The 69,798-nt window shown below is 53.3% G+C and overlaps 2 protein-coding genes and 1 long non-coding RNA gene across 6 annotated transcripts; 2 read left to right on the forward strand and 1 right to left on the reverse strand.

Moving 5' to 3' along the window:
- Positions 1-1,477: 1,477 nt before the first annotated feature.
- Positions 1,478-14,629, forward strand: MYDGF (myeloid derived growth factor). Of its 2 annotated transcripts, XM_067734113.1 has the most exons (6): positions 1,503-1,748; positions 3,106-3,156; positions 9,933-9,994; positions 11,354-11,435; positions 12,608-12,680; positions 14,065-14,629. In XM_067734113.1, the coding sequence occupies exons 1-6, from the start codon at positions 1,569-1,571 to the stop codon at positions 14,142-14,144; spliced, it is 528 nt and encodes a 175-aa protein (XP_067590214.1). In that variant the 5' UTR covers positions 1,503-1,568; the 3' UTR covers positions 14,145-14,629. The 2 variants fall into 2 exon arrangements, with proteins under 2 accessions (XP_067590215.1, XP_067590214.1); XM_067734114.1 differs by lacking the exons at positions 9,933-9,994; positions 11,354-11,435; positions 12,608-12,680; positions 14,065-14,629 and adding an exon at positions 6,292-9,922 and having other exon boundaries at positions 1,478-1,748.
- On the reverse strand, positions 14,227-33,348 carry TNFAIP8L1 (TNF alpha induced protein 8 like 1). 3 transcript variants are annotated; one of them, XR_010942525.1, is made up of 3 exons: positions 33,219-33,348; positions 17,091-18,491; positions 14,227-14,928 (listed from the first exon to the last, which is right to left on the reverse strand). XR_010942525.1 is itself a non-coding variant. In XM_067734112.1 (2 exons), exon 2 carries the CDS (start codon positions 18,484-18,486, stop codon positions 17,926-17,928), a length of 561 nt encoding a protein of 186 aa, XP_067590213.1. In that variant the 5' UTR covers positions 18,487-18,491; positions 33,219-33,348; the 3' UTR covers positions 15,935-17,925. The 3 variants fall into 3 exon arrangements, 1 of the variants encoding a protein (XP_067590213.1); XR_010942524.1 differs by having other exon boundaries at positions 14,227-15,926; XM_067734112.1 differs by lacking the exon at positions 14,227-14,928 and having other exon boundaries at positions 15,935-18,491.
- A 259-nt stretch (positions 33,349-33,607) lies between these two features.
- Positions 33,608-55,328, forward strand: LOC137222629 (uncharacterized). The gene is made up of 3 exons (XR_010942528.1): positions 33,608-33,765; positions 34,306-34,420; positions 55,242-55,328. It is a non-coding gene; the product is annotated as an uncharacterized lncRNA (long non-coding RNA).
- Positions 55,329-69,798: the final 14,470 nt, after the last annotated feature.

Consider the following 69,798-nt stretch of genomic DNA (forward strand, 5'->3'; position numbering starts at 1 on the left):
TGCAGAAATAGTGGAGTTCCCTAATGCCCTTCACCCAGCTTCCCCTAATGTGAACATCTTACATCACTATGGTACAAGCCAGGTTATTCAAGCCAGGAAATTAACATCAGTACAATCCTTTTACCTAATATACAGAACTTATTTGGATTTCACCATTTCTCCCTCTAATGTCATTTTTCTGGTCCCGGATTGTTTGTGTCCTCTGCCCCCAAATTCATGTTGAACCCTAACACCCAGTGTGATGGTATGAGGAGGTGGGGGTCTTTGGGAAATGATTAAGTCATGAGGGTGGAGCCCTCATGAATGGGATTAGTGTCTTCATAAAGGGACCCTAGAGAGCTCCCTCTCTCCCTCCATAATGTAAGGACATAGCAAGATGGAGTGTGTGAACCAGGAAATGGGCTCTCACCAGACACCAATTCTGCCAGAGCCTTGATCTTGAATTTCTAGCCTCCAGATCTGTGAGAAATAAACGTGTGTTGTTTAAGCCAGCCAGTCTGTGGGACTTTGTTATAACATCCCAGACTAAGGCAAGGATCCAATCCAGGATCCCACATTTCCTTTCCATGTCTTGGTCTCCTCACTCTGTGATGGTTCCACAGTCTTTGTCTTTCCTGACACTTTTTTTTTTTTTTGCGGTACGCGGGCCTCTCACTGTCGTGGCCTCTCCCGTTGCAGAGCACAGGCTCCGGACGCACAGGCTCAGCGGCCATGGCTCACGGGCCCAGCCGCTCCGCGGCATGTGGGATCTTCCGGGACCGGGGCACGAACCCATGTCCCCTGCATCGGCAGGCGGACTCTCAACCACTGCGCCACCACGGAAGCCCTTTCCTGACACTTTTAAAGAGTACTGCCAGTTATCCTGGTAGAATGTCTCTCAACTTGGGTTCATTTGGTATTTGCTTTGATTAAACTGAGGTCGTCCATTTTGGACAGGAATTCCACAGAGGTGCCACTGAGAATGTCCTTCTCTGCATCCCGTTGGCGGCTCCATGGTGTCACTGTCTCATTTTTAGCGACGTTGATTTGATCACTAGGCTAAAGATGGTGTCACTACTGTAAAATTACTACTTTCCCTTTGTAACTAATATGTATCTTGGGGGGGAAATACTTTGTGACAACGCAAATATCCTGTTTCTCACAATACGTTTCCCCCACCAGTTTTCAGCAGCGATCCACGGATCTTGGCTGTAACAATCATGAGGTGTTTGCTCAACGGTGATCTGTCATTTCCCTCATTCTGCCTACATGTGTTAATCTGAATATTATTAGTGGTCTTTTATTTACTTCACTCCTTGTACATGTACGAACTGTTGGAACTGAAGGGTCAATCCCTTGCCTAGTGAGGGACGAACGGACCCTAAACCAAGGAACCTGTTCCAATTTCACACACCCCAGTACCCTCTCTGTACTTCCAAGCCCCGCCCCAAGATGGCGGCCCGGGCCGGAGGGGCGGGGCGCTCCGGATCACGTGGTCTTGTCGACGCTGACGGGGCCTCCGGCGGACGCCCCACTTGTCCCTCGCCGCGCTCCGTCCGTCGCCCCTGCCCAGCGAACCTGATCCCAAGATGGCGGCGCCCAGCAGTAGAAGGAATGGCGGCGGCGGCGCCGTGAGCTTGTGGGCCGCGCTGCTCCTGGTGGCCGTGGCGCTGAGGCCGGCACGGGCGGTGTCTGAGCCCACGACGGTGGCCTTTGACGTGCGGCCCGGCGGCGTGGTGCACTCCTTCTCCCAGAACGTGGGCCCTGGGGTATGTGCCTCAGCCACCCCGGGGGCTTGAGCAATGGTGCAGGCGTAGGCAGGGCCTGGGGAGGGGGCGCGGACCGGCGGGGCGGGGTCTGGGGGGATGGGGGGAAACGGACCGGAGGGGGCGGGGCCTGAGGGGTCGCGGACCGGCGGGGGTAGGGCCTGAGGATGGAGGGCGGGACTTGGTAGCGAGGCCTGACAGAACTAAGAAGGGAGGCGGGGCTCCTGGGGGCTGGCGGCTTTGGGAAGGCTGGGTCGCTAGCCTCGTCTCTAATTCCTGTCTCATGCCCAGCGTGCCCAAGCAGCCTTATCCCCCAGACCCAGGTAACTCCCTCGCTGTTGGAGGGCAGGACGGGCCCAGAGATGGGGAGAGGGGAGCTGGAGGCTGATGGGCATATGCCTCCAGGGCCTGCAGAAGGTCGTCCCGCTGTAGCTCTGACCAGGGAGGAAGTGGACAGGCGTTGCTCTTTCCTTCCATTGCACAAGGTCCCCCCGTCTTTTTCATTGAAATGTGGGGCCAGGCCCTCCTTACCTGGAGGTAACAGGCCTGGGTCTAGTCTAGCCCGTCCCTAGCTTATTGGAGAAGTCACGTCCTCTCCCAGTCTCCTTTTCCCTGCCTGTAACAACGATATCAATCATCACTATTTGTTGAGTACTTCCTTATAACCAAAGGATATTGTGCCAAATTCTTTTTTTTTTTTTTTTTTTGCGGTACGCGGGCCTCTCACTGTTGTGGCCTCTCGCGTTGCGGAGCACAGGCTCCAGATGCGCAGGCTCAGCGGCCATGGCTCACGGGCCCAGCCGCTCCGCGGCATGTGGGATCTTCCCAGGCCAGGGCACGAACCTGTGTCCCCTGCATCGGCAGGCGGACTCTCAACCACTGCGCCACCAGGGAAGCCCGCCAAATTCTTTATGTGAGGCCTATGTTACAGATGAAGAAACAGAGGCTCAGAAAGTTTTGCACTTGTCCAAGGTCCACAGCGGAGCAGAGATGGGCCCCTAGGTGCCCCTCCTTCCAAAGTTCGTGTTCCTAGATGGGTGGGTGCTGGAGGTGGGTGTGACCTCCCCCTTCCTGCTCTTCATCCCCCAGAAGCCATCTGGATTGTTTGTCCTTACCCAGGATCTCCCAAGTAGGGAGACAGGTGTGGGAATTCCAGATCTGCAGACACTGGAAGACCTTGCAGAGCTGGCCTCCAGGGACATCGGCCAGAGGGATCTGCCTCCACCTCCTTTCTCTGAGTGCAGATACTCAAAAGCAGGATCTTCTTGATTCTGGATCTCAGAAGGACATCCTGAGACCCTGTACTTCAAGCACTAACGATTATCTCCTACCAAGACTCTTTTTTCCTTTCATTCTCTAGGACAAATATACCTGTGTGTTCACCTACGCATCTCAAGGAGGGACCAATGAGGTGAGTTGTTCAAAATTCTACGTGGTTTAGTACGACAATATCCATTGTCATACAGAGATGCTCTCTAGGGGACACTGGACATCAGACTATTCTTACCTAACCAATAAAAGACAGTGCTTAAGTTACATAATGACGGCAGATTCCATTCATAATTCCACGGAGTGAACAAACGTCTGGACAGAAGGAGGGATGTGAGACGTGACTCTGCCATTCCCATGAGTCTCTATTAGGGTATTTTGTTCATTTTCTGTGCTGAGTAACAAATTATCACAGACTGAGCAGCTTAAAACAACACCCATTTATTATCCCACGGTTCTGGAGGTCAGAAGTCCCGGTCGGCTCAGCTGGATGCTTTACAAAGCGACAATCAAGGTGTCAGCTGGGCTGGGTGTTCACCAGCAGGCTCTGGGGAGAACCCTCGTCCAGACACATTCCAGTTGTTAGCAGAATTCGGTCCCTTTCGGTGTGAAACTGAGGTCCCTAGTTCCTTGCTGGCTGTTTTCTCCAGCTGGAGGCAGAAGAGGAGGTAAGAGAGATTCAAAGCACGAGAAGGATGTAGTGCACCACAGCTGGCTTTGAGGGACCACATGGGAGGGAGGACGTGGCCTCCAGGAGCTGACAGCGGCCCTCAGCTGGCAGCAAGGAAATGAGGGCTTCAGTCCTCCAACTGCAAGGAATGAATTCTGCTGCAACCACATGAGATGGAAGAGGACCCAGAGCTCCAGGTGGGAACACAATCTGGCTGACACTTTGATGTTAGCTTATGAGACTGAGCAAAGAACCCAGCCCCACCACGTCCGGACTTCTAACCTACAGAATTGTGAGCTAATGAATGGGTATTGCTTTTTATTTATTTATTTTTTTATTTATATTTATTTTTGGCCGCGTCAGGTCTTTGTTGCTGCGCGTGGGCTTTCTCTAGTTGCGGTGGGCGGGGGCTACTCTTCGTTGCGGTACATGGGTTTCTCATTGCGGTGGCTTCTCTTGTTGAGGAGCACGGGCTCTAGGCGCGCAGGCTTCAGTAGTTGTGGCACGTGGGCTCAGTAGTTGTGGCTCGCGGGCTCTAGAGCGCAGGCTCAGTAGTTGTGACGCACAGGCTGAGTTGCTCCGCGGCATGTTGGATCTTCCCAGACCAGGGCTCAAACCCTTGTCCCCTGCATTGGCAGGCGGGTTCTTAACCACTGTGCCACCAGGGAAGTCCGGCACAGCTTTTAATGCTACTGAATTTGTGGTAATTTGTCACACAGTATAGTGAGTTGAATGAGGCCCCCCCCCATAAAGATATGTCCACATCCTAATGCCTTGAACCTGTGACACTTAAGAAAAAGTCTTTGTAGATATAATTAAGTTAAAGATCTTGAGATGAACACATTATCCTGGATTACCCGGGTGAGCCCTAAATCCAGTGGCACACATCCTTATAAGAGACACACATGGGAGATTTGATAAAAAGAAGACACACAGAGGAAAAGGCCATGTGAAGATGGAGGCAGAGGTGGAGTGATGTGGCCACAAGCCAAAGGACACCTGGAGCTACCAGAAACTGGAAGATGTAGGAAGGATTCTCCCCTGGGGCCTCCAGAGGGAACACGGCCCTGCCCACACCTTTTTTTTGGACTGCTGGCCTCTAGACTGTGAGAGAACAGATTTCAGCTGTAAGCTACCAAATTTGTGGTGATTTGTTCCAGCAGCCCCAGGAAACGAATACACACAGCAATAGTTTACTGTTACAGCCAGTAATGCACCATTACAGATAAATACTCTGAGGATAAAATACTGTTGTTAAATTCTGGCTAGACACCGCCGCTTGGTTCTGTCTGAAGGGAAGGCAGCACACGTGTTTGAGAAGAGACACAAAACAGACTTTCTCCTCGTGATTGTTAGAAAGAATGAAAGATAATTGAAAAGGAAGAATTAATTGTCACTGCGAAAGTCAGTGTAAAGCATCTTTTGTACCCGTAAATTGTGCTTTCCTCCCCAACCCTCAGACTGTAGGGAACACTACTGTCCTTTCAGAATAGTCTATGGCACTGTGTCCCCTAATAATGGAGAGTCCCAGAGATGGAGGCTGCCTGGGGACTGCTCCATGTTTGCCTGCCACGTGCCTGCCCCTCCCAGCATCCTGGTTCTGAGTACATCTCTTCCCCCCAACTCCCGGACTTAGGGCAGCACATTAAAATGGGCAAGAGCGGGAATTCCCTGGGTCCAGTGGTTAGGACTCGGTGCTCTCACTGCCGTGGCCCCAGTTTCGATCCCTGGTCAGGGAACTAAGATCCTGCAAGCCGGGCAGTGCGGCCAAAACCAAAAAAAAAAAAGGGTGAGAGCGAGTCCGCCTGCTCCACCGGGCACTGCTGACTTTAGAGGCGGGGTCGCTCTCTGTGGGGGGCTGTCCTGGGCAGCCTCCCTGGCCCCCACCCACTCGATACCAGCAGCCGCCCCACCCAGTGTGCGCTGGGGGACAAAAGTGAAAACCACTGGGCAAGAGTGACATGAAATGCACTCCTTATTTTGCATATTTCCAGTTTGTAAGTAAAAGTAAATGATTCCGAGCAACAGTATTTTATGTCATTTATTTATTTTTTTGGCCACACCACGTAGCATGTGGGACCTTAGTTCCCCGACCAGGGATTGAACCGGCGCCCCCGGCATTGGAAGCGCCGAGTCCTAACCACTGGACCGCCAGGGAAGTCCCCCAGCAACAGTATTTTAACAAAATGTAGCAAACGCCTGGTGACACCCTTCCCAGCAGTGTCACCAGGGGGTGGCAGCTCTGCTGGGGAGCATCGCCGCCCTTCCGCCTGCCTCCAGGACAGCAGGCATCCTGCGATCATCCGCCCCTTCCTTGGCCACCTCCAGGCCTTGCTGCTTCTCCAGGTGGTCCACTCCATTATGGGATGGTGACAAGTGGTGGAACATTCTCCCTTGGTCCAGGCCCCTTGGTCCAGCCATGCCCTGCCACGAGCTCCAGATCCTTCCCAAAGCGCCTTCCTCCCCCAGTCAGCCCTTTCCATGCCTCCTTTGTTGTGTAGATGATCAATTTGTTATACAATAAAATTGTGATAGCACCATCGCCTTGGTGTTTGTCGGGCGGCCCGCAATGTGCTGAGACAGATACACGTCTCGTTTCCTCTTCAGAACCCCAGGAGGCTGTCCTTATCCCCGCCTCACACACGAGGACACGGTGGCTCAGAGACTGAAGACTGCCCTGGCTCCCCCAGCTGGGACGTGACCAAGGTCCCCAAGGCGCAGGCCCCTGACCGCCGCCCTGAGCCAGGACATGCCCCGCGTCACCAGCAGCTCGGAAAAGAACGCCCGCGCCTCCCTAACGGAACCCTTGGGATGGACAGTCCACTGCAGCGTAGGGGGAGAGAGCTAGGCTCACTCTTGGAAAGGTGGCTGGGTCACAAATTCTAAAACGAGCATCAGGCTTGATTCTGCCGTTTCGGGCATCCTCAAGGAAACACCTAAGAGCCCAGCAGACACGTCTAGCACCCACTTGTTCCAGCAGCACCAGCCTAGAACTGTGATCATCAGACACCACGGGCCGACTGCAGAGCTGCGTGCGTGCGGTGCGACCCACGGGCTCTCTGGCTGCTGGCCTGCCGCCCGCTTAGGAGCAAACAGCCGGCCGGATTCTCAGCAAACATTCAGGGGCCGTCCAAGATGTTCTCCGGGATCCGCTTGGCCACACTTGGGGGCCCTGCCAAGATGCCCCTCGGAGCAGCTGGAACGGAAGCCCCAGAGGCCCAAGTGGCACTTCTCTAGAGCCATCGTCAACAGGGGAAATGGGTCTGTGGTCTGGGCTCCCAGGGGGCCCGGGATGCAGGCTGGGCCTGGGGAGAGTGGGAGGCCAGGCTGCTTTGACAGTGGTTCGTTTCTCCAGAGGGTCACCTGAGAGGCCGGCTGGTGCCGGGTGACAGCAGGCACAGCGTTATTCATGATCTCAGTGCCGGCCAGCATCCTGAGCGGCCAGAGAGCTCGTCCAAGGTTGCCGGGAATGCGGCCACTTGGGAAGACTGGCCCTTTCTTATCAAGTTAAACATACGACCCCATGCTTCCACTCCTCGGTATCTCCCCGTTAGAAATGAAAACTTATGTCCACACAAAGCTTGTACGTGAATGTTCGTAGCAGCCTGATTCATAATAGCCAACAAGTGGAAACAACCCAAGTGTCCCCCAGCTGATGATGGATAAACACAGTGTGGTCCCTTCACACATGGGAACATCAGTCAGCCGTGAAAAGGGGTGAAGCACTGACACTCGCTACAACGTGGATGGACCCTGAGAACACGATGCTCAGTGAGAGAAGCCAGACACAGAAAGACCCAGAGTGTGTGATTCCATTGATGGGAAACGTCCAGAACAGGCAGATCCACAGACACAGAGGGTGGGTTCATGGTTGTTGGGCTGGGGGAGGAGATGGGGGTGTGCCTGCTCATGGGGATGGGACTTCTTTGGGGGGTGATGAGAATTAGATACAGGTGATGGTTGCACAGCTCTGAATATACTAGGTAGCATTGAAGCACGCACTTTAAAAGAGCATATCGTCTATACATGTTTTATTTTTTAATGTAAATTTATTTATGTATTTTTGGCTGCATTGGGTCTTCGTTGCTGCGTGCGGACTTTCTCGTTGCGGCAGGTGGGGCCTACTCTTCATTGCGGTGTGCAGGCTTCTCATTGTTGTGGAGCACAGGCTCTAGGCGCGCGGGCTCAGTAGTTGTGGCACGCGGGCTTAGTTGCTCCGCGGCACGTGGGATCTTCCCAGACCAGGGTTCGAACCCACGTCCCCTGCATTGGCAGGAGGATTCTCAAACACTGTGCCACCAGGGAAGCCCCATATTGTATGTTATGTAAACTGTTTCTCAATAAAGCTGTTAAAGGCAAGTGAATTATTGATATACGTGTAGCCACATGGGTGAATCTGATATGCGTTAGGCTGAGTGAGACTGACCGGCGCAGGAGACCATGTCCTGTGTGATTCCACTCAGGTGGCATTTTGCAAAGGCACAACTATGGGGACAGAGCAGATCAGTGGTTACCGGGAATTTGCAGGAAGGGGTTGACTCCAGAGGGATGGAGGAGAGATAACTGGGAAGATGGAACTGATCTGTATCTTGATTGGGCGGTGGATACACAGTGTGTGCATTTGTCAAAACTCATAGAACAGACACTGAAATGGGTCCATTTCACCATCTGTTACTTGTCTCCTAATAAAAAATAATAGCGGTTACCAATTACCTGTCCTCGATTACACCCAGCCACTTAGATCCTGAGCCCCCTAGCCTCCCAGAGAAGGTCACAGAGGCTCGGGCTGAACAGGCTGCCCCAAAACACACCGTCGTTTGAGTGTCTGATGCCAAAACCTGAGCCTTACCAAGGGCACCTACTGCCCACCCCGGCCTGCGGCCTCGAGACCAAGGTCAAGTTCATATAACAAGACCACTCAGAGGGATGTTGACCCTATTGCTAAGAAGCTCTTGGTTTAAATTTTGTTTGCTTTCATAATTTAAAAATAAAATGTTTAAATGTTTGCCTCGGGACTTCCCTGGTGGACCAGTGGTTAAGACTTCAAGCTCCTAATGCCGGGGGGCCCAGGTCCGATCCCTGGTTGGGGAACTAGATCCTGCATGCATGCCAACTAAGACCCGGCACAGCCATATAAATAAAGAAATAAATATTAAAAAAAAAAAAAAAAAGAAGCCTCATTTTCATGAATCTTTTAAGAGCTATGGAAAACCATCCCAGATATATTTCACAGCGTAAAACTGTTTCCGGGCGCTTAGAGGCCTGGAGCCGTGGGCAGGAGTTTTTAAATAGAAAATAAATGTGTTGGGCAGGTCCCCTTGCCCTGCCTGCCCTACCTGAGTAATTGGCTTCTACCTTCCTGCTGCAGGCAAAAGACTTCCAAGTCACCGTTTACTCCCATTGTAATTAACATACAAATGGCCTTGTTTCTATTAATGGAAAAGCTCTGGCGTTTAACCAGATGATCAGCAATTGGATTCCACCTTTACTCTCAGGAGAGGATGGGACACTCTCATTTTCCTAGCAAAATGCAAAAACGCTGCAGGTCACCAGACCTTGCGTTTGGCCGGATTTTCAGAGGCCCTGAAAATGAGAATAAACTGGTAGCGGTGTGTTTTGGAACCATTTAAAATTTTTTTTTAAATTTAATTTTTTTAAAAAGCTAACACAGGGACTTCCCTGGCGGTCCAGTGGTTAGGACTCCACGTTTCCACTGCAGGGGGCATGGGTTCGATCCCTGGTTGGGGAGCTAAGATCCCGCATGCCATGTGGCCAAAAAAATAAAAATAAAAAAGCTAACACACGTCATTCAAAAAGAAAAAAACATAAAAAGCTCTCCAGCGCCTTCTGTCGGCCCAGTTCCCACCCACGTCCTACATGTAACCGGGGTTATTAAAATCTTGCATCTTCTCTGAGGACTGCTCTGTGCTTATGCAAGCAAGCATGGGTGTATTGTCTTTCCTTCTTTTATTTTTGTTTTTATCTTTCCCAGTAGACTTTATTTTTTACAGCAAAATGGAGCGGAAGGCACAGAGATTTCCTGTATACCCCTGCCCCCCAACCATCGCCCACCAGAGTGGGACGTTTGTGACAGTCGTTGATGAACCTACACGGACACGTCATCACCCCAAGTCCAGAGTTGCCATCAGGGTTCACTCCTGGTGTGCTGTGTGCCGTGGGCTTGGACAGACATATAATGATGGCGAGGCTGTGTGTCCCGGACTGACCTGCCTGTCCTCTCTCCCCAGAAGTGGCAGATGAGTCTGGGGACCAGCGAAGACCAGCAGCACTTCACCTGCACCATCTGGAGGTGAGCGAGGGTCCGGTGTTGGGAGCTCCTCCCGGACGAGACACCTTCGTTCTGGGTGGTACCCATACTGACGGTGTCCTGCGCCCCTGGAGGGTCGCAGGCGGGAGAGGGGGTGCCGTCCAGTGTGGGACTTGAGGGCAAGGAGGGCCTCCCGGGGAAGCACGTTGACACTGAGGCCCAAGGGGGGCGGGGGGGACTGAGAGGTGGCGTCCAGGCAGCGGCTGCAGCCCCGGGAGCGGGGCCGGGCTCCCCAGATGCCACCCCCTTCATGGTCACCTCAGTTACATTCCTTGCTCAAGGGCTTCATCTCCCGCTGTGCCCACCCTTTTCATAATCCCACTTCCTGGAGCCCAGCTCCATGAGCCCGAGAATGGGGTGTTGGGTCCTCTGACGGGGCGGAGGGTGATGGAGCTTCACCAATTCCTGGCCCTTCTCCCCTGGGCCTCACGGCCTGGAATATGTCGCCCAAGCAGAACAGATTTCTCAAGCATTTGCCACGCGCCTGGCGTAGAAGTCCCAGCCGCGTTCTCACCCTCATGGGACCGGGGTCAACATAGGGGACGGATCAAGAAGTGGGGCACGGAGAGCAGCGACAGTGACATTTAGTTGAAGAAGGCGCTTGCAGGCGTTGGCGCAGAATCCCCGTCCCCTGCTCGACGCGTTGCAAGCCGCAGGCGTTTTAGTGCCAAGTATTGCTGGGGAGCTTCTCGTGGGGGCGGAGGCCCTGCGCCCTCAACACGCGACGGTCATCCCCGCTGAGAGGGGAGGCCCTGTCTGTGCCCCTTCCCAGCCTCAGAGGGAAGCATCCCAGAGGCAAGGAGCCGGGGGGGGGGACTCCCTAATTACAGGTTAGTAATCAGGGCTGCGTCCCCCCGCCAGTAGACCACCGTCTCACACAGGCTTGTGAGCACCAGCCCTCCACCTGGGCACAGGCCCAGGCCGCACTGGCCCAAAGCAGGGTCCTCAGCCTGCAGCCTCTTAGCTGACCACCCAGTGGCCCCCCAAGGACACGCTCAGCCCCAGACACCCTGCCGTTCCTAGTTAACCCCCATACTTCTCACCCCCGGGATGTGGCCCGGCCTCACCCCTAGTGCACACGTGGGATGTTGTCCACTGGATGGGAAGTGTTCTGTGAGTGGATGCGAGAGGCCCCGTTCTAGAACAGCTCCTACCCAGAAGGGGAAAGAGGCTTGTCCATCAGCGAGTCGGAAGAGCATCCTGGCAAAGAGGAAAGAGTGGATCACATTGAGGGCGCCCCATCCGTCCTTCCCAGAAACGCCTGGCAGCAGATCCCATCTTGGAGAGCAGGTGGGGGCACGCAGCCCTGGGCTGACGCTGTCGCCCGACCTTTCTTCGCAGGCCCCAGGGCAAGTCCTACCTGTACTTTACGCAGTTCAAGGTGGAGGTGCGGGGTGCTGAGATCGAGTACGGCATGGCCTACGTGAGTGTCACCTGCACACGGGGTGGCCGCCTGGCTGGGCCACCATGGACTGCAACTTGGAGACCCCGGGGGGTTGGGGGGGAATGAGGAGAGGGACACCAAGCCCTTAGAGGGAGGCCTGGTGGCGCGGGGGGCCGGGGTTACGGTGCCCAGAGGGGAACCTGGCTGACCCCCAGAGACACCTGGCCTCCCTCCTGTAAGGCCCGCCGGCCTCCCACCAGTGCCCCCTGCTGGCAAAGCCAACAGGAAGTCGGGGGCAAGGGGGCTCAGCCCTGGGACAGGGGCAGCGAGGGCGGAAGTTGGCCCAGGGGGCAGGTGGGCAGCTCATTGGTGTCGGGAGGGCCCCACGCCCCTTGGCTCCAGTGACCTGTGGTTCACAGGCCAGCCAGCACCTTCTGCTGCACTCCTGACCCCCATGGCCCCTCCAGAGCCCAGCCACTCTGCAGAGCCCACCCCTGCTTCTTCATCTGGGTCAGAAACAGTTTGAAAATCACCTTATCAGTCCCAGAAGCAGAACCAGTAGGAGACAGGCATTAAGAGATTCACTGCCAGGAATCGGCCTCCACTGTGGGAGCCTGGCTTTGGGGGTTTCCTCCAGGGAAGCCTCAGCTCTGCCCTGAAGGCCCTCCCCCGATTGAATCAGGCCCGCCCAGGCCCCCGAGGATAATCTCTTTTACTTAAAGTCAGCTCAGGATGAGCCTCTGTCACATCTACAAAATTCCCTCCCAGCAACCCCAGCAAAGGTCTGATTGTATAACGGGGACTGTGGCCGCTCCAATGACACATCAGACTGCCCATCACACCGTTAACTAATCGCTCTCTGGGGTCCCTTCTTACTTTGAAACTCTATTATTTTTACTGATTTGAAAAAGACACAATTCTGCTGTTTAAAAATTACATGCAAGAAGAGACTGCCATGCTAGTATCATTTCCATAAATTAACTAAAAAAAAAATTCCCTTCGATTTGCAGGGAAGGCATGAAGTTTTAAGCTAGTTGACAATCTCTTAAGTGGATTAACCCACTGCTTCTGCCGGATTCTCTTTTATGTGCTTAAAAAAGCATCTCGCGGCCCTTCAGCAGAAGCATGCAGCTTTAGTCTCTGCTGCTCTGCAAAGCAAAGCGAGCCGTGTTCCTTCCCCATTAGAAAAGTTTCCACTTGTTCCCTTTCAGTCGAAAGCTGCTTTTGAAAGAGAGAGCGATGTGCCCCTGAAAAACGAGGAATTTGAAGTGACCAAAACAGCAGGTACGTAGAGGGGTTTGTGGAGCTGGAATCTAGGTTCTCAAGCAGGGAGGGGGTGAGAGAGGGGACAAGACCCCCGCTAGAGGGCGATCCAGGGGCCCTGTGGTGAGAGGAGGCTGCCATCCCTAAACGGCTTCCGCAGAGGGCCACCTAGTAAATATTTTCGGCTTTGGGGCCCCCTTTGAAACAACTCGACCCAGACCCCGTAAGGCAAAGTCAGCCATAAGCCACTAGTCTGTGAATGGGGGTGGCTGCCTTCTAATAAAACTTTATTTCGTGAACACTGAACTGTGAATGTCATATCGCAGGACGCCATTTTTCCTGTGATTTTCCTTAAACTATTTGAAAGTGTAGAAACCACCCTTCGCCCACGGGCGGCAGGCACACTTGCCCAATCCCTAGCAGAGAACGGAGAGCATGAGAGTCTGTCCTCAGAGAGCTGCGTCCTGGGACACTCAGCGACACTCAGCTCCATAGGAGGCCAGGGAGCAGGGGGCCGCGGGGTCTGACGCCTACACAGCCTGGCCGTCCTGGGCTCCGTGACAGCTTCCAGCAGCGCAGTCGGGACCTTGTGCATGCATGACACGGGAGGCGGGGGTCACCTCCTGGGGCCCCGAGACCCCCGTGGCCTCTGACCCCATTCAGCTGTAGCCATGCAGGCCAGATGCCGAGCAGAAAGAGGGGCGGTAGGCGCCTGAGTTGGGGCTCAGGGTGCGAGAGCAAGGGGGGATGAGTGGGTGAGACAGTGAACACGGGGCTGAGCCGAGTCGGGGGGCCCCGAGGGTCCTGAAGGACGGGGGAGAGATGAGATGAGCAACCCATGTGGCCGTGGACGTCACCAGGCACCAGAGGGGAGGGGAGGGGAGTGGGCGGCACGAGCGGGGCTATTAGGAGGGCCTGGAAGGCGGCCCAACCTGCCCGCAGGTCCTCCGGGTGGGGGCAGGGGCCCGTTTAGAGTGGAGATCAAGGACAGAGGGGATTGGGTTGCTGCAGACCCTGAGCTCCAGGGAGCATAGATGGTGAGGATGGACAGGGAGTGGGGGGCAGGCTGGGTGTGCAGAGCAGGGGGCGGCCAGGTTCCCTGACCCTGCCCGAAGAGCATCAGACACGTTTGCCAGTGCAAACCTCCAAACCCCAGCCATTCTCAGTGTGGCAAAAATGACCACGGCTCTTCCCACGTCGACATCTCCCATGGCCTCCCACTGCCCTCAGGACAGGCCCACAGCCTCCCCGCCTTTCTCCTATCCCTCACCCGTAAGACATACAGGGCCAGGGGCCTTTCCCTGTGGAGTCCACTCGGAGACTGCTCCCATCGTTGCCCGCACCCGGCTCAGGACCCGGAGGATTTGCAGAGGCGAGGGCTGACCGAGGGTTTCTTCTTTTGCAGTGTCCCACAGGCCCGGGGCCTTCAAGGCTGAGCTGTCCAAGCTGGTGATCGTGGCCAAGGCGACACGCAGTGAGCTGTGACCAGGAGTCCCTTTGAGGGTGGCTTTTCCTCACCTCCGCTGCAGGAGCTGGGCCCCATGAGGGCCCAGTACTGGTTTTCTTGGGGGGTGGGGGCTGTTAATTTTCTGCCCAGGCTGATGTCGCCCCGTTCCGAGGGCTTTGCAGGGCAGCTGAGGCGCCAGGGCAGAGTCCGGAGGACCAGGACTCTCCTGGCTCCCACCTTCCCCTCCCCACGAGGAGTGTGGCTCTGAGACCCACTGCTCTTCTTATCAGAAGAGGCGTCAGGGCACAAGGTGGGGCTCACGGGGGTCACAGCTTTTCTGAAGCCAGCAACGTCTCCCCTGGATCAGGGCAGGCTCCAGGATGCTCCTGGGGGGGAGCCGTCCTGCTGCTCTCTGACCCTAAGCCAGCTGTTTGCTTGTCATCCCCCAGGGGACCAACTTTCAGACTAACTGGGCAGAAGTGAAATGTTCTTTCATATTTAAATAAAGACAATTAAAAAGCAACCACACAGTCTTGGCATCTGGCACTGGTGCCCACCTGGCTGGGCACGTGGGGCTGGGGGCCCCTACTTCCCTTCGCTGCCGGAGACGTAAAGCTGCATCACCCTGGGCACAGGGACTTTTCTGCAGGCGCAGACGTGCGGGTCCCGAGGCAGCTGGACCTTGCCGAGCCCACAGGGCCACGCCCAGCAGAGGGTGAGCGCTCCAGGGCAGACCTGCTCTTCTGCATCCTGTGGTTGGCTCTGCTTACTTTTTTTTGAGGTCGGATTGCAGCTCGGTGACTTTAAAAAAGAAACAAAAACCTGCAAGCAAACCAAAATAAATAAACGACATCCCCAAAGGCCTCAGCCACTCAGGGGAGCCTGGTCTCCCAGCAGCAGGGCCTGGGAGTCTGACCCCCACTGGACTGTCACCCTGACCTCTGACTGTGAGGAAAGAAACCATGTGGCCATGGAGCGGGTCCTTGATGATCAGAATCACCACGTTGGGGCGACTGAGGCCTCTCTGTTCCTGTCACTCACCTGGCCCTCCCTCATGCCACCCAGGAGCCCGGTGCTGCTGTGACCCCACCTGCCGGGGCCTCAGCGGTGCTGATGTAGGAATGGCTCCAGAGAGAGGCGCAAGCAAGATGAACAGCTGTTCCCAGAATCACTGAGGGGGACCTTGGGCCCACGGTACTCGGGGCAGGGGCGGGGCACCAGCAGCCTCAGTGGTCAAGCGCACACGATCTGCACCACACCTCGTGAGCAGCTCTGGAGGCACACACGTCCTCCGGGAGGCTCACTCCACCGAGCACGGCGACCTGCAGTTCTCAACAGGGCCCAGGAGATGATTGCCCAGGGCCTCCTGCCAAAACCAGGCAGCTGGACACAGGCGGAGACGATGGTGCACCCTGGGCCCCGAGGTGTGTGAGGGCCAGACCCTGGCTGAGAGGGATATTGATTCTTCTATGGTCAGCCTGGAGTCACTTGCCACTTCCAAGTACTGGGCGCCAGCAGGGATGCAGAGCGGTAGGTGCAATGTGCTGGGACGCAGCAGGGCGCCTCTGGACACAGAGAAGCTTCCCCTTTACTCCATGTGATGTGCGCGTGTGCCTTTACGGAGCTTTCTGGTGAGCGAAGCCACCCGGCCCCAGGACCTTTGGTCATTATGAGGAGCTGGACTGAGCCCTGTTTGGGCTGCAGAAGCCAAGCTCTGCCACCTCTGCTAGTCTGTCCTCCAACGCAGCGGGAATCAAACCTGCCAACAGGCTGCGGGTGTGTGACGTTTATGTGCAACCTTGATTCAAAACGCAAAAACCCTAGGTGGGTGAGAGCAAACTGTCAGATGCTTTTATTTACATAGTTTTGTAGCGCTCTTTGGTTTTTTAAAATTAAATCTCAAGTGTATAAAAAGAGTCCAGACAGGTACAAAGCCTTATCACATGGATATATGCCTGCAGAGCAGAGGGCAAAGGATTTCATGTGGGGCTTCTCAGCGTAATCAAAATGCACGACTGTTCATTTGAAGATGTCTTTTGACCCAAGATAAGAGGGAAAGTTTGCCTTGGAAGTGGAGGGCAGAGGTAGGAACAGCTGGCTCCTGAGTGAAAGCCTTTGACTTTTTCAGAGCAGCAGAAACCAAACAGAGAAACGCTGCCCTGAATCTGGGGTCCTAATCTATCAGCCAGCCCCTCATGCCGTGGAGAGGCAAAAGGGAGTGGTGGGGACTGTGGCAAAACAAAGACGGGCAACCTCTATGCAGCTTCACCATTGGGCAGTGCGGGCGCGTTTTCTAGAGAACCGCCAAGATCAAGATCGGGACGTGCTATTTCCTTGGTTTTAAGTGTTGGCAACTAATTCCAAATGTCTCAAACACTGGATGGGGCTAAGCAAACCCATCTTCTTGCCTAATAAGGCCTGCAGGCCTCCTGTTTGCAGTCTTTGCCCTAAACAGACCAGGTTCTGCAAAAATAGACATCGTTCCCCCGCTCCCCACTGAGTGCCCAAAATAACCTTCCCGGCCCCGACATGGCCAGACCTGCAGCCGGGTTTCGCATTTTTAAAACCCATGCCCACTTCTGACAAATCACAAATAATGCTCCCACACCCCAACGTGTCCATCCACGCCCCAAGTTAAGAGTCGCCACACCAGCGTTGCCAAAGCCAAGAGTTGTTGAGCTTTGTTTCTGAGGCCCGTCTTATAAAAACAATTGTTTGTTTGTTTTCCAAATATGAAATCATCATTTAAACACATGCACGCATCTCAGACAGCTTTCCCCTGACACCCTGCACGGGGGGCACGCTCCGTTCCTCTCCCATGTGGGAGTCTGGGCCACGCTGCCAACCAGAGGGAGGAGGCGTCCTCACTGACACACCTGCACCCACCGCGGCCCTCGCGTGGCTCCCAGGGCCCATTTCCTGGTCTGCGGAACAAAGTACCCCAGCCTGGGAGGCTGAAACAACAGAAGCTTGTTCGCTCTCACCTCTGGAGGCCTGAGATCAAGGGGTCAGCGGGGCTGGTTCCCTCCGAGGGCTGTTCCAGGCTCTCTCCCAGCTTCTGGGGGCGGCTGGCAGTCCTTGGTGTTCCTTGTCGTTCAGACACCGCCCCCCAGTCTCTACCACCACCGTCATATAGCATTGTCCTCTGAGTCTGTGTCCAAATGTCTCCTTCTCAAGCACGCCACTCAGAGTGGATTAGCCACCCTTGCTCCAGTATGAACTCAACTAATCACATCTGCAATCACCCTATTTCTAAATAAGGTCATATTCAGAGGCCCTGGGGCTTAGGACTTCGAGGAACTTGGGGCGGGCGAACAGCTCACTGTGTAACACTCCCTTTCTCCTGGTTCCCCATGATCCTCTCTGTGGGAATGCAAAAGCCCTGGCAACATTATGAAGTGGGAAGCCGCCAGCTGTCAGAGACACCAAGTGATCTGAGGGGTTCAGACCGGTGGCTCAAGGGTTACTGTGCAGACGGTGCGCCGGAGCAGGCAGTGGTCTCCAGGTTTCCCCGGGAGGCTGCTGGCGCAGGCAGGCCGTGCCAGGCTCCGCGCTGAGTTCCTCTCCCCACGGAGACTGGGCCGGAGGAGGAGAGGTGACCTGGGTCCTTAGAGCTGCAGAGGCGGGCGCGCGCGCGAGTGTGTGTGTGTGTGTGTGTGTGTGCGTGCGTGTGTGTGTGTGTGTGCGTGTGTGTGTGTGTGTTGGGCGGGGTGGTTTTGGCCAGAGTCAGACTGGGAGAAAAGAGGTTAAACCCCCCCCCCCGCAAGCCCCGCCCCCAGCGGGAAGCCGGAACGAGGAGGTCGGAGGTCAGGTCGGAGGTCATATGCTCTCCTCGTCCAGCAGCCGGGTGAGACCCTCGCAGATCCTGCGCAGGTGGGAGCGGTAGGGCTCAGCCGGGCCGTAGAGCGCGGCGAGGAAGTCGCAGTCAGCCAGGTGGCCGAACACGTGGTTGATGCGGCCGTGGGACTTGGCGGTCAGGTGCGCGCCCGCCGCCTGGTGCAGCAGGTCCCGGCACTCAAGCAGGGCGGCGGCCAGGACGCGCCGGTCGAAGGTGAAGTCCACCTGGTGGAAGCTGACGGCGGTCATGGCCAGGCGGCGGGCCTGCTGCCGGAAGCGCTGCAGCCGCGCCAGCTCCTCGCCGCCCAGCTGCCCGCTGCGCAGCAGGACACCCAGCTTCACGGCCACCTTGACCAGGTTCTTGACCACCTTCTGGGCCTCCTTGCGGCTGCGGGTGAACTCCTTGGTGGCGCGGTACAGCTCGTCCAGCACCTCGCTGCTGGTGTCGTCGATGAACGCGGCCGCTACCGCTCTGGATGCCATCTTGCTCAGGAGCTTCTTCTGGGCCTGGAGGGCCAGGCTCTTGGTGCTGAAGGTGTCCATCCGCCCTGCGCGGGGGTGGGAACACAGATCCGCCGTCAGCCCGCACAGCCCGGCTGCCAGGGGCTTGCCTGGGCGGACCGCTAACGTTGGCGACCACCGTCTTCCCAATCCGGGAAATGGGCACACGCCACCAGCCTATCTCCAGGGGAGCCTGCGTGCCCATTCCACAGACCTACTGTGTGTGCCAGGACTGGGTGTACAGAGCCGACCAGCGAGCCCCCGGGAACACAGCAAGTGCTACCATCCGGGAAGCTGCAAGAGCCCATATAGCACCAGAACCCCAGCAGATCAAGATGGCCGAGGCTGACCTCCTGGAGGAAGAGACAGGTGAGAAAATGGGGAGGGCATCCCAGGCGGGAAGATCCCCATGCTCCAAGGCCTAGAGGAGGGAAATTCCAAGTAGCAGGAGCACAGAACGGCAGAAACTTGTGGAAAAAAAATAGCAAAAGCTATTTTTAGGAAAAGCTCGTTTAAAAAATAGCATTCACACTGAAGAGATGATGACCCAAGGGACCCTAAGGGAATTTGTTTCTAAAAAAAGTCAAAGGAATTAATGTGTAATGTTGAAATCTGGGCAGGGCCTTCTGTTATGGTTTATTACAGGATACTGAATCTAGTTCCCTGTGCTATACCATAGGACCTCCTCGTTGTTTGTCCATTCTGTATATACTCATTTGCATCTGCTAATCCCAAACTCCCAATCCTTCCTTCCCCTACCCACCCTCCCCCTTGGCAAACACAAGTCTGTTCTCTATGTCTGTGAGTCTGTTTCTGTTTGGTAGATAACTTCATTTGTGTCCTATTTTAGATTCCACATATAGGTTTTATCATATGGTATTTGTCTTTCTTTTTGACTTACTCCCCTTAGTATGAGAATCTCTAGGTCCATCCATGTTGCTGCAAATGGCATTATTTCATTCTTTTTCATGGCTGAGTAATATTCCACTGTGTATGTGTACCACATCTTATTTATCCATTCATCTGTCGATGGACATTTAGGTTGTTTCTATATCTTGGCTATTGTGAATAGTGCTGCTGTGAACATTGGGGTGCATGTATCTTTTCGAATTAGAGTTTTGTCTGGATATATGCCCAGGAGTGGGATTGCTAGATCATATGGCAACACTATTTTTAGTTTTTGAGGAAGCTCTATACTGTTCTCCATAGTGGCTGCAACAATTTACATTCCCACTAATAGTGTAGGAGGGCTCTCTTTTCTCCACACCCTCTCCAGCATTTGTTACTTGTAGACTTTTTAATGATGGCCATTCTGACCAGTGTGAGGTGATACCTCATTGTAGTTTTGATTTGCGTTTCTCTAATAATTAGCAATGATGAGCATCTTTTCATGTTACCTGTTGGCCATCTCTGTGTTTTCTTTGGAGAAATGTCTATTTAGTCTTCTGCCCATTTTTTGATTGGATTGTTTTTTGGTTATTGAGTTGTATGAGCTGTTTGTATATTTTGGAAATTAATGGGCAGGGCCTTCTGAATCCCACTGCTTGTGGTCCCTGGTACCAGCCCTGCAAACCCACTGTATCCTTGCTCTGCGTTGAGAAGGGGCTCAAGGTGAGTTATCACAGGGGGGGTCCAGCTTATCATTCCCCTCATCCTGCAGCTCCATGAGACAGGGTCCCAGCCCAGCCCCTGGGCTGTTCAGGGTGGAGAAGCCTAGGTACCAATCCTCCTGGCCTCCTCACCCCCTTGAGTTTACAACGGACATCCTGAGACCTTAGTCAGGCCCTGAATGAGTCAGGGGGGCAGTGACCTGGGTGGGGGTTCCCCAGGACCATTTGTGGGGTTTCTGGAAACGCATCACTCTGCTGATTCCTCTGATACAGAAATATTGACTTGCATCAGCTTCCACCCAGGAAAGGGCCAGGGAGGTGGCCAAGGTGAATGGCAGGCTGGCTCTCTGGGAACAGCGACCAGGCCTCCAACCGCAGAAGCCTGGACCTCTGTCTGTCCCTTATGTCTGACTCCTTTTGTCCTTCCTGCATGGCAGTCTTCCAGATCCCCCAGGCTCTGGAGGCTCCCCTTCCAACCACCTCCTTCCTGCAGCGCCAGAATTCTTCCTACATTGCACATCTGGGCTTAGCCCTTTCCTTGTAAGAACCAGCTGGCAGCTTCTCATGGCTCTCAGGACCAAAGCCCACACCTCATTCCAGCCCCTGCATCTTCCCTGGTGAGCTCCTATACATCCCCCAACACCTTGGCCCCCAAACCCCTGCCTCTTCTCTGGTGGACACATATACATCCCCCAAAAGCCCTGGCCCCTAAGCCCCTGCCTCTCACCCTCGCAGGTTCATCCCTCAGCTCAGCCTGGACACCACCACTTCCTCTAGGAAGCCACCCCCGAACAGCCAAACTGACAGTGAAGCACCTTCTCTGAGCCACAGAGCACCCCAGGCATCCCTCATCACTGCTCTGCCCCGCTGGCTTTGCTTCTTCCGTGGTCTGCCTCACCGCAGGCCACGGGGGAGGTAATGGGCCTGATTCCTTAACCGCTGTGTTTTTGGAGGCTCCGGAAACATCTTCCAAATGAATGAGGGAGCCTGAGACCCACCCCCAGCCCTGACCCGCTGCTGCCCCAGGCTCTGGTGGGAATCCACCCCGACCCCAGCCTCAGGCCAGCCAGACCAGGAATGCCACATGGGTGCCCCCTCAGCCACAGGAACCCCGACAAAGCCCATCTGTGTGTGAGCTCAGACCCCGGGAGAAGTCCCAAGCCTCGGCCGCCCTCTCCCTGCCCACAGAGGTCAGGACGGGCCTGGAGATGAATGACCCAGTCTTCCCTGCTCCCACAGCAGCCCCAGACCCTGTACAAAGGCTGGGCCAGAGCAGGGGTGCGGGTGACTCAGCACCGCGTGGCAGGCCCTGAGCAGCGGCGTGTGCCTATTTCATCACTTCAGCGTGGTGTTGTATTCGGCTGGTTGCCGGGTTGCAGAAGAAATTACACAGGCTCAGAGAGGCTGAGCCATTTCCCCAAGGCCACACAGCAACACAGGGACTGCCTGCCCCCACCACCTCTGCACCCCTACACTCTCTGCTTTCCCCAGCTGACTCCTGCGAGTTGCCCTGAGTCTTGTGGGGCTGTCCCCCATGACAAAACCAGCCCCAAAATTTAGGGCCTGCTCCTGGCTCTAAACTCTTGGTCAAGCAACATAACTGCCCCGTGCCTCAGTTTCCCCATCAGTAAAATGGAGGATGGTGGCTGTAAGGAGGGAGAACTACCTCCATCCTAGGGCAGAAGCTTGTGACCAACCTGAGTGTCCCGCGGGTTGTGAGCTTTCCCTGGGCAAGAGGCTGGACGCCACTGCCTGGACTTCTGACCTTCAAGCTCTATGCCATTCAGCTCCCTGAATGTAGAGACCTATTTCTCTGTGATGTTCTCTGGGAAAAAAAAGAGCAGCAGCAAGGAATAACTATGCTTCCAGGATGCCCTCTCACCTCTGTTTCTCTAGAACGTTCTATTCCATTCCCTCTACCTAGACCCCTCTCTCACCCATCACTTATCCCGTAAACTCATTCAAGTCTCAGAGTTACTGTCACCTCCTCTTGGAAGACTTCTGGATGCCCCAGGCTGGGCCAGGTGCCCCCTTGGCTCCCATGGTGCCCGGGGCATCCTCCATCACGGCCCCGAGTACCTTGGTTTCGGTGTCCATCTCCCCGGCCTGACAGCTTGGGTAGGGGCTGCATCTTTTTTTTTTTGGCCGTGTCACAGGTCATGCAGGATCTTAGTTCCCCAACCAGGGATCAAACCTCTGGCCCCTGCAGTGGAAGCACAGAGTGCTGACCACTGGACTGCCAGGGAATTCCCCTGCATCTTTCTTGTTCACGCCATGTCTCCTAACCCTAACCCAGGGCCTGGTACCCAGCAGACACCCAGTAAGTGTTTGTTGAATGTATGAGGGAAAGGATGTCTGCAAACATTGGAACCCGGGGGTGGGGGGGAACTCCCAACTCCCTGGGTCCAGCTCCCCAGTTTACAGATGGACAAATTGAGACTCAGAGAGGAGAAGGCCTTTCCCTGGATCTCAAGGACTCTGGTGCCCAGGTCTTTCTGCCTATTTGGTTGCTGTGTGACCCCAGGCAGGGTTCTGTCTCTCTCTGGGCCTTGACCTTCCCCTCTGCAAGTCCTGAGGTTGGGCGTGTTGGTTCACAGGGGAAGCCTGTCCTGTTTACCAGCTTCAGGAAGAGCCTGGGCCCTCAGCAGCAGTCCTGCCCCACACCCACCCTGCCAAGCACAGAGGAAAAGGGGCGGAGGGCGGGGGCAGCTGGAGCCTTCCCTCTTGGCCTCCACACTCCTTGCCCCTACTCCCCTTGGGGCAGTCCCCAGACCTATGACACCTGGACCAGCCCAGCTGCAATGGGTCAGCGGTCCCCACTCCCACCCCCCCGCCGCTGACCCATTGTTCTACCAGAAACGCCTCCATCCAAGCAGCCAGACAGGGAGATGACTGCTCTCCCGGGGGAGCATGCTGGGGACCAAAATAAACCCCAGCCTTCCTTCCTGCCAGCTGCGCTCATCCAAGTCCAAGGGCAGACAAGCCAGGAGGGGCCTGGCTGCACCAGGGCAGGCTTTCTGGGGCAGGCCCTTCCCAGGGACAGCGGAGGGGCTCAGCGGCCAGACAGCCAGTGTCCCTGGCCCCTGCCCACCAAATGCCAGATCACCCCACCATCGTCACAGCCAGGAAAGCCCAATAAAGCTTCAAGGGCTCGGCTGGAACACTCATTCAGTGGCTCAGTGAGCACTTAGGGAGCACCAGTTGTGTCCCAGGCACTGGGGACATAGCAGTGACCAAGAGAGATCCCGTCCCTGCCTTCCAAGAGACCCCAGCCTTCTAGACACCATGCCACCTCCTTATTACAAAAGAATTTGGGTGCCCCCATTTCCCTGAAATGGAATCCACAGGCAGTACCGTCTGTCTCCACCCGCTGGTATAAAAATAAAATTAGGGCTTCCCTGGTGGCGCAGTGGTTGAGAGTCCGCCTGCCGATGCAGGGGACACGGGTTCGTGCCCCAGTCTGGGAAGATCCCACATGCCACGGAGCGGCTGGGCCCGTGAGCCGTGGCCGCTGAGCCTGTGCGTCTGGAGCCTGTGCTCCGCGACGGGGGAGGCCACAGCAGTGAGAGGCCCGCGTACTGCAAAATAAATAAATAAATAAAATTAATATGTGGTGATAAAGGTGAGGGGGATTGTACAGGGAGGAGCTCTGGAATTTTTTTTTTTTTAATTTTTAAATTTTTTTTAAAGATTTTTTTTTTTGATGTGGACCATTTTTAAAGTCTTTATTAAATTTGTTACAGTATTGCTTCTGTTTTGGTTTTTTGGCCGCGAGGCATGTGGGATCTTAGCTCCCTGACCAGGGATCGGCACTGGACCACCGGGGAAGTCCCTAATTTTTTAATTAAAAAAAAAATTGTTTTTCAAACCCACGCCCCCTATCAGTGGAAGAGCAGATTCTTAACCACTGGACCACCAGGGAAGTCCCCGGAATGTTTCATGTTCTGTGTCTCCATCTGGGTCTACACAATGTAAAAAGTCATCGAGCTGGATGGTTACAAAGAAATGTGAATACACTAAAACCCAGAAAACTGTAAACTTTCAAAGGGTAACTTTTATGGTATGTGAGTTATATCTTGATTTTTTAAAAATCTAACATTTCTCCAAGGAAGATATATAAATGGCCAATAAGCAAGTGAAAAGATGCTCAACATCACTGGCTACTAGGAAAACAAGTCAAAATCATCATGATACATCACCTCACCCCCACTAGGATGGCCGTTTCAAAAAGACAGACAAAAGGGCTGGCAAGGATGGGAGAAACTGGAGCCCCTCATCCACGGCTGGTAGGAATAGAAAATGGTGCAGCCGCCGTGGAAAACAGTTTTTTGGCAGTTCCTCAAACACAGAGTTACCACATGACCCAGCAGTTATACTCCTAAGTACCTACCCCAAAGAGATGAAAACATACGTACACATAAAAACGTATACACACGTGGGCATAGCAGCATGATGCGTAATAACCAAAAAGTGGAAACAACCCAAATGCCCGCCAGCAGATAAATGGACAAACCAATTGTGGCCCATCCACACACTGGGATGTTATTCAATCATAAAAATGAGTGAAGCACCGACACTCACTATAACATGGATGGACCCTGAGAACACGATGCTCAGTGAGAGAAGCCAGACACAGAAGGACCCACTGTGTGTGATTCCATTGATGGGAACCGTCCAGAACAGGCAAATTCACACAGACAGAAAGTGAATTAGTGGTTTCCAGGGGCTGGGGAGCAGAGAATGGAGAGTGACTGCTAATGGGATGGGATTTCTTTTGGGGGTGGCAGAATGTTCTGGAATGTGAGCACTTTAAAATAGTGAATTTTACAATATGTGAATTCTATGTCATCAAGCTGAACACTTACTGTATACATATCAAGCGTATATAGTTTATACCTTTGTGCCCCTTACTCTATTTTATGCCTCTTTTTTTTTTTTTTTTTGCGGTACGCTGGCCCTCACTGTTGCGGCCTCTCCCGTTGCGGAGCACAGGCTCCAGATGCGCAGCCTCAGTGGCCATGGCTCATGGGCCCAGCTGCTCTTCGGCACGTGGGATATCCCCGGACCGGGGCACGAACCCGTGTCCCCTGCATCGGCAGGCGGACTGTCAACCACTGCGCCACCAGGGAAGCCCTATGCCTCATTTTAAAAACGTTAAATAAATTGGGACTTCCCTGACAGTCCACTGGTTAAGACTCCCCGCTTCCACTGCAGGGGGTGCGGGTTGGATCCCTGGTCGGGGAACTAAGATCCCACATGCTGCTCAGCACGGCCAAAAAAAAAAAAAAATTTAAAAATCACGATTTGGCCCAAGCAGTAATACAAACAGAAATAAAAGGATTACAGGGACTTCCCTGGTGGCGCAGCGGCTATGAATCTGCCTGCCGATGCAGGGGACACGGGTTCAGCCCTGGTCCGGGAAGATCCCACATGCTGCGGAGCAACTAAGCCCATGTGCCACAACTAGTGAGCCCGTGAGCCACTACTGAAGCCCATGGACCTAGAGCCCGTGCTCCGCAACAAGAGAAGCCCCCACTCGCCGAAACTAGAGAAAGCCCGCACGCAGCAACGAAGACACAATGCAGCCAAAAATAAATAAATTAATTAATTTAAAAAAAAAAAGAAAAGTATTACACAAGTGGAGATTTGCAAATCACTTCCACCTAGCCAGGCACATGGTACATGCTCAATACATGTTTGATTAAAAAAGAATTTTCCTGGGACTTCCCCAGTGGTCCAGTGGTTGGGACTCTGCACTCCCAATGCAGGGGGCCCAGGTTCGATCCCTGGCCAGGGAACTAGATCCCACATACTGCAACTAAAGATCCCACATGCAGCAATGAAGATCCCGTGGGCCTCAACTAAGACCTGGTACAGCCAAATAAATACACAAAGAAGTATTAAAAATTTTTTTTCCTCCTTAAAATCTCAGGCCCACTGCACTCAATGATGGAGTGCATCTGTCAGAGGTTTGCCCCATACAGGGCATCGCAGGGAACACATAGCTACAAATTTCTATCAAAAAAGAGCTCCATCTTCCCTTGATTTACCCAGGAGTTGCATTTCAGGAAAATTCACTGAATATTGAAACCCCTAGTCATCGGTTTCTGGCAGGACATTAGGACGTTGTGAGGGCCAGGGGCTGCCCTGAGCATGGCCAGACGCCTAGTGCCTTGGTCCCTGCCCCCCAAATGCTAGCATATCCTGTTGTTATCATAAGTGGGAGGGGAAAAAAAAGCCCTCTGAATTTCCAAAACGGCCCCCTAAGAGGTGTTGCCCCTGATGGAAGGGGGAGGCACCAGGAAGCAGTGAATGTGGAATGTGGAATGTGGAATGTGGATGTGGAATGTGGAAATAAACAGGATAATTTCAGGGGGATGGGGGGAGTGACATCCCCCCGGGGATGGGGGGCAGTGACAGCCAGGGACGGCAGGTGACCTAGGCTGGGTGGTCAGGAGGGCCCCTCCAAGGTGGAGCCCCTGGAGCTGGGACTGGAAGGACAGGGTCTGGGGGAGGGTGAGCCAGGCAGAGGGAATGGCTGGTGCAGAGGCCCTGGGGCAGGACAGTGCCAGGGAGGAGACCGGAGGCTGGTCCACAGCCCCCGAGGAGGCCACTGTCCAGGCCCTCCCACAGCTCTGAGGTCTCCCCTCCATGACCTCAGACAAGCCCCAGCCCCTGGAGGCACTTTCCCATCTGTGAAATGGGTGTCTAGTCACTGAGTCCCTGTCTCTGCTGATTGCTGCCCTGCACCCCACATTCTTTCTGGAACCTCAGCCCTCTGTCCACGCTCAGACTTTCACCCTCTGCCAACCCCACTTTGTCTTTTTGACTCTGACCTTTGTTCCTGTCCCCATTTTGGACACTCCAGCTCCCAAACTGGCCACAGACGGTGGAGCCTCGGGTTGCTCTAGACTTGACAGCATCCTTTCCCCACACAGGCAAAGGTGGGCTTGGAGGGAGGGTGGGGTGGAAGCAGGACTGAATGTGAGCCTCCCCCAAGGGGAAGGGCACACGGCAGTGGACGGCACTGGCCCCAGTGGACCTCGTTCCTCCCAATCCCTTCTGTCCCCAAACTCTGGAGCAGGGCCAACCTTCCCGCTCCCCACATCAATGACCTCCCCTCCTTCATCTCCCCTCTTGCTGTCCCTGCAACATGCTAGGCATGGTCCAGTCTCAGGGCCTCTGCCAGGCCCTGCCAGCTGGGAGGCCCAGGTGGGGAGACTCCTCCCATGGCCCCCCATCCAACCCAGGTCACAGGTGCGCCGGGGTGGCCCCTCAACCCACAGATTCCCAGTCCTGGATGCTAGGTGTGGGGGTGATGGGGATTCCACAGGGCAGAAGATCCTGCTTCCCAGGGTCCCCAGTGCCCCCCGGGTGCACCGTGAATGCTGCGTCCCACCCCATTCACTAAGCGCTGGAGAATTCTTAGCCACCAGCTTTCCAGGAAAAATAAATGTAGGCATGTAGGTACATACATATGTTTACCATAAATGTTCCTGACATAAAGGATGTGCCCCATGCAACTTACAGACGTAAGAAAGGATTTTGCACGGGTGAATTTCACACCCAACCGAGGCTCACTATGTGTTCTTGGTGAGTTTTGCCAAACTGGTACCAGTAGCCAATCTATACTTGCTACGGAGAAAGGAGAGCAGTCTGACACTGATGTCGCTGGATGGTCTCTTTCATACGAACAAGGAGAATTCAGATTTTACTCACTTATCAGCCAAGTGAGCGACTTCTTTGCCGAATCCGATGGCAGTTTTCGAATGGTGAGAGAATATTCCCTCAGTGCTTTTGTGCTGTTCGCAAGGAAGCAGCTAGAGACATGCCACCCTTTAAAATTTAATTTTCATTATTGATATTTCCTGTAGTTAGACCAAGGGCGGCAAATTCTGGCCTGCTGCCTGTTTTTGTAAATAAATAAAGTTTTATTGGCACATGCCACGCCCATTCATGTCCTATTGGAACGCAGCCTTGAAGAGAGGCAACAGAGGCAGAAAAGCTGGCAAAGCCAAAAATATTTACTATCTGACCCTTTATGGAAAAAGCTTGGGTACTTCCCTGGTGGCGCAGTGGTTAAGAATCCACCTGCCAATGCAGGGGACACAGGTTCGAGCCCTGGTCCGGGAAGAACCCACATGCCACGGAGCAACTAAGCCTGTGCGCCACAACTACAGAGCCTGTGCTCTAGAGCCCGCGAGCCACAACTACTGATGCCTGCGTGCCACAACTACTGAAGCCCGGGCGCCTAGAGCCCGTGCTCCACAACAAGAGAAGCCACTGCAATAAGAAGCCCACACACCGCAAGGAAGAGTAACCCCCACTCACCGCAAATAGAGAAAGCCCGCACACAGCAACGAAGACCCAACCCAGCCAAAAATAAATAAATAAATAAATTTTAAAAAAAGGTTGGCCAACCTCCGGGTTACATGATGACAGAACAATATATCAAACCCTGATTTGTAGCATTTGCCAATTTCCATGGTGTAAATTCTCTCACCACAGCCAATTTCAAGCTTCCAACTTGAACATGGAGTTGGGAAGAACTGCTCACTGTCTCCACCAAACAGATACACTAGACGAAAATAACCTCAAGAGCACAGATCCTTGCAAAGTGCAGTAAAATAATTAGAAATTAGGATTTTTGACCTTTGCTTTTTTATAAGTTGTGCTGAAGTATATGTCACATACCATAAAATTCACCCTTTAAAGTGTACAATTCAGTGTTTTTATATATTCACAGAGCTGGGTAACCATCACAACTATTTAATTCCGGAACATTCTCACCACTCCGAAAGAAACCCCCTCCCCAATAGCAGTCACTCCCCATCCCCCTCCCCCAGCCCTCTGGCAGCCGCTAATTTACTTTCTGCCTCTATGGATTTGCCTGTTTTTCTTATAAAAAGAATCACCCACTATGTGGTCTTATGAGTCTGGCTTCTCTCACTGAGTGTCATGTTTTCAAGGCTCAGGGCTCCTGTTTTTTTTTTAAAGGGTTTTTCTTTTTTTTTAATTAATTAATTTTATTTTTGGCTGCGTTGGGTCTTCGTTGCTGCGCGCAGGCTTTCTCTAGTTGCGGCAAGCGGGGGCTACTCTTCGTTGCGGTGCGCGGGCTTCTCGTTGCAGTGGCTTCTCTTTGTTGTGGAGCACGGGCTCTAGGCGCGCGGGCCTCAGTAGTTGTGGCTCATGGGGCTTGGTTGCCCCACGGCATGTGGGATATTCCCCGACCAGGGCTTGAAGCCGTGTCCCCTGGATTGGCAGGCGGATTCTTAACCACTGTACCACCAGGGGAGTCCCAGGGCTTCACTCCTTTTTATGGCTGAATAATATTCCATATCTTTGAGGTTTCTTTTTTTTTTTTTTTTTTTTGGCCCTGCCAAGTGGCTTGTGGGATCTTAGTTCCCAGACCAGGGATTGAACCTGCACCCTCGGCAGTGAAAGCGCCAAGTCCTAACCACTGGACCGCCAGGGAATCCCCATACATACTTTTGTTTTAAATATAATGTATTTGACTGTAAGTTCATAGTATGTCATTTTTTTAAATTTATTTTTCTTCCAGTTTTATTGATAGTCTGTCCTTTTTAATAATGGTGATGTTAACAACAGGGTTGCGAAATTCCTGGCAATACAGCAAGTGGCCCTCGTGAGCGGGGGTGGGGAGGGTGGATGCTGGCTTCAGCATGCCACTGGTCCACGGAGCAGCCTGCCCTCCACATGAATTCTTTATGTCACAACAAAGGGCGTCAATAATTGATGGGCCCCCTCAGCGGGGCCTCCTCCCTCAGCTCCTGCTGCAGCATCCCAGGGTGGCCTCAGGGGCTCCAGATCTCCGCCCACCGTGGCAAATGCCCCCACACTATTACCCTCTGCCAGCATGAGGGCACCCACTGCTTCCAGCCCTTTATCAACCATCACTCAGACCTCACAGTCGGTGCCCATTTTGATATGGCAAAAGGGGGGACCTGCTTTTCTCAGGTGGGGGGGCAGATACCAGTGGTTTTCAAACCGGGTTCCCCAGAGCCCTCGGGGGCCACCCCAAGGATGGGCAGGGTCTGGCTCCCTGCCAGGCTGCGGTGGGAGTTGGGACACTTTCAACTGTGGTCAGATCTCCACTGAAGAAAGAGCTGGGATGGGGTGGGGGTGGGGGACACCAGTGGGCAAAAGTGAATGTTGGGAGACCATATCCCACCCCTCTACAGAGAAAGACAGGACAGGCTGAGGCTCAAGCTGAGTAAAAGTTTTTTTTTTTTTTTGGCCGCGCTGCGCGCCTTGCAGGATCTTCCCCAACCAGGGATCAAACCCAGGCCCACAGCAGTGAAAGCATGGAATCCTAACCACTGGACCGCCAGGGAATTCCCAAGTAAAAGATTTTTAACAGCAAGTGGAGGAGGCTGGAGGGTCACCTGGCAGGAATGTGGATGCAGCCCCTACATGAGTCCGGGTTCCACCCACTTCGCACCGCCCACAGCCTCCATCTTGGTCCCCTGGCTCCTGCCCTCGCACCCTACAGTCTGTCCTCTCCGTAGCAGCCGCCAGAGGGCGCCAGTGAGCACCCGAGTCAGATCCTCCCCCTCTTCTGCCCACAGCCCTTCAGGGATCCCTCCTCCCTGGGGGTAAAAGCCCAAGTCTCCCCATGGCTCACAAGACCCTGCACGACCTGCCCCGTTCCTTCCCTGCCCTCCCCTCCTCCCTCTCTCCCCCTCGCTCACTCTGCTCCATCCACACGGGTCTCCTGGCTGTTCCTCCAACACACCAGGCATGGTGCTGCCCCAGGGCCTTTGCACGACCTGTGCCCTCTGCCTGGATTGCTCTTTCCCCCAGGTCTCCATGTGGCTATTTCTTTCTTGCCATTGAGCTTCAGCTCAAATGTCACCTCCTCAGGAGGCCCTCCCAGATTCCCCCATCTAAACTAATTTCCCCATCAATCTGTCTCTCCACTCCTTCATGCAATTACAGCTAACCCTAATGACTTTTCTGGATGAATGTCCATCTCTCCCAACCCCAGTCTGTGAACTGAGTGGGGGGTGGGGACACCAGACGGGCCTTGGTCATTGCCAGGTCCTTGGCGCCCTGCACCAGGCTTGGCTTAGAGTAGGGGCTCAGAACCAGTTGTTGAATGAATAGATGACCTCCCAGCACTAGAGGGGCACAGAGTCAGATATCTCGTCCAAGGGCCCCATTGTCCAGCCAGGGAAACTGAGGCCCCGAGAAAAACAGATAGCCCAAGGTCACACAGCAGCACAGCACGAACCCTTCTGGAAGGGGCTCCCCCACTGTGGACACTCCCCAACCTCCACTGCCCCATTGGACAGAAGGGAAAAGTGAGGCCTGGAAGACGGGGCCTTAGAAGATCCCAAGTACTCTTGGGCCAGAGGTGCCTCTGTGAATCCCTCAGGTGGTGGGATTCCAGGGGAAGTTGTCTCATGGAGGGGTGTATGTGGGGGATTCTGGGGTAAAAGCCCAAGTTCTCTGTAACTGGGCCAAGTCCTGCCTGTCTCTAGGTCCCCATCTCAGTCTGTAACACCTGGGGCTGAACCTGAACAAGCATGTGTCGTTTCTTCAGCATCTGCCTCTGGGGCTGTTTCCATGACAACAGATGGAGTTTTGTCCTAGGCACCCTCTGGTGGCCCCATTTGACAGACAGGGACACTGAGACCTCCTGAACCCATCACATCAGATCACCAAGCAACCAAAAGGCCCCTCCCCTCCCCAGGCCTCAGATGAGGAAACTGAGGCTCAGGGGGCACCTGACCTGCCCAAGGCCACACAGCAGAAGGGGATACGACAGAGCCTCCAATCTGCACCTGCCTGACTGGTTTCTTCACTTAGGGACCCCTGCCCCCCATCAGAGTGGGGTGTGAGCGCCTGACTCGCCCCCCTCCAAGAGGTCTGGGCACTCACCCACCACCTGCGTCCCAGGCCACCAAGCCTGCCAAGTGGGAGAAGCTCAGCCCAGGTGTTCGCGTGGCTGGGGCGACAGTTCTTTGTTCCGGTTTCCATAGGTACAGCGTCGCTGGGCCGCTCCTCCTCTGCCCCTCCCAGCCACCCAGCTGCCCAGCCCTGGCCTGGCAGTCCCTTGGCCCAGCCCATCTAGGCAACTTGTTATGTTTTAAAGTTGGCGCCTGTGCACCTGTCATGGAGGTACAGGGAATAGCCTGTGCAAAGGCCCTGAGGCAGGATGGTGCCTGGCGTGTTGGTGGAATGTGGAGGCTGTGTGGCTGGAGCAGAGTGTGTGAGGGGGAGAGAGGGAGGAGGTGGAGGCCAGGTAGAGACTTGCAGGGCCCACATTCCTGCATTTAATTCTGGAAGCTGCCCTCACCCCCAGGGAGTTATGACCCTCAGACAGGAAATTGAGGCTTGGAGAATTGAATCACTCCTTCAAGGTACCAGTGATGAGTGGCAGAGCGGGAACCCAGGTTTGTCTGATTCCAAGGTCTGAGCTTGGGCTGAACCAACCCAACCACTGGGCTGAACTGCCCTCACCCTGCTATGGCACCCCCCACCCAGGGCGTTCACCTCCCCCAGCTGGGCTCAGACCTGCTCAGGAAGTAACCTCAGAGGCCTGTTTACAGCTGGGGCTGCTCCTCCTCCAGGAGAGCCCCCCAGGAGAGAGGAGGTAGTGATGCATGCAGATCTGGGTCAGGTCAACTGCCAGTCACCTCAGCGACGAAGGTCCCAATTCACAGCTGGCAAAACTGAGGCCAAGGCTTCAGAACACTGGGGAGCTCCCAGGTGGCCAGTCTGGGTGGGCCTGGCTCTGACTGTCTCTGCTGCCTGGACCAGCCAGAAGTCTCACTCATTCCCACCTCCACGCCTTTGGCCTGGCTGCCCACCACCTAGAATGCCCTCCTAGCTCTGGAATCTGGCCCTGGCACCTGGTGCCCTGCACTGTGAAAGGGGGCAGAGTCCATCAGAGTTCTCTTGTTGGGGGGAGGGGGGTGCTGGTCCCAGAGCAGCACCCCAAGCCAGGGTGGGCAGTTCAGACCCAGGATGCCTCCCCGTAACCCACACATCAAGAGAGTGACAGGAAGACAGTGAAAGGGAGAAACGGAGAGGGAGAGGGAAACAGACATAAGGGGGGTCAGGGACATAGGGGGCGAGAGAAACAGAGAGGCCAGGTGGCCCCCGAGATTGGGGGGCGCCCCGGCACCGCTAGCTCACCTGCTCTCTGGGACTCCGTCGTCGGTCCGACGGTCAGGGCTCTGTCCGGCCGCCTCCGAGGGGGCTTTGCTGTGGCCGCGAGACTCGTGTCTGAGGACTGGGACCCAGCGGGGCGGGGCAGGAAGCTCGACCCCGCCCCCAACTGCCCCGCCCCTCTGAGCGGCCCCGCCTCCCGCCCCCGCCCGCGCGCAAAGGACCTTCAGGGACCGAGGGGGGGGTAGGGGCGGGCGAGGACGTAGGCTCAGCCAATGGCAGCGCGGGCGGTGTACGAAGAGTCCAATGGGAGCTGGTCTCCGCGGGGGGGGGGTGGGGGGGAACCTGGGGCGGGGCCAGGCAGCTCTGGGAGATTCCTCCGGAATCGCGAAAGGGGCCGGATGCTGGGGGAGAGCCCAACCCCGGGCCCCGTACAAGAAATGAGAGGAAGGAGAATTAGAGTCAAAAAACAGAGAGAGATGGGGGCCGGGGAGAGAAAGAGAGCCAAAAAGAAAAACAGAACAACCGCGTGGCTCTGGGAAGGCCCCTTTCTACCCCTGGGACTCCGTTTAAAGTACGGCCCCAGAGAACACTTTACAGCAGAAGGACCTGGGAGCCCCTTAAACATGTAGATTGCTATACCTCCCAGACGGGCTGAATCTGACCCAAGGTTGAAGATAAATCTTTCTGGGTTGCGGGTGAGGTTTGTGGCAGTTGCTACGTGGACGGACCCTGGAGACCCCACTAGGGGACTTCCCAGATCCAGCCTCGGTGTCCGTGGGAATAAGCCAGCGAGATACGCAAGAGCCTCCAGGCCGCTAGCGGGTGGGGCAGTGGGGACAGCTGGGGCTCCCGGAGGATGCAGCTGTGAGTCCTGGGAACCGGGCCCAGTAGCAGCTCCCAGCTCCCCTGCTGCTCCATTTCCTCCCTGCATCCCCAACCCTGGGTCCCAGTTGCGGCTGTAGGACCAGGGGGGCCAGAGCAGTCTGGACAACCAATGTATGTCGAGTCCTGCCCTGCATGTGGGGGATACAGAACCCTGGCACAGACCTCGTGAGGCAAAAATAAATGAAATGTCTCTTTATCTCATCCCCCCCTTTTTCTTTTTGGACAGGGTACTGAGGCCCAGAGAGTGGAAGTGACTTGCCTTGAGGACATGCAGGCACAAGTGGCAGGGCCAGGATTCAAACCCAGGAATGTTTGTCCCACCTCCTCCCATCCACAGCCAGGTACTACCCTCTCCTGAGTTCAGGGTTTCTCATCCGGGGCATTATGTATTGGCATTTGGGGTCTATAATTTCTATGCACTGTGACATGGGAATAATAAAACCTACAGGTCCACAAATAATAATGGATAAGGGGAGTTCCCTGGTGGTCCAGTGGTTAGAACTCTACACTTTCACTGCCGAGGGTGCAGGTTCAATCCCTGGTTGAGGAACTAAGATCCCACAAGCCAAAAAAAGTAAAAATAAAAATGAGAAAAATAAAAGAACTAATAAGAAGTGTCCAGGAGGATGTGAAGAAATTAGAACCTTCGTACTTTGTTGGTGGGAATGCAAAATGGTGCCGCTTCTGTGGAAAATAGCTTGGTTGTTCCTCAAAAAAACTAAACGTAGAATTACCATATGATCCAGCAATTCCACTCCTAGATGTATACCCAAAAGAGTTGAAAGCAGGGACTCAGAGAGGTATTTGTACAACAGTGTTGATAGCAGCCTGATTCACAATAGCCAAAAGATGGAAACAATCCAAATGTCCATCAACAGAGGAATGGGTAAACAAAATGTGATCCATCCATACAGTGGAATATAATTCAGCCATAAAAAGGAAGGAAGTGATTCATGCTATAACATGGATGAACCTTGAAAATATAGGTTTAAGATGCCAATCATAAGATGATAAATATTGTGTGATATACTTATATGAGGGACCTCGAATGCACGAATCCACAGACAGAAAGTACAATAGAGGTGACCAGAGGCTGGGGGAGGAGGCGACAGGAATGGAGAGTTAGTGTTTAATGGGGACAGAGTTTGTGTTGGGGTTGATGGAAAAGTTCTGGAGATGGATGGCGGTGATGGTTGTACAACATTGTGAATGCACTTAATGCCGCTGAACTGTACACTTAAAATGGTTACAATGATAAATTTTATTATATATTTACCATAATTTTAGAAAATGAATAATGTAGCATATCGAACCACTGAATTGTATGCTTTAAGTGGGTGAATTGTATGGTATATAAATTATGTCTTGATGAAGCTGTTTTTCTTTTATTTTCTTTTAGAACTTTTGTTTTTATAAATTTATTTTATTTATTTATTTTTGGCTGCGTTGGGTCTTCGTTGCTGCCCGCGGACATTCTCTACTTGCAGCGAACGGGGGCTACTCTTTGTTGCTGTGCGCGGGCTTCTCATTGCGGTGGCTTCTCTTGTTCCACAGGCTCTAGGCTGCAGGCTTCAGTAGTTGTGGCTCGCCGGCTCTAGAGCGCAGGCTCAGTAGTTGTGGCGCACAGGGTTAGTTGCTCCGCGGCATGTGGGATCTTCCCAGACCAGGGCTTAAACCCGTGTCCCCTGCACTGGCAGGCGGATTCTTAACCACTGCGCCACCAGGGAAGCCCTTCTTTTATTTTTTAACTAATATTTATTTGGCTGCGTCGGGTCTTAGTTGCGGCATGCAGGATCTTTTGCTGTGGCTTGCGGGCTTCTCTCTAGTTGTGGCGCGTGGGCTCTAGAGCGCACGGGCTCAGTAGTTGTGGCGAGTGGGCTTAGTTGCCCCGCGGCATGTGGGATCTTAGTTCCCCGATCAGGGATCAAGTCCGAGTCCCCTGCATTGGAAGGCGGATTCTTAACCACTGGACCACCAGGGAAGTTCCAAAGCTGTTTTTCTTTTAAAGTGCCTAGCAGCACATCTGGTAATAATAATAACAATACTGTAGTTAAGATTTACTGGTCGCCTACTACGTGCCAGTGACTGTTAGCACTTTACGTACATTAACTCACCAAATTCTCACAGCAACCCTGCGATGGGGTACAAGCGTCCCATTTCACAGATGACGAAAGTGAGGCTCAGAGGAAGCAACTGACTAGTCTGAGGCCACTCAGCCAGGTCGTGGAAGAGATGGGATTAGAACCTGTAACATTCTGAGTCGGGAGCAATGTGTACAGCTCCTCTAGGTGGTTGGACATCCTTGGGGGTCTCGCTAGGGTGCAGGGGTCTGAAAAACAGACCAGGGGCTCTATCCAGGGTCGGAGGCTCAACTTGGAATTGGGTGCTTAGCCTGAGACCAGGGGCTCGGGGTCTGAAGCTTAGCTCAGAGCTGGGGCTGAGCGCAGCGTCGGGAGCTCTGTCAGGGGTCAGTTTCGGCCGGGCAGCGGGGAGCTGGGTGGGTGCTCTATTCGGAGTGGGGGGCTCCATCGAAGGTCTTGGGGTTCGTAGCTGCGTCGATTCCTGACGTGGCCGGCAGGGAGCGTGCTCTGCCCACAGCCGGGGCCCGCGGCGCCCTAGCTTTCCCGGGAATGGGTCGCCCGGGTGGGCGGGAGATGCAGTGCGGGACAGGGCCCCCAAGTCCAAGTCACCCCAGGCCCTAGACCCATCCAGCGTCACCTGCACCTCGAGATCAGACTTTGCACCGGCGGGGCTGTGTGACTCGGAGCGATCGACCCCCTTCTCTGCGCGTCTTCCTCGCGCCTGCGCAATGGGACCACAGTGGTGGAGGCGGCGGGGGAGATGGTAGGAAAGCCTGTTCTCCAGGAACCTCCGGGAGCCCCTTCTCCCCCGCCTGGCGGCTTCCCCGCAGCCGGAGCTCTTTGCGGACCGATGGTGGCGGTGGCCAGAGCACCACCCTCCCACGCCCCAGGCCCAGGCGTAACTCCCACGTGCCGCGATCCGTCTGTCCCCAGCCCATCTGTCTATCCCCGCAAGACCCTTCCCAAGGCCACTTAAGAAAGGGAGTGGGTGTTCGGGCCCAGACGGGGGACGGGAGAAGGGGGCGAACCTTGTTTGAGCCTCTACCGCGGGCCAGGCCACGAGGTCCCGTGGAACTTTTCCAAAGGCACTGAGCGTGAGGGGCTGTCTTCATCCCGGGATCACGGGCTCAGCCTGGAGTGGGGACCCAGGGCCCGGGCGACCCCCCTCTCCCCCATCATCAGGGAGGCAGAAGGAAAGTGAGGCCGGAAGGTCCTAAGAACAATTTCAGTCCTGTGCCTCCGTCGCCCCCATCCCCACCGTCTCCCTCCTGGTGGCAGCGAAGGAGCGGAGAAGCAAGCCGGCCCCAGCGGGAGGATGTATTTACAAGCGCCAGCCGCGCAGACGCCAGCCGGCCGCCTGCGTGTGGGAGGCGGGAGTCTGCGGGGATAAACGGCCAGGTGTGGGCCTGTGTGCACACGGGTGTATGTGCGGGCGCGTGTGGCTGGGGAGGGGATGGCTGGATCTGCTGCTGCTTCTGAGGGTAGTGAGCACACACACACACACACACACACACACACACCCGCATTCCCAGCAGGAGGAAACTTCACTTCTTGGAGTCTCAGTTGCTTCATCTGGAAGATGGGTGCAGGCAGTTAGAGCACCAGATTCAGAAATTTGTTAAGACTTCAGGGGCACAGCTCTGATGCTCAGCAGAGGCCTGGCACATAAGTCATGTAGTAATCACCTCCAGCTGTGGGAGCCCAGACTAGGCACCTGACCCCACCTGGGAGCCCAGGGTGAGATGACAGCTGAGCTGAGACTTAAAGAAAGAGCAGGAGTCAGCCATGGGAAGAAGCAGGAAGGAGGGTCCCTTTTATTCTTGGCTTACTGACTGATCTTGGGCAGATCATAGGTCCACTCTGAGCCTCTGTTTCCTCATCTGTTAATCAGACTCATGACACCCGCCTTGCAGGGCAGTTGCGAAGACTGACTGAGAGGATACAGGAAGTGCTTAACCCAGTACGAGGATACATTATTATTATTTGTGGGGTTGTGTTCCCTGCCCCCCGGAGCTCCCAAGCTATGGAGAAATAAGGACATTAGAAAGGATTGACGTGCTGATGAAGGAAAGGCACCCCAGGTGTGAGCAAGGGTGCAGAGGTTGGGAAGTTCTGGGGGCTGACAGGGGACAGTGTGTGCCCCCCGATCAGACCACAGGGACCCTCAGGACATCAAACATTGTATATAAAAATCCAGAATTTATCCTGAGGGCAATGGGGAGTGTCAGAGGGTGTTAGAGCCTGGACGAGATTAGAGTATGTACTGGAATATCTCTCTAGTGGCCAGTGTGGGGTGGACAGCAGTGGGCAAGGCTGGAGGTGGGAGGCCAGGGAGGAGGAGGCTGTGGGGAAGGAGAGGAGGTGCCCTGCCATGCCCTGCCCCAGTTGCACCCCCAAGGGGCAGAGGAGAAGCTGTTGGAGATCTTGAGGAGGGTAGACGGTCAGGCAGAGCCAGACTGCAGAGGACCTGGCTGAGCTGTCTTTCCTGGGGGAGATAGTGGGGGTGAGGGCAGTTGGGGGGGTCATTGGCAAGATTCGGAATCCAGATGCTTGCGGACGTGGCTGGAGTTGAGGACAAGGTAAAGGCAAAGGGAGAGTCAAGGGCAGAGTTTCGTGCTGAGCCTGTTTCCTCTGTGACATCCCCACCCCCTCCTGGCCCCAGGCTCCAGGGATCCCAGATCCCACAGCCTCCAGTCTCTCCTGGGGGATGCATCTCCTCTGGATCCCCGCGGGCCACCTGCTTCCCTCTGGGGCTGTGTCAACCCCACATCCAAACAAGCCACCTTCTGGGACTTCCCTGGTTGGGACTCTGTGCTTCCAGTGCAGGGATGCAATGGACGCAGGTTCCATCCCTGGTCAGGGAACTAAGATCCTGCATGCCTGCGGCGGGGCCAAAAAAAAAAAAGAAGCTGCCTTCCTTTACCCAGGGCCCAGAGAGACTGGCTCTGCTCAGTGAGAGGCTAAGAAACTCCCAAGGTCCCCCGCGCTTGCTCAGATCATCACCTGCTCCAAAACCTTTAGCGGCTCTAACAGGCTCTGCCAGACCTTATCCTGGAGCTCCCCGCGCATCACCTCCCCCTCCCCCCACCTGCCACCACCATCACCCTCCCTCCTGACAGTGTTCACCTAGTTTCTCGAGGACGCACTGCCACACCAGTGCTCATGCCATCCCTCCACCCTCAGAACCCTCCTAGCACCCCTCTACGCAGTCGGTGAGACAGCTCTACAAGGGAGTAGGTCTAGCTCCTTTATCACACAGACCCGGCTGTTTCCGGCTCAGGCCCAGGTAATTTCCTATCGGTGGATCAGCCTCAGTTTCCTTTTTTTTTTTTTTTTTTTTGACTGCAGCACATGGCATGTGGGATCTTAGTTCCCCCACCAGGGATCGAACCCGTGCTCCCTGCAGTGGAAGTGCGGAGTCTTAACCACTGGACCTCCAGGGAAGTCCCCAGCCTCAGTTTCTTTTATCTGCTGCCTTCACGGAGCTAACTTCCAGAAAGGCGTGAAACAGGAATGATGCAAATAATTTTAAAATTGCAATCATGCAATTCTAAAAGGCAGTGGACACTCAGTGCAATGTGGGATCCTAGATTGGACCGTGGAACAGAAAAAAGGTGCATTCGTGGAAAAACGGGAGACATCCAAAGGAAGTCTGGAGTGTCCCATCATCTTTTTTTTTTAATAAATTAATTTATTTTATTTATTTATTTTTGGCTGCGTTGGGTCCAGTTGCGGCCAGCGAGGGCTACTCTTCCTTGCGGTGCACAGGTTTCTCATTGCGGTGACTTCTCTTGTTGCGGAGCCCGGGCTCTAGGCGCAGGGGCTTCAGTAGTTGTGGCATTCGGGCTCACTAGTTATGGGATCTTCCGGGACCAGGGCTCGAACCCGTGTTCCCTACATTGGCAGGCAGATTCTTAACCACTGCGCCACCAGGGAAGCCCTGCGTCTGATCATCTTAACGTGCCCACGCTGTTTGTTCATTTGGACGGATGTGCTGAGGTTATGTAAGTTTTTTTGTTTGTTTGTTTTTGCGGTACGCGGGCCTCTCACTGCTGTGGCCCCTCCTGCCGCGGAGCACAGGCTCCGGACGCGCAGGCCCAGTGACCATGGCTCACGGGCCCAGCCGCTCTGCGGCACGTGGGATCCTCCCAGACCGGGGCCCGAACCCGTGTCCCCTGCATCGGCAGGCGGACCCCCAACCACTGCGCCACCAGGGAAGCCCTATTTTTTTTTTTAATAGATCTTTATCGGAGTATAATTGCTTCACAGTGCTGTGCTAGTTTCTGTTGTACAACAAAGTGAATCAGCTATACATATACATATATCCCCATATCTCTTCCCTCTTGCGTCTCCCTCCCTCCCACCCTCTAGGTGGTCACAAAGCACAGAGCTGATCTCCCTGTGCTATGCAGCTGCTTCCCACTAGCTAACTATATACATTCAGTAGTGTATATATGTCGATGCTACTCTCACTTCGCCCCAGCTTCCCCCTCCCACCCTGTGTCCTCAAGTCCACTCTCTATGTCTATGTCTTTATTCCTGCCCTGCAGCTAGGTTCATCAGTACCTTTTTTTTTTTTTTTTTTAGATTCCATATATATGTGTTAGCATACGGTATTTGTTTTTCTCTTTCTGACTTACTTCACTCTGTATGACAGACTCTAGGTCCATCCACCTCACTACAAATAACTCAATTTCATTTCTTTTTATGGCTGAGTAATATTCCTTTGTATATATGTGCCACACCTTCTTTATCCATTCATCTGTCGATTGACATTTAGGTTGCTTCCATGTCCTGGCTATTGTAAATAGTACTACAATGAACATTGTGGTACATGTCTCTTTTTGTATTATGGTTTTCTCAGGATATATGCCCAGTAGTGGGATTGCTGGGTCATGTGGTAGTTCTATTTTTTAACATGAAGGGAAGCTGGGTGAAGAGTAGAAACTCTCTGTACTCTCTTTGCAACTTTTCAGTAAATCTAAACTTATGGGGACTTCCCTGGTGGTCCAGCAGTTAAGATTCCGAGCTCCCAGTGCAGGGGGCCTGGGTTCGATCCCTGGTCAGGGAACTAAGATCCCACATACCGCAACTACTGAGCCCGCGTTCCCCAACGAAGACCCAGAGTAGCCACAATAAATACATAAATAATAAATATTTTAAAATAAATAAATTAAATAAAATACCGCCAAAAGAGAAAAAGAAAGGCAAAGAGCAGGGGATTGTGAGTGTCCAGTGGAAGGAGGGAGGAAGTGGCAGGAGCCCGTGGCATGGCAGGTGGGGGCCTGCAGAGGGACAGTGGCCTGTGTGAGGAAGGCCAGAGAAGTGGTACCAGAGTGAGATAGAAAACTCTCTCTTGAAGCTCAGGGAGAGGATACTATGCTGTCCCCACTCCTGTCCCTGGCACACCTTCAGTTTCAATGCCAGCTGCTCCCCTGGGACCTCCAGACCTTCCCATACCCTCTGATCTGAGTAGTCAATGCCGGGGCCCCTTTGGTGGTTAAGTATCTGACACATGTCCGGCGTGGGGTGTATGTGAGGCAGCAAGTGGCCTGTGTGCACACACGAGGGCCCATGTCTGTGCTGTGCTTCCAAGCTGGCTCCAGCACATGGCTGTTGGCGGTAGGCCTCAGTTCTTTGCCACTTCGGCATCACCAGGGACTGCTTGAGTGTCCTCTCAACATGGCAGCTGGCTTTCCCCAGAATGGATGATCAGAGAGAGAGACAGAGAGAGACAGAGGGAGACAGAGACAGAGAGAGAATGAGCAAAGAGAAAGCCACATGCCTCGTATGTATGACTTCATTTCAGAAGTCACACTGTCACTTCTGCCGTATTCTATTTTTTAGAAGTGAGTCACTCAATACAGCCTACACTCAAGGGGAGGGGAATTAGGCTTCACTTTTTGAAGGTAAGCATGTCAAAGAATGTATGGGCATATTTAAAAATCACCACAACCTCCCAGAGAAACTATCTGCAGCCAGAATCTTGTCTTGGGGTCTGCTTAGCACCCGTGAGAGAACAGAAGATTAGATAAGTAAGGGAAGGCAGCCGATATAGGGTGTGTCACGAGCCAGCTGAGGTTCAGTCATGCTGAGGACTTCTGGGAGACAACAGTGTAGACTATACCACACAGTTGTTCCTCCCCAAGAGTGAGGGAGCTGGGGTATCCATCCTCCAACTTTCAACCTGCATTGCCTGAGGGCTGCTCCCAGGAATATTGGCTCTGGACAGAGAGAAAGCCCCAGGGCAGAGCGTTTTAAGTGTTTGTGAGTGCTGCAGGGATACAGGGCTCTGAGAGCATCTGCTACAGCACACAACTCAGTGAGCCAAGGGGAACCAGCCCTGGGAAATGATTGATAACTATAGGAAAGACATCTCTAAACTGGGGAGACATCAGCTGGGCTCTGCCAAGGGTCAGTCTGCGAGGTCTGTCTGCTTGACACAGAAGTCAATGGAGGACAGTAGAGCCAAGTCAGAGAAGGAGGCTGAGTTCTTGATCAGGGAAGCCCTTGATCAAACTGTGCCTGAAGCCCCTGGACTTTCTAGCTTCTAAAACCTGTGGATCCAGGGCTTCCCTGATGGTGCAGGGATTAAGAATCCGCCTGCCAATGCAGGGGACATGGGTTCGAGCCCTGGTCCGGGAAGATCCCACATGCCACGGAGCAACTAAGCCCATGTGCCACAACTACTGAGCCTGTGCTCTAGAGCCCACGAGCCACAACTACTGAGCCCATGCACCGCATCTAGTGAAGCCCACGCACTCCAGAGCCCGTGCTCTGCAACTAGAGAAGCCACTGCAATGGGAAGCCCCCGCACTGCAACGAAGAGTAGCCCCTGCTCGCTGCAACTAGAGAAAGCCTGCGTGCAGCGACAAAGACCCAACACAGTCAAAAATGATAAACAAATAAATATAAAATAAATTTATAGAACCTGTGGATCCAGCAAAGGACATCTCCTTTCTAGCACTTCATAGGATGTATGCAGGGGTTGTATATGTGGAGGGCAGGAGCTGTGAGTCAGGAAGAAAGTTTCATAGTGCCATAGACCTCTAGAATAAAAAACCTTAAAATTGTATTTATTCATTTCATGTTCACACGATAAACCCCCCATCCCTTTGTGTGTCCAGCCTTGTGCTGGGAGATCAGAGATCCAGAGTGACCTCATTCACCAGACCTGGGCCTCAAAGAGCTCCCAGTCCTGGGGAAAACAGAGCTCTACCTAGACCCTCCTAGCAAAGGGAGGTCTCAGAGCTCAGGCAGCAGAAGGGAGAAGGAGTTTGCCTGTGAAGGTCCTAGTGGGCTGCATGGAATATGGGGCATTGGCACTGGGGTTTTGATGGCTGAATAGGGGTTTTCCAGGAGAAAATAGAAGCAGAGGAGAGTGTTTCAGGAAGAGGGAACATCCCAGGCAAAGGCTTAGAGGTATGAAACCAGCAGTTAACTCACAATGATTGAGTCAGTTGGAGCTGGGTAGGCAGGGGAGGATGGGATTTGAGTTGAAGGATCCACAGGGACCATGAAAATCAGGACCTGAGACTTAATCCCAACACAAAAGGGAGCCACACAGGAGTTCCAGTGGAAGTAGAGCCCTACTGTGAACCCATGATCATTTATTCATTGAACAAACCTTCACCAGATGGGTTCAAATCCCTGCTCTGCCAGCTACCTGCTGTGTGACTCCAGACAAATGATTTGCACTCTCTGAGCCTCAACTGTGTCATCTGTACAGTGAGCAACTATTGTGTGTTAGGCCGGGTATTGGCTGGAGGTACAGTCTCTGGGGACAGAGCTGGGGACAGTCTCTGCCCTTGACAAGGTCACAGCCTAGAAACTGGGGCTGCTGCTGTGAGCCAGGCATTTTATGATGATTTTCTTGTTTCATCTGCCCCATGACCGGGCACAATCACATCCAACGTTCTCCTCCAGGCAGGCCCTGCATTCACATCACCACATCACCCAGAACTTCTCTCATCTCCAGACCTTTGCCCATACTGAGCCTGCTGCCAGGCACCCTTCTTCCTCACCCCTTTACCTGGAGAACTATTCACTCCCCAGGGGTCATCTCAGAAGGAGCTTTCCCTGACCCCCCTCCCCAGGCTGAATCTGGTCCCCCTCTGGGGTTCACAAAGCCCTAGGTGCCCCCCACCACACCTATGGTCCCCCTGTATTTTAGCAGCCCAGCTAAACATCTGCCTTCCCCACAGGACTGAGAGCCCTGGGAGGGCAGAGCTGGGTCTTCCTTGTTCACTGCTGTGTCCCTGGTGCCCAAAACAGGGCTTGGCACACAGTAGGTGCTTACTAAATATTTGCTAAGCAACTTAAGGAGATCTTTCTTGGGACTTCCCTGGCGGTCCAGTGGTTAGGACTCCACACTTCCACTGCAGGGGCCACGGCTTGCATCCCTGGTAAAAAAAAAAAAAAAAGTAGACTTTTCTCTCCACTTGGTGGCTGAGAAAGCAGAAAGGAGTCATCTAGAGAGAGTCAGAGAGAAAGTGAGTTTGAGACAGGATTCTAACCCACACCTGCCTGACTTCCCAGCCTGCTCAGCACTTTCCCACACGTTTTGGGCACTTCCGCGGTCCTCTCTGACTATCCTTCCCTCCATCTGACCAGCCTCTCTGGGGTCCCTTCTGTTTCCCTGAGATCTTCCCCCTCCCCCCCCACAGCTTCCTGCAGAACCCCAGAGAGTCAAGGCAATCTGGGAGGGCTTCCTGCAGGAGGGAGCTCCCAGGCAGTGAGGTGTGTTGCGTCTTACAGCCTGTGAAGTGTGATGTTCCCGGTGGTTTGCTCATCCTCACCTCTCCCAGAGGCACAAAGCGCAGGTGGGAAATCTATTTCCATGGCTGTCCTCACACTCACCCGTCTGTCTTGCTGATTTCATCGGGGCCTGAGCATGGGGTGCTGCTGACCTCATCCTCCCACCTTAGGGAGAGTGTGTCAGCAGAACCCTGACACCCTAAAATAATAACTCAGTAGCAGCACACCCAGTCAGAATCTGGGGCAAAGGCACCATCTGTGTGTTATCGCAGAGTCCCTGCTGCAGCCCCAGGAAGAAGGAGTTGTTAAGGTCCATCTTTAGCAGGTAAGGAAACTGATCTCAGAGAGGGAATTCACTTGCCCAGGGACATACAGCGAGTGAGAGACAAGAGCTGGGACTGGTCTCCCCTCGGCCATTGCACTCCCTATTCAGTGCATTCTCCCTGTGGCAGCTAGAGGGCGTCAGTGAGCACCTGAGTCAGGTCTGGCCTCTCCCCAGCCCACAGCCCTCCAGGGTTCCCACCTCCCTGGGGATAAAAGCCCATGTCTTCTCCCTGCCCTCCCCTCCTCCCTCTCTCCCCCTCGCTCACTCTGCTTCAGACACAGGGGCCTCCTCGCTGTTCCTCCAACATGCTAGGCACAGTCCTGTGCCCCAGGGTCTTTGCACAGGCCTTTCCCTCTGCCTGGGATGCTGTTTCCTGAATATCTTCGTAGGGCTTCTTCTCATCAGCTGCCGGCAAGGAGGGTCGGGGAGGCTCCTGCTCACAAATGGGTGAAGGTATGGAAATGATGAAACACCTTCTGCTGCCTTCACCCCTCCCCTCCTGGGGAAAGACCTTCAGCCCACCAGTGGGTTGTGGTCATGGGAAGTCCTTCCTTTTTCCCGGGCCTCTGTTTCTCAGTCTGTAAAGTTAACAGGTGACATTTCACAAACTTGTGCCAATGATTTTTTACATGTTCCGTTTTCCCCACACCTGTAATTAATTAATATTTTCCTTTAAACCTGCTCACATCTGGAACATCAATGCCCATAGGGGTTTTTGAAAGTCCTTTTCTCTTGGTTTTTGTTTTTTTTTTAAATAAATTTATTTATTTTATTTTTGGCTGCATTGGGTCTTTGTTGCTGTGCATGGGATTTTCTCTAATTGCGGTGAGCGGGGGCTACTCTTCGTTGCGGTGCACGGGCTTCTTGTTGCGGTGGCTTCTCTTGTTGCGGAGCACGGGCTCTAGGCATGTGGGCTCAGTAGTTGTGTCTCGCGGGCTCTAGAGTGCAGGCTCAGGAGTTGTGGCGCACGGGCTTAGTTGCTCCGCGACATGTGGGATCTTCCCGGACCAGGGCTCGAACCCGTGTCCTCTGCACTGGCAGGCGGATTCTTAACCACTGCGCCACCAGGGAAGTCCTTTTCTCGTAATCACAAACGTGAAAGAAAAATCAGCATTTCTCATCGTAGATAGAAGGTAACTGAAAAAACAATTTGATCTGAATCTCACTGGTTACTGCCGCCTGCAGAGGCACTGATCCTGTGATGGGATTCACGGGTAGAAAAGGCATTACAGACACCCTGTCCCCCAGGACCCAGCTGAGACTTGGGGAAGATGGAAATGACATTTAAGAAGAGTCTCTTTGCAACTGGAGTTCAAGGTTATTTCACACCCTGCCGAGCACCCTCCGAAGTCATGTTATTTGTGAACAAGGGGCATGCACCTTTTGGCAACACTGGCCACAAGATTCTAGGGCCAGGTGTCGAGATGTCACCCCCTCAGGCAGACCCTCCCCGGTAGCCAACACCAGGTATTCTGTCTGCTTCACTGAATGTGTTTCCTCTCTGTCTCTCTCACTAGAACTTATGTTTCATGAAGGCCAGAATGATTGTCTGCCTGCCACACCTAGGACAGCTTGGCATACAGTAGGCACTCAATAAGTGTTTGTGGAATGAACGAATTTATCCATGTCGGCATCTCTTTGTGGTTGGCAGAATTATAATTCCCCCTCAAAAAAGATATCCATGTCCTAATCCCCAGAACTTCTGCGTATGTCACCTTACGTGACAAAAGCGACTTTGCAGGTGCAATTAAGTTAAGAACCTTGAGATGGCGAGGTGATCCAGGATTAACCGGGTGGGCTCAATGTCATCCCAAGGGTAATTATAAGAGGGAGGCAGAAACGCCAGAGTCTGAGAACGAGATGTGACAACAGAAGCAAAAAGACGAAGTGAGAAAGATAATAACAGCTTGAGAAGGACTTGACCAGCCTTGGCTGGCTTTGAAGTTGGAGAAAGAGGCCGTGGACCAAGGAATGCAGGCAGCCTCTAGAAGCTGGAAAAGGCAGGAAATGGGTTCTTCCCTAGAGCCTCCAGAAGGAGTGAAATCCTCAACTTCAGCTCAGGAGCGTTCAGGATGGAACCCAAGGGGGAGAGAGGCTAAGTCAGGACCCCTAAGAGCTCCACCCAGATGGGATCAGCACTCAGCTGGTATCTGCTGGGTGCCTACTGTGTGCCAGGCACCGTTCTGGATGCTGGGGATGCAGCAGTGGAAGAAACACATAAATCCCTGCCCTCATGGAGCTGACATTCCAGTGGGGAAGACGTACAATAAACAATCCAATAAAATGCATAGTATGATGGCAAGTGGTAAGTTCTCTCACCAAACATGAAGCAGGTTGCTAGAGGGACAGGGTGTCCATGGAAGGATTCTCTGAGGAGGTGACATTTGAGCAGAGACCTAAAGGAAGTGAGGAGGGAGCTGTGTGGATATCTGCGGAAAGAGTGGTACAGGCAGAGGCAACAGCATGTGCAAAGGCCCTGAGGCATTAACTCTGGTGAGCTGTTGTTTTGGGGACAGATGGGAGACGATGGGAGAAGAATTGATTCATCCATCCAGTGACCCAGCGATTCCATTTTTTTTTTTTTTTTTTTTTTTTTTGCGGTACGCGGGCCTCTCACTGTTGTGGCCTCTCCCGTTGCGGAGCACAGGCTCCGGACGCGCAGGCTCAGCGGCCATGGCTCACGGGCCCAGCCGCTCCACGGCATGTGGGATCCTCCCGGACCGGGGCACGAACCCGTGTCCCCTGCATCGGCAGGCGGACACTCAACCACTGCGCCACCAGGGAAGCCCCAGCGATTCCATTTTTAATCATAGTCCTTAGAGAAATACTTTGCCTAGTGCATAAAGAGTTATGTAAAGACTGCTCACAGCAGCAGTGTTTGTAAAATTAAAAACCAGGAATTGACCTAAAAATCCCTTGAGAGAACAGGCGAGTAAATTAAGGCATATTCAAACAATGGAACAGTGTAGAACAGTCAAAAAGGACGTAGTTAGATCTATACAGTAATAATTTCTAACATTTATTGAGCACCTACAATGACCAGGTACTGTGCTAAGCACTCTGTGTGTGATAACAAATAGCATCCCTTAGAAAACGACCCTAAAACAACTACTGAAAAGTACCTGCTAGGGACTTCCCTGTTGGTGCAGTGGTTAAGAATCTGCCTGCCAATGCTGGGGACATGGGTTCAAGTCCTGGTCTGGGAAGATTCCACATGCAGCAGAGCAACTAAGCCTGTGCGCCATAATTACTGAGCCTGCGCTCTAGAGCCCTTGAGCCACAACTACTGAAGCCCGCGTGCCTGTGCTCCGCAACAAGAGAAGCCACCGTGATGAGAAGCCAGCGCACCGCAACGAAGAGCTCGCAGCAACTAGAGAAAGGCCGTGCGCAGCAACAAAAGACCCAACACAACCAAAAATAAATAAGTTTTAAAAAAATAAGTAAAATTTTTAAAAAAATGTATCTGCTAAAAAGAGAGTATTAGTACCTGTATTTTCCAAATGTGGGAGTTTTAAAATATGTCCATGAATTCTTTGACAATTTCTTCAAGGAGATGGAGACTAATTCTCCTTTTCTGGAGGGTGGGCTGGACTTAGTGACTGGCTTTATTTTTTTTTTAATTATTTACTTTTTGGTGCTGCGTTGGATCTTTTCTGCGTGAGGGCTTTCTCTAGTTGTGGCGAGCGGGGGCGATTCTTCGTTGCAGAGCGCAGGCTTCTCATTGCGGTGGCTTCTCTTGTTGTGGACCACAGGCGTGTGGGCTGCAGTAGTTGTGGCATGCGGGCTCAGTAGTTGTGGCTCACGGGCTCTAGAGCGCAGGCTCAGTAGTTGTGGCGCACGGGCTTGGTTGCTCCGTGGCATGTGGGATCTTCCCAGACCAGGGCTCGAACCCGTGTCCCCTGCATTGGCAGGCAGATTCTTAACCACTGCGCCACAAGGGAAATCCCCCAACCAATGTCTTGACTGCAACTTCATGAGAGACCCCAAGCCAGAACCATCCGGCTAAACCACTCTCAGATTTCTGACCCTTAGAAATGAGATGATAACTGTTTTTGTTGCTGTTGTTGAATTTATTTATTTATTTATTTGGCTGTGCTGGGTCTTAGTTGTGGCATGCGGGATCTTTGTTGCTGCCTGCGAGATCTTCCTCATGGCATGTGAGATCTTTTTAGTTGCAGTATGCAGGATATTTAGTTGCGGCATGTGGGATCTAGTTCCTTGACCAGGGATCGAATCCGGGCCCCTTGCATTGGGAGCATGGAGTCTTAACCAGTGGACCACCAGAGAAGTCCCGATAATAAGTGTTTGCTTTTTCAAACTGTTAAGTTTTAGAGTATTTTGTTATTCTGAAATAGGGAGGAAACTGAGGCACAGAGAATCTAAGTAACTTTCTCAAAGTCACAGAGCCTTCACATGGCAGAGCTTGAATTCGAACCCAGGCAGTCAAAAATACAACATTGGGTGAAAAAAATAAGTTGCAGAATTATATACACCATGAGTACATTAATGTCTTTTTTTTTTTTCCGCACCACGAGACTTGTGGGATCTTAGTTCCCTGACCAGGGATTGAACCCCGGCCACGAAAGCAGTGAAAGTGCGGAGTCCTAACCACTGGACCTCCAGGGAATTCCCTGTATTTTTTTTTTTTAATGCACAAAATAATCCTGTTCACTGTTCATGGATATATGTGCTTGAGAGAATGTACATATATAAACTTTCTAACATATTGTTTGTTTCTTAAAAAGATGAAAAAGACCTGAAGTAAATATGACAGGTGTTAACCATTTGTTGTCAGCCCTGGGTGGAAGATACACAGGTGTTTGCTATATTCGTCTTTGCACTTTTCTCTCTTTTTCACTTTTTAAAATAAATTTATTTGTTTATTTATTTATCTGTTTATTTTTGGCTGCTTTGGGTCTTCGTTGCTGCGTGCGGGCTTTCTCTAGTTGCAGTGAGCGGGGGCTACTCTTCGTTGCGGTGCGCGGGCTTCTCATTGCGGTGGCTTCTCTTGTTGCGGAGCATGGGCTCTAGGCGCACGGGCTTCAGTAGTTGTGGCTCGTGGGCTCTAGAAGCGCAGGCTCAGTAGTTGTGACGCACGGGCTTAGTTGCTGCGCGGCATGTGGGATCTTCCCAGACCAGGGCTCGAACCTGTGTCCCCTGCATTGGCAGGCGGATTCTTTTTTTTTTTTTTTAATTAATTAATTTAATTTTGGCTGTGTTGGGTCTTCATTTCTGTGAGAGGGCTTTCTCTAGTTGCGGCAAGCAGGGACCACTCTTCATCGCGGTGCGCAGGCCTCTCACTATCACGGCCTCTCTTGTTGCGGAGCACAGGCTCCGGACGCTCAGGCTCAGTAGTTGTGGCTCACGGGCCTAGTTGCTCCGCGGCATGTGGGATCCTCCCAGACCAGGGCTCGAACCCGTGTCCCCTGCACTGGCAGGCAGATTCTCAACCACTGCGTCACCAGGGGAGCCCTGGCAGGCAGATTCTTAACCACCGCGCCACTAGGGAAGCCCTCTCTCTTCTTCACTTTTCTCAAAATTAAAAATAAATGATTATAAGGACGAGAGAAAGTCAGTCGTGGAGGACTTAAATAGGTGCAGAGGAAGTGGGAGGGCGTTCCAGCAGAGGCACCAGCTTCACAAAGACCTGGAAACATGGGTGAGCTTGGTCTTTTCAGGAAATGAGGAAACCTAGAACGACCATACTACACCCTGGTGGCACATTTGAATTATGTACCCAGCCCCCACTTCAGACCAATGAACTCAGAATCTCAGGGCAGGCAGGGACAGGGTGGAAAGGTGGTGGCAGGATTTAATAGCTCCCCAGGTGATTCAAATAGGCACACAGTGTCAGGAACCATTCGATACATGGTCCAGTGCAGTAGCCACTCAATACATGTTTGCTGAGTGGTAAATGAATTATTTGGGGAGAGTCGTAGAGAAGGTGAGGGGGATGGGCGGGCCTTGGCCAGACTGTCGTTTGGACTTGGGAGTGGTTGGGCACCCAAGATCCAGTTCCCTTAATTGTACCTAAAGAATTGCCATCGTTAGCCTCAGAAAATTCCATGTGATGATAAGTGCTATCAAGAAAATGCAAGAAGATGATGGGACAGGAAGCAGTTGAGCAGCTTTTGGAGCCAGCTGGTCAGGGAGAGCTTCTTGGAGGAGGTGACATTTAAGTTGACACCTGAAGGGTGAGCTGACCCTAGAGATGTGTGGGAAAGGTGTGCCAGGCAACAGGAAACAGCAAGGGTGGAGGCCCTGAGGAGGTGACAAACATATAAACGGGTGGTTGCAGGACAGGGTGACCAGGACTGTGATGGGGGACTCCAGAGGTGGCAATTCAGCCCTGTCACTCCTCAGCAAAAATGCCCCTCTCCCTCCGCTCCCCTTCCCCTCCCCCCCCATCCCTGAGAGAAACAGCACCTGAATAGACGCATTTATTTTATTTTTTTTCCAAGGGGAGAGAGAGTGAACACGATCACCCTACATCCATCTGATTTTAAATTTAGCCCAGTGCACATGGAACTCAGTTCGGGAAAAACAAGAAGTTATAAAAATATAATTCCATTTTTCATCACGGGCAGCGGCAGAGGGAGTGGGGCAGGGAGAGATGGAGAGGTGGGATTTGGAGGGTGAGGAAGATGTAAAACTCCCAGGGCAGCTACAGAGCCTGAGCTGCTGTGATAGGAGACTTCTGGGGGTCCCATCCTGGGCCCCCCACCTCCTCCAGTCCTGCCCCCTGACAGCGCTGTCCCCGCACAGCCATAACCAGAACGACCAAGCTAAAACCCAGATTCATCCCATCCCACGCTGCCCCCAAACGCCCATGGCTCCCCACCGCCCTGTCAGCGAAACGCAAACTCCTCTCTCCCCGCCCCACACTGTGCTCCCGCCCAGAAAAACCGCCTTCCAGCCCGAAGAAGTCACGTGTGCTGGCTTAGTCATCTCTGGCGGCACAAGAAATGACCCCAAACGTAAAAACTGCAAGCAGCACACGTCACTACCCATAGATCCTGTGGGTCAGGAACCCAGCGCTGCTTAGCTGGGTGCCTTGCTTCGGAATCTCATGAGACCACGTTCAGGGAGACATCTGGGGTCGCGGTCTCATCTGCAGGTGCAACTAGGGCAGGCTGGGCTGTCCAGTCTGCTCAGGTGCTGTTGGTGGTGTTCAGTGTCTTGACAGATGGCCTTCTCCATCAGGGTGAGCTTGTGGAGAGAGAGAGAGAGAGAGAGAGAGAGAGAGAGAGAGAGAGGGAGGGAGGAACAGCAAAAAGGAATTTACAATCTCATGTAAATTAATTAACCTCAGAAGTAACATCCCATTACTTTTGCTATATTCTATTGTTTAGAAGTGAGTCAGACGCCCCATCACACCCAGTTGGAGGGGATTACACAGGGTGTGATAGAGCAAGAGGTGGGGATGCTTGGAGGGCCATCCTAGAGCTGGGGCTTCATTAAGGATATCACTTTAGGCTCACACTGTGGAATACTACACAGCTGTTAAAAGTGTTATGGAGTTTTAATTTAGACCATTATCCTGTTACTGTTGAAAAATGTCTATATATACGTTGAAAAAATGTCAGCACCCTGCTGAAACTCCTGAATATCAACTATTTTTTCTTAAATGCCACCCCCATCCCCCACCCCAGACCCTGAGACATCAGTGGTCTTGACCTTGTCTCTCAACTTCATCTTTTTTTTTTTTAATATTTAATTAATTTATTTATTTTGGCTGCTCTGGGTCTTAGTTGTGGCACACGGGCTCTTTAGTTGCAGCATTCAGACTCCTTAGTTGCAGCATGCGGACTCAGTTGTGGCATGCATGCAGGATCTAGTTCCCTGATCAGGGATCGAACCCAGGCCCCCTGCATTGGGAGCACAGAGTCTTACTCACTGGACCACCAGGGAAGTCCCTCTCAGCTTCATCTTTATTGCTAGGCAACCCAATGCTCTTCACTGTCTCCTCCAGCCCCCCAATCCACACTCGTTTCTTGGGGTAGAATAGACTAGCTTGTCCCACCAGCCCGCCTCCTCCCCACACCCAGCCCCTGAACCCCCGGCCACATTTTCTGAACCAAATTGGCCTCTGGACGAGGGTCCCAAAGCAAGCCGGCCCCCTCCCTCATCCCCCTCCACCTCTTGGTATCATCCAAGTCCACAGCAGTCCCCCGGTCCCCCGACTCCATCTTTCACATGTTCTAAGCACTTTCTCTGTGCCAGTTTGCTTAATTATCACCCAGCGAGGTGCCACTGGGTCCCCCTACAGATGAGGAAGCTGAACTGTCAAGGGGGGCACAGCAAGTGAGGACTGCTGGGACTCACACCTGAAGCCACAGGGGGTCCCAGGCCAGGCGCTGTGTGACCTTGGGGAGGCCCCTTTCCCTCTCTGGTCCCCCCACCCCCACTCCCAGCCAGGCAGGGAGAAGGTGAGGCCACAGGATACATTTCAATTTTGCCTCCCAGCTCTCAGTTGAGTACCTGGGGAGGTGGGGAGCAGATGGAGGGACCCAGAAATAGAGGGGGGTGCCCAGCCTGGTAGAGAAGGGGAATGTGGAGCTCAGAGACACGCAGCACTGGGGGAGGGTGCCCAGCACATCTGAGATCCCTGCTAACAAAAACTGAAGTAGAATGTCAGAGGAGGGACTTCCCTGGTGGCACAGCGGTTAAGAATCCACCTGTCAATGCAAAGGACACGGGTTCATGCCCTGGTCTGGGAAGATCCCACATGCCACGGAGCAACTAAGCCCGTGCGCCACAACTACTGAGCCTGTGTTCTAGAGCCTGCGAGCCACAACTAGTGAGCCTGAGTGCCGCAACTACTGAAGCCCACGCGCCTGGAGCCTGTGCTCAGCAACAAGAGAAGACACCACGATGAGAAGCCCGCGCACCGCAACAAAGAGTAGCCCCCGCTCGCTGCAACTAGAGAAAGCCTGCATGCAGCAATGAAGACCCAACGCTGCCAAAAATAAATAGTTAAAAAAACAGTTAACAATTTCTTTAAAAAAAAGTCAGAGGAGAGGCAAAGAGATGGGGGAGAACAGACCATCTCCCCACCTGTGACCAGTGACAGAGGGGTGTGGGTCCCCAGTGGCGTGGGGAGGGGAGAAAAGAGAAGAGGAGAGTGAAGGAGGTGCAGTGGGGAGGGAAACTGGAAAGGCGGACCAGAGTAGGGGATGAAGGAGGGAGTGAGAGGGCAGGGAGGGGGCTGAGAAGGAGGGAAGTTGTGGGAGGGAGGGAGAGAGGCAGTGAATGCAGCGGGTGCCTCATGGGACGGACAGAGACAAAAGGAGACCCACACAGATAGAGGGAGAGAGACACAGACACACAGAGACACACTAGGGATCAGAGATAGACACGGATAAGGAGAGATGGAGAGAGATCAGGGAGAGAGACCTGGCCAGCCTCAGACTCAGAGGGATATTCAGATCATAAATGTTTCAACAGCTGTTTTGTCTTTTTTACCAGCTATCTTTGGGTACCTGCGCAGGTACTGGAGCCCAGGTGGTCTCCCACAGACCAACCCCCAGGCCTCATGGTCAGGCTGGGGTGGAGGGGAGCTGAAGCTGGGGGTGGATGTTGGCCAGAGGGGAACAGGGAGAGGAGGCTCTGGTTTGTGTGGGAGAATTAAGGCTGCACTGAAAGGGGCTTGGAGCAGGGGCATTAAAGGGTGAATAAGTGACCAATCACTAAGAAGAAAATACTTTGGGGAAAGGTATTTCTGGCAGAACAGCATGTGCAAAGGCCCTGAGGCAGCACCGTGCCTGGTGTGTTGGAGGAACAGTGAGGAGGCCTGTGTTTGGAGCAGAGTGAGCAAAGGGGAGAGAGGGAGGAGGGGAGGGCAGGGAGGGGATGGGGCAGGTCATGCAGGACCCTGTAGGCCACAGGGAAGACTTGAGCTTTTTATCTCAAAGGAGGTGGGAGCTCTGGAGGGCTGTGGGTAGAAGTAGGATGGATCTGGCTCAGATTTTAAATCGATCATTCTGAATTCTTCCACAGAAGAAAAACAAAAATCTCAGGCCAAAGTGACAAAACATTAACTGTGTTCATTAACTGAGGTTGGTTCTTATGTGATGGTATTCTCCGGACTTTATGTTTAAAAATAGAAAAAGGGCTTCCCTGGTGGCGCAGTGGTTGAGAGTCCGCCTGCCGATGCAGGGGACACGGGTTCGTGCCCCGGTCCGGGAAGATCCCACATGCCGCAGAGCGGCTGGGCCCGTGAGCCATGGCCGCTGAGCCTGCACGTCCGGAGCCTGTGCTCCGCAACCGGAGAGGCCACAACAGTGAGAGGCCCACGTACTGCAAAAAATAATAATAATAAAAGAAAAATAATAAAATAAAATAAAAAGAGAAAAAAAGTTTCCAAATATAAATAAATTAATAAATGAACAAGGACAAGTTGAATTTGATTGGTGGTCTTCAACTCCAGCCCCAGCTGGACCCATTGACTGGACATCCAGGCCTCCCTCTGACCTGCACATTTGGCCCTTTCCTGGGGCTGGGCACCCACATTGCTGCTCCCTCACCTTGAGCCTTTCTGGCAGGGAGCCTAGCTTCTTCCCTGAACTCAACGACGGAATTCCTCGGCTCTGAAAGCCTAATTGTGCGTGAAATCCAATCGAATTATCAGGCCCTGATGAGCAATTCCCAAGATTATTTAGCTCAGTGAAGTAAATAATGACATTAGCATCTCCTGTGAGCTCCTGGAGCCCCCACTGCCCCCCTTCAGTCCCGCATTCTAGTTCCCAGCATGGTCTTTTGCCTGAATGGTGGGAACAAAGATGTGGGGTGGGGCTCAAAATCCTTAGATGTTAGTGCAGGAGGGACTCAACACTTTCCTACAGATGGGGAAACTGAGGCCCAAAGCAGGACCTGTCACACAGAGAGTTAGGGCCTCTGGAATCCATCCCCACCTCTTTGGCCATTCCTGCAAGCATTGATGACCCACATGGGCAAACCTCCCTCACTTCTTTCCTTGGGTGTGCCAAGGCAGGACTCAAATACCAGCAAGAGTGACATGCTGTGTGTGTGTGTGTGTGTGTGTGTGTGTGTGTGTGTGTGTGTGTGTGTGTGTTGGGGAGAGGGTGGGGAAGGCTATGGTGTGCCTGACCCTAAGATTTGTCTTGTTGAGAGAGGTAAAGAGACACGGATTAACTTTCTGCTATGATAAGCTAAGTATGCATGTTTTTTTAAAAGAAGTATTATATGAATGACTACTGAGAGGATAGAAATAGAATGAATAATTTCCAAATCACTAGAGGGAATAAAAAGGAAATAAAGGAAATCCACAAATTCAGCAGAACGTTGAAGAGAAGGTAAAAAGGAAGCAACGGAAAAAAATCACGTTGAACAGAAAACACAGTAAAAGAAGGTGATGGGAATATATCGAAATACGTCTGTAAATGCAATAAATATAAATGGATTAAACCCACTACTTGAAAGACATAGACTCTCAAGTTAGATGCATACAAACAGAAACAAAGAAACAAAATCCATCTCTAGGGCTTCCCTGGTGGCGCAGTGGTTGAGAGTCCGCCTGCCGATGCAGGGGACACGGGTTCCTGCCCCGGTCCGGGAAGATCCCACATGCTGTGGAGCGGCTGGGCCCGTGAGCCATGGCCGCTGAGCCTGCGCGTCCGGAGCCTGTACTCCACAACGGGAGAGGCCACAGCAGCGAGAGGCCCGCGTACCGCAAAAAAAAAAAAAAATCCATCTCTGTTCTTTGGAGGACACACCTAAAACAGAATGCTATATCATTGACAAATAACTTGCAAGGAAAAAAGAAAAAGACGTAAAGAGAAATCAACCAATTATGTGTGTAGATCTTATTTGGATCCTGCTTCAAACTGTAGGGAAAGAATTATGACACTTTTTATATAATTGGAAATTTAAAGACCTGTGGAATATTTGATGATATTATGGAAGTATTAATTTTTTAACTAAGATAATTAAATTATCTTTAATTAAGATAATGAGTCCTTATCTTTTAGAGACACAAACTGATCTATGTCTGTATACATTATATGATTCTGGAATTTTCTTCAAAATAATACCAAGAGAGATGAAACAAGATCAATAATTAATTGATAAATTTTTGACATTGATGATGGGTACATGGGGTTTCATTGTATTATTTTCTCCACTTTTATACACGTTTGAAATGTCCCATAATAAAGTGTTAAAAGAAAAAAAAAGGATGATGCAGATAAGGTTAAATGTCAAAGAATAGAAAAAGACTTACCAGGAAAATATGAACGCCCCTCAAAAGAGCACTCAGAATAATAAACCAGTTCCACCTCTGCATGGGTGGACCCTTACTAACATCATATTCCCTTCATCAGTTCTTTTTTTTTTTAATTTATTTAATTATTTATTTACGGCTGCGTTGGATCTTTGTTGCTGTGCGCAGGCTTTCTCTAGTTGCGGCAAGCCGGGCTACTCTTCGTTGCAGTGCGCGGGCTTCTCATTGCGGTGGCTTCTCTTGTTGCAGAGCACAGGCCCTAGGCATGCAGGCTAAAGTAGTTGTGGCTTGCGGGCTCTAGAGCTCAGGCTCAGTAGTTGTGGCACACATGGGCTTAGTTGTTCCACAGCATGTGGGATCTTCCCGGACCAGGGCTTGAACCCATGTCCCCTGCATTGGCAGGCGGATTCTTAACCACTGCGCCACCAGGGAAGCTCCTCCTTCATCAGTTCTTAAAAAGAATCCCTTCTCTTGTTCTGACCCCAGGCCCTTTGCATATGCTATACCCCCTGCCTAGACCACGTTCTCTCCTCTTCCCACTCTTACTCAGCCTTCAGGTCTCAACTTCAATAGCCCCTGCTCTAAGAAGCCTTCCTTGATCCCCTGACTGTGCCAGGTGCCTCATCTGCACCCCCCCAAATGCCTGGATGTCCTGCATCAGGACCTTCGCCACCCTAAGTTGTAATTGCTTGGTTTCGAGTCTGTCCCTCCCATGGGACTGTGAGCCCCATGAAGACAGGGCCCCAATCAGTCTTAGCCACCACAGTGAACCCAGGACCCCCAGCATGGGGCCTGGCACACAGTAGGTGTTTGGTACATATTTTCTAGGTGAATGAACCTGTACCCCTCAACAACCCCTCCCCATCTTTAGGCCTGAGTTTCCTCTCCTGTAAAATGGAGGGAAACCCTCCCAAGCAGGCTTAGGGTGGGGTGTGCCAGAGAAGGGAAGGAAAGCACCCAGGGGGTCACACCCGGGGGAAGCATCATGAGTGTGGCGTCCCCAGCTCAGTTCGGGCCTGGGTGGTGGAGACCGCCCCCATTTTAGGAGCACATGTGTCCCTGTCTCTGGGACCCAGCTCTGGCTGAGTGGGGATCAGGGTCCTGGTTCTGATCAGGAGGGTCTCACAGCTGAGCCCACGGCCTCTGCAGTGGGGAGACCTGATGTTAGGGACTGTGGCCCCTCAAGGAGGGGTCTCGAGTAGCAGCTAGGGGAGTGGGGGGCAGGTAAGCCGGGCAGGACCAGAGCCCTTGGCCCAGAGGGGACAAGTGAGAGGATGGGCTGGGAGCCTCTAACACACTTCTCTCTGTCCCTCTGTCTCCTTCTATCTCTGTCTCTGTCCCTCTCTGTCTCTCTCAGTCTCTCTCTGAGTCCCTCTCTCTGCGCCTCTCTCTCTCTGGGGCTCAATCCCAGTCTCTCTGTCTCTCTGTGCCTCCTTTATCTCTGACTATCTTTGTGTCTCTGTCTCTGTCACTATCTGTGTGTCTCTCAATGTTCTTTCCCTCTGTCTCTCCTCACCTCCTCCATCACTCCTACCCCTGGTTCTGCTTCTCTCTACCCACCCCCATTTTGGTTCACACAGAGACCCCTCCCCGCCTTGGCCCTGCCTTCACTCCAGAGAGGGGCGGGTGAGCACGCTGCCCTCTGGTCCAGTGTCCTGCTGGCCCGACCAGCTCTCTGACCAACCCCTTCTCTCCCTCACTGCTTCCCCATCTTGATTCCCAGGGGGGTTCCCTCCTGCAGAAGCACCATCTCCACCAGCACTTTCCCTCCCGCTGCTCCCACACCTCTAATTGTTGCTGCTGCTGCTGCCCAAGGCTGCACAGTGAAGAACCACAGTCTGGTCCCCTGGTCTCTCCCATCCCTCACTTTGCCCCAGGCCCTTGGAACAATGGAGAATCAAATGTTTTCTCTCTTTTCCAGACAAGGCATGAAAAACTCCCTCTCCATGTGGAGAGACCAAGGCCCTGTAACCTGGCCCTCGAGGGCAGGCCTGGTACACAGCGGCTGCTTCATAATCATTCGCTGGTTAGATACTTATTGAGCACCTACTGTGTGCCAGGCCGTATTCTAGGCATAGGGAATGCTGTGGGGGTCCAAGATGGACAGAATTCCTGCCCTCCAAGAGGTGAACTTCAAGAGCAGGAGACACACCAAAGTCAAACAGTCCCCCGCACCCCACCCCCGCTGCCCCCAAACAAATTCATGCCCACCTGGAACCTTGGAATGGGACCTTACCAGCAACTGGGGTCTTTGCAGATGTAATTAAGGATCTTGAGATGAAATCATCCTGGATTTAGGGTGGGCCCTAAATCCAGTGACCAGTGTGTTTATGAGAAAGGACAGGCTGATTAGGACACACAGGGAAGACAGCCATGTGATCATGGACGCAGAGGTTGGGGTGACGCGGCTACCAGTCAAGGAACACCAAGGTTGCCTCAAACTTACTGGCTTGAAACAACACACATTTATTATTTGAAAGTTCTGTAGCTAAAATCCTGGTGTGGGCAGGGCTGATCCTTCTGGAGGCTCCAGGGGAGAATTGTTTCCTTGTCTTTTCCAGCTTCTCAAGGCCTCCCACATTCCTCAACTGAAGGAACAGGGGCATCGGGGGTGGGGGGGAACCCTTCCTCCACCTTCACAGCCGGCAATGGCTGGTGGAGTCTTTCTGCCTTTACATCACTCTCATTCTTTGGCTTCCCTTTTATAAGGTTCCCTGTGATTACACTGAGCTCACTCGGATAATCTAAAATAATCTCTTTAACTCAGCTGCCCACTGATTAGCAACCTTAATTCCATCTGCAGCCTTAGTTCCGCTTTGCCCTGTCAGGTTAAGTATTCACAGATTCTAGGAATTTAGACGGGGACACCTTTGGAGAGCACTATTTTGCCTACCACAGTTGGTTACACAGCTTTAGACACCCAGAACATGTGGAATCATTCCTAACCATGCCACGATATTCCTCCTCCCTGCCCTCCTTTGGGACTTGCTTCTATTCACCCTTCAGAGCTCAGCTTATGGATCACCTCCTCCAGGAAGCCCTCCCTGATGCCTCCTTTGGTCCCCACTGCCACCTGTGTGTCATCATCACAGCCCTTACCACACTATGTGGGTTACCTGGTGATGTCTGTCACTCCCACTAGATCCACTAGGAGGTGTGTCTTGCCCCTTCTGGGTCCTCGCACCTAGCACAGAGCCTAACACACAGTCGGCGCCCAATAAATGTTAGCAGCTTGCATGAGTTGGATGCTGCTCCACTCAGGTCTATAAATAGCTCCGGCCTGGTGATGATAAACATAATAAGAGCATACACAGGGACTCACAGACTTGGCAGGCAGGTGGGCGCTGGTGGCCACGGGACCCCGTAGCCCTGGCTAGGCCTGGCCCAGCCCAGTGCCTGCTGCTCCAAGCAGCCCTTCTGGCCTCCTCATTAAAGCAGGCCTTTTACTTAGGCCGACGCTGCCAGTTCTAATTGATTGCCTACCTCCCCGGGGAAACTCGAGTTCCTGAGGTCGGCAGCTGGGCCAGGGCCAGGCCACGGCAGGTGGGAGGGAGCCCCGCTCCAGGATTGGGAACAAGGCCTGAAGGCTGGACCTTCTGCCTCACCAGAGAGGGCCTGCCCTCCCTCCAGGACTAGGGCACCCACTGACCTGCAGGCTCAGAGTCCCTTCCCAGGCTCATGCAAGCCTCTGGTATGTTTGATCTTCATATACTTGGTGACACCAAGAACAAAGAACACACCAAGAAGATGCACACAGACACTCAAACACACACAAGCCCACAACCCACAGATCCAGACAGAGGCGGTGCAGCATGGTGGTGAGAAACGTGGGCCCATAACCCCTCTGTGCCTCAATCTTCCCATCTGCAAATGGGATTATAATAGTCTCTTCCCCACACACATCCATGGGGCCTCCAGGAGAATTAAATAAATTAATAGTTAGAAAATACTTAACACAGGGCCTGGTGCATACTCAGTGTTCTATAATGCTTATTATGTATGCATTTGACAGGTATTCATTGAGTACTTAAGGCATGGCAGGCCTAGCAGTTATGGCAGTGGGCAAGATATGCACAAATTCCTGTTCTGGGGACCTGACATCTGAAAGGGGAGGGGGAGAGTAAGCCTAGTACAAGAGTAAATGTTGGGGTGAGCTGGGAGGACACAGGTGGACACACACACTCAAGACACCCCTGGAGAGGTATATTCTCTGAGTTTCTGTGATTATTCCCATTTCACAAATGGAGTAAATGAGGCTCTGAAACGAAAGGAAAATGGGTTTGTTTGGGGCCGCCCAGTTTCTGAAATAGTCAATGCTTCATGTGGCCCCAGGGCCTTTGTCCCTGCTGTTCCATTGCCAGGCACCCCCCTCCCCCCATCCTTCTGTTCTCAGCTCAAGTGTCACTTCCTCAGGCTAGCCCTTCCATCCCCTCACTCCCCTGCAATTCCCTGCCTCCTTCAAACTCTCTTGGCTATAGCTGCATCTGTACTGGGGAACTTCTTTCATTAATATCTGTCACAGATGCCTCTGAGTTCCCAGAGCCTGGCACACAGTGGGTGCTCAATAAATGCACACTGGCCCTGGGACACAGCCCCTCCCAGACAGAACTTGCAAACTGGCAGCTGGGGTAGGCCAGGTTGGGGGCCTCCCACCTCCCAGCCTTGATCCCGGCTGTCCCTGCCTCGGCCACCACCAGCTTCTAGAACCTGTTTCTAGCTTTTCATCCTCCCTAGAGAGGCCTCATTACAGCTCCCAGCCCGAGAGACAGGAACCTGCAGCCTCCTGGGCTTTGAAAACAACATAGTAAAATAGAAATTGATGCCGCCACTTGGGCACCCTGGGGCCTAGACTTTGGGCTGTGAGCCCCTGGCCGCGTGCTGTCTCTTTTAGCCCTTCCTTTGTGAGCTGAAGGAGATGACAGACTTTGGAGCCCAGAGCATCGGGAACTGGTAATAACAGTCATTAGGATAATGATTTTAATTATTATCTAATAAAAGTATATTTAGCAGGGCTTCCCCGGTGGCGCAGTGGTTGAGAATCTGCCTGCTGATGCAGGGGACGCGGGTTCGTGCCCCGGTCCGGGAAGATCTCACATGCCGCGGAGCGGCTGGGCCCGTGAGCCATGGCCGCTGAGCCTGCGCGTCCGGAGCCTGTGCTCCGCAACGGGAGAGGCCACGACAGTGAGAGGCCCGCGTACCGCAAAGAAAAAACAACAACAACAAAAAGTATATTTAGCAGCATCCATTTTGTGAGCCTTTACACTGTTCAAGGCACTTTTCTTTCGACCACGCTCGCGGGATCTTAGTTCCCCCACCAGGGATTGAACCTGCACCCTGGGCAGTGAAAGCGTGGAGTCCTAACCACTGGGCCACTAGGGAATCCCCTCCAGGCACGTTTTAAAACCCTTTTCTTGATCCCACATTCCTCTCTGTTGACCACCCGGTTTCCCGAGAGTTGGCTGTTTACACTCACCCTTTCTCCTGTTGCCTCCAGAATCTGCTCCAGTGGGTCTCTCACGATCCCCACACCAGGAAATTGTACTCTGGGCAAGTTGCCCCTGGCAGGGGCGCCCACCTTGGTGACTGCCAGGCAGGTGGAGGGGGAAGCTGCCACCTCTACTGCTTGGAAGGAGAGGGCTGGGGGCTGCTGGCCTGGAGGGACTCTGGGATGGGGAAATCACTCACCAGGCAGGGGGACCAGTCCCAGACACACCCACCTCAATCCCTGACTCTAAGCCTGGGGTCCTGAGAGGCCCTGGGAATACCACCCCTTCACAGTCACACACCCAGCCTCTCTCATGAAGAATACAGACTCAGAGGGAAAACAGGAGAGAAAGCTAACGTTTATGAAGGGTGTGTTCCATGCTAGGGGGTATGTGTAGTAACTCCTTTAATTGTAAGAGCAACCTTATGAATTAGATACTATTATAGTGCCCCCCACCACGTTTTTTTTTTTTTTTTTTTTTTGCCGCACCTCACGGCATGCAGGATCTTAGTTACCAGACCAGGGATGGAACCCGTGCCCGCTGCCGGAGTCTTAACCACTGGACCACCAGGGAAGTCCCTATAGTACCCATTTTATTGTTGGGGAAACTGAGGTACAGAGAGGTGCTGTGGCCTGGCCAGTCACACAGCCAGTAAGTGGCACCCCGAGTCTGAACCCTTGTCTCTCTGAGTTGAGAGGCGCAGCCTGTGCTAAGTATCATTTCCCACCCAGGAGCAGTGGCATCCACAGAGCCATGCGCCAGGTGGGTTCTGTTATCTGCCCATTGTACAGATGAGGAAACTGAGGCTCAGAGGAGCTGCTGGGCTCTGCTGGGAGGACATAGCAGAGCTGGGGCTCCAGCCTGAGGCCATGCGCCCAGAACCGGGTCTCTTAACCACTCCAGTCACCAAAGGCTCTCCCGGCCTCTGTTTCAGCATCCATAAGGTGGGTTTAATTGCAGAATCCAGGTTTTGAGGACCACGTGCAAGCAGGCTTATAAAGCACCTCTTGTGGGGTCTGGCCAAACAGTAGGGTCTGATTTGCATGAGTTGGGGACACAATGAGGACGGCGCAAGGAAAAGTTTTCCCATGGCCCCCGTCCATCAACCTCTCTGCAACCTGGGGCAGTTAGATCTGCCACACACACACACACACACACACACACACACACACACACACACACACACGGCCTGGGGCAGTTAGATCTGACACACACACACACACACGCACGCACACGCGCGCGCGCACACACACACACACACACACACACCGCCTGAGATCCCCTTCCCTGGCGGTCACCTAAGTGCCCTCCGGCCCCTAGCAGGGAACAGCGCCGCCTCGGTGTCAGGCGCGGGGCCAGCATCCCTCCAGGTTTGTCAGCGTTGCCCAGAGACGGGAAGGGAGTCGGCGGGCCCCCGCCCCCTGCACGCAGACCCCTGCCCGCCCAGCCCCCAGGACCCCGGATCCAGAACAATGGGCAGGCCGGAGGAGGAGGCGGGCAGGCGGGGCTGGGGCCTCGGGGAGCCTGGGAACAGAGCGGCTCGGGGTTGGTGTGCAGGGAGGGGGGTCCTGAGATCAGACAGAGCCTCCAAGAGGGGCGGGGGCTCCGAGAGGGGCGGGAGGCGCACCCAGCCAGGAGGGATCTCGCGGAGGCGAGGGAGCTTAGCCCCCTCTCCCACGGCGGCTCCAGAAGGAGAGGCCGCCCCCTCCCCCCGGCCCCGGGGCTCGTGCCGGGAACAGGTGTGGGGGGCTCTGAAGGCAAGACTAAGGGACACAATCCCTTTCGGAAGTGAAGTGACATCGGGGCCCCGCACTGCTATAAATACGGACACAGCTGACTTGGGGGAGGGGGGATCGGAGGGAACCTGAAGGACCCGAGAAGAGGGCGGGTAGGGTAGCGGGATGGGAGGCGACCCTGAGCCCTTGGGACGCGGCCAATTTCTGGGTGGATGCGAAACCCGGTGACGTGATACACTCCGGACCCTGGCGTCCCGGGGCCGCAGCGGAGGACAGAACCGGGCGGGTCCACAACCTTTCTGAGTCCCGCCCCTCGCCGAGCCCCACCCCTCCCTGAAGCCCCTCCCGGTTCTGAGCCGGCTCCGCTCTCTCGGCTCCTCCCCTTTCAGCGCCCTCTCCTCTCCCTTAACCCTCTCCCCTGGCTGAGCCTCCTCTTCTATCTCAGCCCCCTCCTCTCAGCCCCCCTCTTTCTAAGCACCACCTCCCATCTTTCAGCTCTTCGGGGTGGGGAGTGTCCTGGGACAGCCCCTTCTGGCTGTCCAGATCGAAACTTGACTCCTTGGCTGGTGGGGGCTTCCCTGGCTCTTCCTCAACTGCAGCATCACCCTCATATTCTGTGACTGGAACAACCAGAGCTTTTGAGGTTCCGCCCTCCCCGGGCGCCCCGCGGGCCCGGTTATACAGCAAATACCTGCAGAGATCCGCTACCTCCAACACCCAGTCCCGGGCTAGGTTCCTCATCAGAAACTGCGAGAAAGACCTACAGGCATGCATACCCCCTTCAAATTCCCGTTTAGATCTCTCATTCTTCCCAGATCTAGGAGCCAATTTTGAAATGGGGGATGGGTAGAAATTCTGACTTCATTCATTCATCTTTTCACTCATATTCTTCAACAAACATTTAATGAGCACCTACCGTCTGCAAGCCTGTGCCGGAGGCTGCGGATACAGCTCACGGTCCAGTGGGGGAGATAGTCCGTGGAGTGATGTGGGTCAGAGGGCTGTGATGGGGGCACACAGGCAGCTATAGGGGTCAGGGAGCTGGTGGGTCAGGGAAGGAAGGCTTCCCACAGGAGGTGTCATCTAAACTGAAGGCTAAAGATATTAGGGGCCAAGAGAGGGTGTTCCTGGCAGAAAGAACAGCAAGTACAAAGGTCCTGAGGCAGGAGCCCCTAGCTTGCAGTCCCAGCTTTGCTGTTTATTTGCTGTGTGACCCAGACAAGTGACTGTTTCTTTCTGAACCTTAGTTACCAATGCTCGACGGAACGGCTTAGCAGGGCACCTGGTATACAAGAGGTACTCCATAAATATTTGCCAAATGTTGATGAGGGAATTGAGGTTTCGAGGGTTGTCATGAAAGAGAAAGCTTTGTGGCCACTGCCTGGGGATGAGTGGGTTGGGGCAGCTCGTGACCTCTTTTTCTGGCCAAGGTGCCCCTGTCCCCTGGGCCCCTCCCCCCGGGCCCACCCGTCCTCCACCAGCTGTCCCTCCATGTGTGCGGCCGCCTGTCAAGAGCAGGCGCCTGTTCCGGGACACCTGATGCCTTGCTTCCCAGGGATTTCAGAGGGGTAGATGCACGGAAGTTCAGCTGCCACGGGGGCTTAACCCTGGAGCCTGGGCGCCGGGTCTTCAGAGGCCCAACAGTATCCCTCTTGACCCTGTGAAGAGCCCTGGCACCGCTACCAACCTTAGCTGGAAAGACCCCACTTCAACTCCTAGCCCTGGCATTGCTTGGCTGTGTGGCCTTGGGAAAGTTAGTCAACCTCTCTGGTCACCGCCACCACCAATAATGATAACAGCTGACACATCCTCAGTGCATATTATGTGCCCGGGGCCATGTTTAGAGCCTTTCTATGAATGAACTCTATCTTCTAGCAGGATTCTGAGTTCCCAAGTATTGTTGACCCCATTTTATAGATGTGAAAACTGAGGCACAGAGCAAGGTTATATGACTCAGGTTGAAATAACCCAATCAGTAATAACTACAGTAACACCTATTGCGTGCTCACTGGGTGCCCACTTTACGTGGATTAGCTCATTTAATTCTCCCCCAAACCAAATGAGGTGGTGGAGACTGCTAATAGAAGTCCCTTTTTACAGATGTGGAAACGAGGCCCAGAGAGAATAAGCAATTTGCTCAAACCTACAAAGCTGTATAACTTTGAAAACACATCATCATAGAAAGTTCTACTGATGAACATTGCTCTATGAGAAAGTGCTTGCTGTCATCTGGTAGGAGCCCAGGCCCTGGTAAGTTACAGTTAACTTGTAGGTTTCTGTCTGGTAGAAAAAAAACTCCAATTATGGTTTTGCTGCATGTAGGACATTCACTAGTTTGTACCCAGCCTAATCTTATTCTAACATTCTTAAGAAAAAAAATCCTGATAAATACCCAGTCCCTTAAATGCTCTCAGAATCAGCTTGGGGACTTCCCCGGTGGCGCAGTGGTTAAGAATCCACCTGCCAATCCAGGGGACACAGCTTCAATCCCTGGTCCTGGAAGATCCCACATGCCACGGAGCAACTAAGCCCGTGAGCCACAACTACTGAAGCCCGCGCTCCTAGAGCCTGTGCTCCGCAACAAGAGAAACCGCCGCAATAAGAAGCCCATGCACCGCAATGAAGAGTAGCCCCCGCTCACGGAGAATGACCATTTAACTGGTTCCCTGAATAATGAGTTAATTAATCACTGACCAGAGTTTATGTTTTCAACTTTCTGAGAACTGTACCTTGACAGCCCCATTTTGCAAATGGGGAAACTGAGGCAAGTTCCCTGCCTCCCCCACCCCAAGCCTGGGGGCCCAGTCATTGCACACCTGGCTCTCCACATCCAGGCATCCCCCGCCCAGCTCCCAGAAGCAGCACCGAAAACCTGTCTTCCCTAAGCAGCAGAGAACCAGGTCACCAACCGCTGGGACATCAAAGGGAATCTATAAATACAGCTGCAGGAGGAAAAATAGACACTTTTCTAGCCTCTCCCAGCCTTGCCTCTCTCCCTCTCCAGATCTTTCCTGGCTAGGCTCCCACTGTGGTAGCTGGGCCGAAGCCCCCAACCCCAAGGACCCCTGCTGGAAGACAGTGGGGAAAGCTGCTGGCAGTTCCTCGGTTTCCCCCAATGAGCTCAACATCTTCTGCCCTCCCCTTCCCCTGCCAGGGGACTGAGAAAAGAGGGGAATCACTGGGCCTGTCCCTGGGAGGTGCAGATGACGTTCTAAGCCCAAAGGTGAGGGTTACTGATTTGTAGAAATCTTCGAATTCCAGAACCCTGGAATCTTCCTTCTTTCTCATGGGACACATAGGGCTTCTGCACTGTGTTGGGTGCTGGGAAGCTGGCAGGACCAAGGCAGACAGTTTAGACTTGGCCAGGGCAGTCAGGAAGGCTTCCTGGAGGAAGTGACATGAGCTGAACCCAATGTAAGATGGGACAGATGGGGAGGGAAGAGCAAAACAGGGGAGGAGGTTGCAGGGGAAGGAATTCAGAGTCCTCCTGGATGATCCCATTTCCTCGCTCCCCAAGTCTTTGCATCCAAAATGACTCTCAAGGGACTTCCCTGGCAGCCCAGTGGTTCCAATTCAGGGGGCGTGGGTTCAGTCCCTGGTCAGGGAACTGAGATCCCACATGCCACCCAGGGAAGCCAAAAAAGAAGGCCTCTCAAATCTGCCTATTTCTCTCCACCTCCTCAGCCCCTGCCCCTGTCTAGGCCCCCATGTTGCTCCCCCAGACTAGTCCCTCCTCCCCTGGGGCCTATTCCTGCCCTGGGTGTATCAGTCTCTGCAAGGCAGCCAGAGGGACCTTTTTAAACCTTAAATCAGATCATGCCACTTGCTCACTATAAACTCTCCCATGGCTCCCTAGTGCCCTTGAAATAAAATCCAAACTTTTCCCCATGTCCCCAACACTTCTCTGCCCTCCCCTCCTTCCTCTCTCCCCCTCATTCTTTCTGCTTCAGCCACACGGGCCTCCTGGCTGTTTCTCCAACATGGTCCTTCCCCAGGGCCTTTGCACATGTTGTTCCTTCTGCCCTTCCCCTATTTCTTCTTCCCCAGACTGGTTCCTACTTCTCCTTTAGGTCTCAGCTCAAAAGTCACCTCATCTGAGAAACCCTCCCTGATGCCTCCAGACCACTGCTGCTCTTCATCGTCTTTTCTCCCTGGACTTTATGATGATCTGAAATTATTTTAGTCATTCACACGGTTCTTCATTGTTTGTCCATGAATGCCCCGAGAGGGCAGAGACCATGCCAGAGACCTCACCCGCCATGGGCTTCAGTTTCCTTGTCTATAAAATAGGCAGGCTTGTGACAAGCTGCTCCCTTGGGGAGGCTGCCTACCTCATTTGTTGTTCAAGTTACTATTGATATTTCCCTTACAAACTGTTTGTAATCGATATGCTAATTGATGCATATTTTATGTAAATGACACAAGTATTTATTTATCCTCCCCCTTCCCCCCAACAAATTCCCCAATGGCCTAAGGGACCCTGGAAGCTGGAGGGTGGGTGGGTAGCTTTCTCAGCCCACATCTCTTAGGGATCTTTGGGGGTAGAGGGACAGTCTTGGGGGCAAGCAGGGAAAGGGGCAGGAGGTGGGTGTGGGGGATAGAAATCTGGAGACCTGGGAGAAGATTGAGTCCAAGACAGTAAACGAGCAAGATGGAGAGATGAAGAAGAGGGTGGGGAGATGGAGAAACACAGAGAGGATAGGAGAGAAGGAGAGAGGGAGACTGGAAGGAATGAGGGAGGAGGGCCAGGCAGGGGTCCCTTGCCCACCTCAGGGCGTGCTGGGGGCAGACCTGCTCCCCACCACACACTTGGATCAGTGGAGTGACCTTCCCACCTTCACTCTGATCCTAACCTATTGGAATCTTCTTGCAGGGGAAACTGAGGCAGGACAAGAGGAACCGCTGGCCTCACTGGCCATTCCAGGACAGGTCTGGGATGAGAACTGGCCCACCGCTCCACGGGATCCTGGAGGTAAGAAGGCTTCCTTGACACTTGCCTGGACCTTAGCCAGTACTCCATTGTCTTTACTGAGTGCCTACTGTGTGCCAGGTCTGTGTTGGGCAGTGCTGGGATCAAGACCAAGTGCCTTGAC

This window comes from Pseudorca crassidens, chromosome 3, assembly GCF_039906515.1.
Source record: "Pseudorca crassidens isolate mPseCra1 chromosome 3, mPseCra1.hap1, whole genome shotgun sequence".
Classification (NCBI taxonomy): Eukaryota; Metazoa; Chordata; class Mammalia; order Artiodactyla; family Delphinidae; genus Pseudorca; species Pseudorca crassidens.

Excerpts from the sequence above, each read along its gene's own strand:
- MYDGF (XM_067734113.1), top strand. The coding sequence starts at position 1,569 with ATGGCGGCGCCCAGCAGTAGAAGGAATGGCGGCGGCGGCGCCGTGAGC. Across the intron at positions 11,436-12,607 it reads TCGAGTACGGCATGGCCTAC|TCGAAAGCTGCTTTTGAAAG; the intron begins GTGAGTGTCACC and ends GTTCCCTTTCAG. Across the intron at positions 12,681-14,064 it reads TGAAGTGACCAAAACAGCAG|TGTCCCACAGGCCCGGGGCC; the intron begins GTACGTAGAGGG and ends CTTCTTTTGCAG.
- TNFAIP8L1 (XM_067734112.1), bottom strand. The coding sequence starts at position 18,486 with ATGGACACCTTCAGCACCAAGAGCCTGGCCCTCCAGGCCCAGAAGAAG.